The 69954-nt window shown below is 50.9% G+C and overlaps 2 protein-coding genes across 3 annotated transcripts; both read right to left on the reverse strand.

The window, feature by feature from the left end:
• Positions 1-9556: 9556 nt before the first annotated feature.
• Optc (opticin) lies at positions 9557-18558 on the reverse strand. Of its 2 annotated transcripts, XM_070041463.1 has the most exons (7): positions 18521-18558; positions 17321-17557; positions 16365-16500; positions 14212-14370; positions 13248-13450; positions 10671-10766; positions 9557-10186 (listed from the first exon to the last, which is right to left on the reverse strand). In XM_070041463.1, the coding sequence occupies exons 2-7, from the start codon at positions 17549-17551 to the stop codon at positions 10016-10018; spliced, it is 996 nt and encodes a 331-aa protein (XP_069897564.1). In that variant the 5' UTR covers positions 17552-17557; positions 18521-18558; the 3' UTR covers positions 9557-10015. The 2 variants fall into 2 exon arrangements, with proteins under 2 accessions (XP_069897564.1, XP_069897565.1); XM_070041464.1 differs by lacking the exon at positions 14212-14370.
• A 2369-nt stretch (positions 18559-20927) lies between these two features.
• Positions 20928-33706, reverse strand: Prelp (proline and arginine rich end leucine rich repeat protein). The gene is made up of 3 exons (XM_070041776.1): positions 33554-33706; positions 25979-26946; positions 20928-23652 (listed from the first exon to the last, which is right to left on the reverse strand). The coding sequence occupies exons 2-3, from the start codon at positions 26937-26939 to the stop codon at positions 23477-23479; spliced, it is 1137 nt and encodes a 378-aa protein (XP_069897877.1). The 5' UTR covers positions 26940-26946; positions 33554-33706; the 3' UTR covers positions 20928-23476.
• Positions 33707-69954: the final 36248 nt, after the last annotated feature.

Genomic DNA, 69954 nt, shown 5'->3' on the forward strand with positions numbered 1-69954 from the left:
CCCTTCTCAAAGGGAGGAGAAAGAACGGGTTCTCCTTATGACAAAGCCTGATGTTGATGTCAACTGCTCCCAGCTTCCCAGGGGGTGGCAGTGACTAGGATGGAGGGAGGGGAGAGGGGAGGAATGGTGGCGGGAAGGGTGGGAACAGAGAGGAGATGAGGGAGGAGAGGAAGAGGAAGAGAGAGCTCCCCCTGCGCCCCCCTGCTGCCTGCTTGTTCTGTGTGCTGATTACCAACGTGGGGAAAGAGCTCAGCAGGTTCTGTGGGAAGCATTTATTGCATGAGAAAGCAGGCTCCAGGCTCACAGCCAAGCTGGAGGGAAGGAGGGGGCCTGGCAGGGTTTGGGGACTATTCTGTCCAGGAGCCACTGGGGTGGGGATGGATGAGGGTGGTGGTGGACGGGACCCTCTCCTCTTTCAAGGGCCACAGTGACCAGATGTGGGAAGGGGCTCATTCATGATTAGAAGGGCTATTTGACCCATAAATGCTTTCCTTGGAAAGGTGCTTTCATGGTCACTAAGCCCTTTCTCTGCCTTCCTGGGGGTACATCAGCCCTGTCCTGACACAGCCATGCAGCTGACAGAGGTGGCTAGGAGTCCCGGAGGGTGTGTGTGTGGTGGGGGGGAGGGGCTGGGGAGCGACTCCTTTGAGATGGCTGGGCCTGAGCAGCAGATGAGAGGAGCAGTGAGCACTTCCTGTGGCTTTACTCCCTTACTGCTGGGGGCACCGAGGCATCTGCCCCTGTGATGGCCACACAGCCCTGTGCCCGTGGAGGTGGCCATGATGATTGGTGGTTTCCTTCTAAATATTTTCCCCCCTCCCTCCTTTCCTCCTTCCCTCCCTCTTCCTCCCCTGCTCTGTCTTCCTTTCCCTCTCCCTTTCTTCAGTGATAGGGATCAATTCTGGGGTCTTGCATCTGCTAAGTAAGTGCTCTACAACCGAGTGATATCCCTGGGCCCTGCAGCTAATCTTGATTGCCAACTTTTGGGTTGAGAGACACCTAGGAGATTGGTAAAGCAAACTTCTGGGTATGTCTGCCTGTAAAGATGATTCCAGAGTCAGATCAGGAAGGCTCTCACTTAATCAGGTTAATCCACTGCCAGATTCAGACTTTTGAATAAATGATTGGGAGATGGTGGAACTTTGGAAAGTGGGTCCTTGTTGGGGAAGATGGGTCACTGGGATTGTGTGGGGGGGGGGGGGGGAAACCTTTGAAAGGCATCTCATGTCCCTGCCCCCATCTTGGTACTTTCTCTCTGCTTCCTGGCTGCCATGAGCTGAGCAGCTTCTTCTTCCCCATACTCCCAACGGCCATGGTTTACTGCCTCTACTCAGGGCCTAAGTGATGGGTACAGTTGCTCTTGAACTGAAGCCTCTGAAACAGTGAGACAAACACATCCTAAATTGTTTATGTCAGGTATTTTGTCGCAGCACTGCCTGACTCACACAGCTGCCTCTTGGCCTGCTCTGGGGATCAGCAGCTGGTCAGCAGCCCATCTTCTCATATCTTTGAATGTCTTCCTGTTCAGGGAGAGAAGCACATACATGCTTGTGGAGTTGCACGTGGTCTGATCTGCACCATCAGATGCTGGACTCCAAGGTCATCTTCACCTGACCAGAGGCCAAAAAGTGGAAAAGGGACTTACCTGAGGCCGCAGAGCAGGTCAGTGTGGAGGGGGAGCAATGATATCTTCCACTAAATTCTAGACTTAGAGGGCACTTCCAGGGCCCTCTCCTTCTCCCATGGCCCTTGTCAGACAAAGCCTTATTTCCTACCCACACCTGTCCAACAGGAGCCACACTGGACTCTAGTGGAGCTCCTGACTGCATCCCCTTGAGCAAGTCAAATCTTAAACTCCTTTTTTTTTTGTCTGTCATGGGGGCTGAATTGTGGACCTGGGCTCTGTCCCTCAGCTCTTCAGCTCTTCAGCTCAAGGCTAGCGCCCTACCACTTGAGCCACAGCACCACTTCTAGCTTTTTTCTGCTTATGTGGCACTGAGGAATCAAACCCAGGGCCTCATGCATGTGTGGCAAGCACTCTATCACTGAGCCACCTTCCCAGCCCTTAAACTCCCTTAAGTGTACTTGGCTATCCCCTCTTCACAGTTCACACCTGGAAGCTGCTAGCTGCCCACTCTCCCTCCCTTCTTCCCTCCTTCCCTTCTTCTCTCCCTCTTCAAGCTCTGTCAGAGGACTTCCTGTCCCAGCCCCCCACCCCCCACCTCCAGCCTCTTGGATCTCCCCCCTTCCACATCAGTTCCTCATTTCCACCCATTATCCTACTCAGGCCTGGTAGCCAAGCAACAGATCTTTCTTCCTTAAAAGGTTATGTTTGCTCTGGTCACCATCAACCTCTGCTTTGTGATTCACGATCTCTTCCCTCCTGCCTTGTGTTTTTAATGTGACTAAGAAGGAGGGAAGGGGCCCTGGGCATGAGTTTCCCAGAGAAAGATCCATTGCACTTATAACACAGTGTTACCAGAGCTCCCCATTCAGGACCCCGCGGCCTCTCAGACTCCCTGGCCAGCCCAGCTGGAGCTGCCCACCTGGACCTTATCTATCCTCAACCCTGCCATGCTTGCATCCAATTCAAGGCCCCTGCACCCTTTTCCCCTGTCCCTGGAGGACGATCCCTTCATGTTTTGCTGCCTTCTGCTTTCTTTTTTTTTTTTTTTTTTTTGGGTCCGGTTGTAGGGCCTGAACTCTGGGCCTGGGCGCTGTCCCTCAGCTCTTCAGCTCAAGGCTAGCGCTCTACCACTTAAGCCACAGTGCCACTTCCGGCTTTTTTCTTATGTGGTGCTGGGGAATCGAACCCAGGGCCTCATGCATGCAAGGCAAGCACTCTACCACTGAGCCACCTTCCCAGCCCAACCTTCTGCTTTCTTATGAAGAGCTCAGTTCATAGTCACCCTGGGTCAAGGAGAGGTCTTCCTTGACTTCCTGTACTAATGCATCAGCCTCTACCCATTTCTGTCACATCCCCTCTAGCATGTCTTCCTGCCTGAACTATAGTCATCACTAGTGAAAGAGACCTGCTCTGTCTTTGAGTGTGTGTGCTGATATGGAGGCATCAATTCATGACCTTGTGTTTTTGCTCAGCTTTTTTCCTCAAGCCTGGTGCTCTATTATTTGAGCCACACCTCCATTTCCAGCGTTCTGCTGAGAAATTGGAGGTAAGAATCTTTTGTATTTATCTGCCCAGGCTGACTTTAAACTTGGATCCTCTGTCATATTTTGATGATATGTCTAGTGCTAGATCCTTCAGGGAGAGCTGCTTCAGGCATTAAGGAGACTCTTAAGGCCAGGGTCCAGCCTGGATCTATGGAAATCTCTTTGTTAATGAGGCCTGGGGTAGACTCAGGATTTTCTGCTCTGTCTGCCCTGCTCAAAAAACAAAACAAAACAAAAAACCAAGGACTCGGGATCCTGGGGAGCAGGCATGTCCCTGGCGCTCTGTGGGAACGTGTGCTCTTGTTCTTGGGGTGTTGGAACCATCCCCTTTTGCATGTCCGTGTCTTCAAAGGCTGTCATACCCACCCACCAGACCCCACCCAGGAGCAGGATGGAGGACCTTCCTTGGTGATGGCGACAAATGCCTTTCCCTTTCCTGTCCTCTATCAGTATTCTACTCAGGAGATGAGTGGGCAGCATCCTGATGCCATGGAAGGAAAGAGCAAATGTGCAGGTGTATCCATCCATGCCTCTCGTGGTGGTGCAGGAGGGCAGGTGGCAGGGCTGGCCAGCTCTCGAGGAGCTCAGGTCCCTGCTAGCAGATGGCAGGGAGAAAGCCTTCACTGGGAGCCCAAACCTGCCTGGGAATGGCCCCCCTGGGCCTCCTTGTCATCTGTTTACCAACAAGCAGGAAAAGAGCCTATTGTGCTCAGCATTAAAGAATTGGAAAGAAATTGTGGGATAGGAGACCAGGAGCCAAGAAGTTGGGCTGGGAGACAATAGATAGGAAGGGAAGGGTTTGGGAGAGGCTTAGAGGAGAAATCCAGGTGTGTGTGGGGGGTCTACCAATTGAGGATCTTAGGGAGAGAGGGATGGAGAAGGGACCATTTATGGTCAGATTTCACCCCACCCCACCCCTATACCCTCGAGTTGGCCTGGCCCCATGTTTGTTATGTGTCTTCTGAGCAAGGTTCCCATGGGAGATGTGAGGTAAGACACCAGCTTCAGTCTAGGGGGCTGTAAGGATTTTATAGACACAGGTCAAGTTGCAATTTCCATTCTGTTTCTTATTCACTGTGTGATTTGGGGCCAGGAACTTAACATCTCTGAGTTCTTCTAGAACTGAGGCAGTGGCCGCCCTACTGAGCTTCTTTGGCAATTGAAGGTGAAGGGACACTCAGGGCATCTTACAGATGCAGTGGCTGGGTAGCTCTGGGCAGCTAAGGTTGGTACGCATCACAGGTCCTTTGGAATGTTGAATTTCTGCCAGCTTCCTGTCTTTTTCTGGCTCCCGTAATCTCAGCAGGGCCTGGGTCCCGCTCTGTTGACTGAGAAGGATCCTTTTGTCACACTGACCTGCAGCATTGGTGTTGGCAAGGTGATTTCATCTCAAAAACTCAGCTGATCTGGAAGACTTGAGTCCAGGAAGGCCTTTATGCTGCTGCTGTTGTTTTATTCTTCCTCTGCAGGTGCCTTTAGCTTTTTGGCTTGAAGCATCTGGATAGTCAGTTACCACTTTCCTATTTTGTAAGACACCCCTGGCATAGTGCTGTCTCTACCTTTCTGGGCTGGCCTTCTGCAGCCTATCCAGAGCTAAAGGACCTCATGTTGGCCCTTCTTCATTCCCCATGGCTCCCCAACTCCCCTGTTCCCCTAAGGCCAGAGGCTCATTTTCAACATCCGTCACCAGCCCTGTGTCAATCATCATCACCTCTGTGTTGGGAGGGGTCAGGATGGCAAGGAAAGCTGGTGAATGGTCTCTCTTCTGTATGGACCAGAGAAGGAGCCAGAAAGGCTGTGGCTGAGCCGCTGGAGCTCAGCCTTGCATTGTCTTACCATCAGAACCTGGACTTGGGGACTGGACTCATCTGTGCAGCTGCTGGTTTCTACATTTCCTTCCTTTTGTTCTTCTCATCCATCAGACACCTCTGGGATGGGGCTTCAGGGGACATAGGGAGGGGCTGGCTTTTCTTCTCAGATTCTGGCAAGGCAGGGAGAGGCGTGGCCCCTGGGGCTGGGCCTTAAGCAGCAGACTGGGTCTGTGGGATTCCCCCCACTCCAGGTGGAGGATGGGAGAAGGTGCCATCTATGACATGTCCCAGGAGAAGGCACACGTGTAAACTCAGGCCTGGGGACCGCATCTCAGCTCTCAGTGCCTTGTTTACTAGGGCCTTTGCAGGAAGCCACAGCCTGAAGCTTCTCTCCTCCCTCCCGGATCCCAACTGTGACTCTAGCAGGAGGGTAAGAGTCTGCAAATGAGGCTGGACTGGTGGTGCCAGGAGGAGGCTAAAAGCTGCATGTTCCCATGCCCAAGCAGCAGAGAGAGCAGAAGCAGGTGTGCGTGTGCATGTGTGTATGTGTGTGTGTGTGTGTGTGTGCCTGCACCATGCAGGGTCATGGATGTGGCCACATGTGGAAGGGCTGCAGTGTGGAGGAGGCCTGAGTGTGAGGCAGAAAGGAGGCTTCTTTGTTGCTCAGGGGATGGTGGAGAAGAGGAATAGGCAGGCATCCTCTCTGTGTGGAGATCGTCGCAGGAGACAGGCCTGGGGGAGACAGGCAAGGTAGCTGGCCAGGCTGGGAGATGACCTTGACAGAGGAGAAGCAGTGTAGAGCTGGTGTCTGGGGTGGGAGCAGGCAGGAGGAAGGAGACTGCGGAGAGCATGCAGACAGGAGGGGGCGGGGCCGAGCCCGGCACCTCGTCTGGCTGCTTCTGGCTAGGAGGATGCAGACACAGGCTTGTCCTGGTGGGATGGCATAGGGCCGCTTGTCTTTGGACCTCGGGGTCCTCTGGAGCCCAGATTCCTCATTACCATGCGTGCTCCCTGAGGACATTCCTGAAGACTGAGAAGTAACAGCTGCTGGCTGCACAGTTGATCTCCAGCCCCTTCCTTGCAGAGGGAGGATGCTTCCCCACAATTCCCACTGTTCTTTTTGTTTCACTTTGGGGTTTTGGAGACCATTCTTGCTAGGTAGTCCAAGTGGCCTTAGAACTCGCAATCCTCCTGCTTCAGTCTCCCAGTTGCTGAGATTAAAGGCATGTACCATCATGTCAAGCTTCCTATTTGTTGTTATATGCCGTTTGTCATCTTTCTCTGGGACAATGAATTTAACCTCCCATTTTTTTAATCTATAAAATGGGGATAATTCCTCTACTCTGGGATAATTATGCACTCACAGTTATTGGATTACATAAAAAAGATCTTTGTAAAGTGTACATTTGAAGATAATGAAAAAAGATTCCTGTGCTGGGGGCTAACTAGAGGAAAGCAGGAAGGAAGCTCAGGCCAGGTCAGGGGGAGGGAATCTCCTGGCTCCTCTCATGGATTTGCCTCCAGCCCCTCACAGCCGTTCCCACCTTCCCTTCTCTCCTCTGCCCTGGGCCTGGCTTCCAGGAAATCAAAGACTATGGTGCCGAGGACTAGGGACGCAGGTGCAGGTGAAGGCCCCCGAGCTCTACCTCTGAGAAGTGCGGCCGGGTCTCTTCTCTCTCCCTCAGATATTCCAAGACAGAGGGGAGGTGGCTTTCATGGTGGTGAGGGGGTCTCCAAAAGGAGGTCTCCTGAGGAGGGAGCAGCTGCCCTCCTTCCAGGCCTAGACCATAACTACCTTCCCAGGTGCCAAGGCCCGTAAGGAGCTGCAGGGGTGAGGTGAGGGGCATTCGGCCGCTAGAAGAGGTGGGTCTTAATCGAAGAGCAGTGGCTCCCTGACTTGAGCTTAGAGATGGCCTGAAAGGATGCCCTCATCCCCTCCTCAGACTCAGGGATGGCTGGCATACTCCCTCTGGACCATTCGCAGTAGCTTTCCATTCTTCAGCTGGGGGGGGGGGGCTCACTCTGCTGCTCCCCTCCCCCCCCCACCGCAGCCCAACCTAACTCCTGCCCATCCACCAGCATCGCCAGCCTTCCTCCTTTACAGAAGACTGAGAAGTAACAGCTGCTGGGTACACAAGTTGATCTCCAACCCTTTCCTTGCAGCCGAGGGACAGATGCTCCGTTTAGAATTTCTTTAGGGAGCCAGCCAACAAGGGCATTCTTTCTGTGTGCCTGGGCTTCCCTAGCCAAAAATGGGGTTTTCCTCAGGAGACAGCTGCAGAGGCGGGACCCGGGACCCTGGGGAAATCCCACCGGTGGGTGCAGGTTGGCCTGCTGCGCAGGCGCGGAGCCTGCCTCCCGATTGCCCTTGACTGCTATGGCCCCACGCACGTGTGCTGGAAAAGCAGGACCTTGGATCCTGGGTCTGTTTGAGTCTGAGCTCTGCCGCCTTGAATATGGGCCATTTCCTTCCAAAACTTACTTCCTCCTCTCTATAACAGGGAACTGGACAGCAATGTCCCTTACTGTCCGGGTTGTCCTTGGACCTGAATGAGGCAAAGCACACCAAGCTTCCATGACAGCATGTCAAAAACTCCAAGAGCCCAGGAATGACCCAGCCCACAGCAGAACAGGGCCCTGGGGACATTTTGGAGGAATGCAGTCACCATGGGCATGTGTGGTTTTCTGTACCCAGAAACCCCAGTTGTGGAAAAAATCTCATATGTAGAGATCCTTCAATGCAGGGTCTCTGCAGTGAGAGATCTTAAAACTTCCCACCATGTAATAAAACGGGATTATGGTAGGGAATATGGAGTATGTACAGGAATGGGATGTCTCTCCTCCACTGATGAGAGACAGAGAGATGCACATGCTTGTGTATGCTTGTAGGCGTGCACGTGTTCACGCACATACACACACACACACACACGCATGAGCGCACACACAGACACACAGAGTGTCCACTGGTCCCTTGCCGTCTCTGGTCTTCCCCGGGTGAGGTGCACTGGAATTCTTGGGTCTCTAGGAGAGAAGCAGGCACCCAGCCAGGTACCTCACCTCCAAGACCTCCCAAGCCTTGGTCCACGCTTCAGTCAGCCATGTGAGCTGGGTGAGTGGCTTTTCTACAGGACTTTTTTTTTTACAGGACTGTGTGAGAATCTAAAGTGCTTGGTGAGGTGCTAGATGGGGGTGGAGGGAGGCAGGGAAATGGGGCCACAAGAAACACCTGTCCCTTCCAACTCTAGGATCACCTGGAATCCTGAGTGGTTGCCTAGGCAACCCATGGCGTGGCTTAGTTGTACTCCATCTTTGGTTTTGGCTTCAATGTCAGTTCTACAGGGAGGTCTTCCAGACCCCGATGCTTGGTTACCCCCCTGCACACTCCTGTGGCTGTCTGTGTATTCATTCCCTTTATACACAGAATGTTATGGTTATTTCTGTGGTGATTTGTCAACACTTGTCTTCTACACTGGGTTCTGAACTCCTCAAGGACAAAGTATGTATTCATTGCATACCATATTATTACAGCAACACAGTGCCTGGCATATGGCAGGGCAAGTGCTCCACAAAATCCCTGCTGGATGAGCAGAGGCATCGTCTGCCTGTGTCTCATCCCTGCGTTGCTATTTCCTAACCATTCACAGATCAAGTCAGCCGAACAATAGTAATTCTTACCATCCTCCCAACACAGCAGGCCCCGCCCAGTATCCAAAGACTGCAGGTGGGTAAAGGCAATATTTATTTATTTATCTTTGCACAAGGCTGCCCTCTGCTGGCTGAACATGTAAGAAAGAATGGAAAGAAAACCCAGGGAACCAGAATCAGGGACTATGATAGACCGGTGCAAGAACCAGGAAAGAGTTCAGCCCTACTCAGAAGGAGACTAGGTAAGGATTCAGAACTATTCTTCCTCCTTCTGCATGGCTCCCTGAAAATGAATGGGAGGTCCAGGCCAAGGAAAAGCAAAGAATTTGTTAACACCCTATTGAAACTCTACTTTCCTTCAGGAGGTATCTAAGGCGTGAAGGAGGGCTAGTTTATATAGCTAGCTTTTCTCCCCATTGGCATGCTGGCAAGATTTTAACAACCAACTCTCCAGAAAAGCTAATTTATAGAATTTGTGGATTCCCATGGTATAAATCTCCCACCAGGGCCAATTTCAAACTACCAATGGAATGCCACAGAAGGAGGGGGTGAGAAGAGGTACCTAGTAGCACATGCCACTTGGATATAATACCTTCAAAAACCCGGTCACCAGTGTGGGCCTGTAACACCAGATTCTCAGGAGGCTGAGATACGAGGATTGTATTTTTAAGCCAGCCTAGGCAGGAAAATCCTTGAGACTCTTATTTCCAGTTAATCACCAAAAGCCAGAAGTGGAGCTATGGCTCAAGTGGTAGCATTCCAGCCTTGAGCAGAAACACTAAGGGACAGCTAGCTCCCAGACCCTGAGTTCAAGCCCCCGTACTGGTACCAAACAAAATGGAAGAACCTGATTAATAACAAAATACAGTAAAATGATTAAGAACTGATGCATTTGGAGTGTTTATTACATTTGTTTTCAACACAATACATTTAATTACGAGGATATATCCTTTGATTTTTTTTTCATAATGGCTATATTTAACAATAGACAATTCCAGAAAATGTGATGATCAGCTCTTGCCAGTGCCAGGGCTGATTCCCTCCTTTCCCCTGCCCCTCCAGCTCTGCTTCTTCCCCTGCCTCCTTGTCCTTCCTCTCTCCCTTCCCCCTCCTCATGCTCAGCTTTCCTGGCATTCTGTGCCCTTAGGAGAGATGGGAATGTGGGAAAGATCTCTGCTGCTACTTCTGTTCTCAGAGCCAGGAGCCAGAGGTGTTAAGGGAAGAGGAGGAGGAAATGCATCGTGAGTGTGTGTGTGTGTGTGTGTGTGTGTATGACTAGATCACAAGCCTATCTACTAGTGATTGAGCTGAAGACTGCTATTGAGACGCTGGTTCCCTGGGCTCTGCCTGGACAAGAGGGTGGTGGCGGCTAGGTGACGTTAGCCACTCTAGGTGAAGCGGCCAACGGGGAGCCGTGGCAGGCAGAAGTAGGCCTCCGGGAAGAGGCTCAGGTTGATGGGGTTGCGGTCCAGGCGGATGTCCTCCAGAAGCCTGCGGGTGTGTCTGTGCTCCGCAGGATCACAGAAGGCGTCTCTCTGCATGCTCTCTATCTTGTTATTCTGGAAGGAACGTGAGCAGGTGAGGCCCAATGCGAGGTGGGGCAGCACCCACGGCACATAGTCATTGCCACCAGCCCTGCCTTTCCTGGGAAGCTGGAGGAAACAGGGCAGTGCACAGAGCCCCAGACACCCAGGGACCAGAAGACAATGCCACGGAGGATGGGGAACAAAAAGGGAAGAGATTAGGAGGGATGGAGGGAAGAAGGGGAGAGAGGAAGAGACGGAGGCCCGGCTGGGGAGAGAGACACAAAGGAGGAAAGAGGGGAGCACAAGAGAGAACGGGTGGGGGGAGAGGAAGCTGGTGAGTATGCAGAAATACAAGGCAGAGGGAGAAGAAGGGTTTGAAAAACAGAACTGGAGAAAATGGAACTGGAGCCATGGAGAGCCATCTGGACGGGGTCTCAACTCCCATACACCCCAGCTACCAGGAAGGGCTGCCCCTCCCCACCTGCTTTCCTCCCCTGCTCTAGCCTGGGCACCTCACCTGCAGGTGCAGAGAGCGCAGGCTCAGAGGCAGAGGCCCCGGGATGGCATCCAGAAGGTTGTCTGCCAGGTAGAGGAACTGCAGCCGCTCCAGCACCTTTGGAGACAGAGAGAGGGTAGGGGGTGAGTAGATCCTGGAGGACTCTTGCACTGAGGAGGTGCCCATGAGGACAATGCTAAAGGTGGCACCATTTGTTCATTCAGGGTGCTCTACCCTGTGCTGGTGCTATGGAGGATACTGATGTATTTATTTATTGAGACAGAGTCTCACCATACACCTGGCCTGAAATTGTCTATGTAGCCCAGGCTGGCCTTGAACTTGTGATCCTCATACCTCCACCACTTGAGTGCTGAAATTATGGACATGCACCTCAGTGCCTGGCTCAGGATGCTATTATTTAAGGAGCTTACGTACACTGCCTCCAATTAGATGCCAAAGGAAAGTCGCTGCCACTGAGTGCAAACATGTGGGGTAGGTTGGCTGGAGGGGCAAAGGAGAGCATGATAATGGCTGGGGTAGATGGGAGGAACAGGGGACATTGCAGCTCAGCCTCAACTTCTCTGCCATTGGAAATCTTCCAATGCTAAGCTTGAGCATTCACAGAGCTCACCTAGGAGGTATTAGACCAACAGAATGAGGTCCAAATCACGCAGAGACAGACTGAGCAGGCCAGTGTGATAGCACTACTCGAATCTGGTAAAGGTTAAAAAAAAATCAAGCCAGGTGCGGGTGGCTCACACCTGTAATCCTAAGTACTTAGGAGGCTGAGATCTGAGGATCGTAGCTCAAAACCAGCCAGGGCAGGAAAGAGATTCTTATCTCCAACTACCCTCTGGAAGTGGCACTGTGGCTCAAAGTGGTAGAGCACTAGCCTTGAGTGAAAAAGCTCAGGAACAGTGCCTAGGCCCTGACCAACAAAGAAAATAGAGAATGACCATTCATAGAGTGTCTGCTTCTAGGGCATGTCCCAGCACTGTTTAATCTTGCAGCAACTGTGTCAAGTAGGCATTACCGCTCTTGCTTTACAGATGAGGAAACAAGATCAGATCTGTGACTCTGCCTCCAGCCCAGCAGCCTCTGCCTCCAAAGCCCCTGCCTTATCTGGGCTGAGGAAAAACACCCTGAGTCCAGACACATACACACATCCTAATATGGAAAGGGCCAGGGTGTCTCTGGGGCTGAGCCGCTGGGAGATCAGCTATCTGGTAATCCTAGCTCTTCACCTCGAGGTGGGAAGGCTGAGGCCAGAGAGCCTACAGCCAGGCTTGGGCGTCCACCTCCACAGTGCTATGGACACTACACTGGGTTCCCCAACTCAGGACCACTGCACACACACCTGAGAGAGTGGTGGGCACTGGTGGCTCACGCCTGTAATCCTGAGGCTGAGATCTGAGGATTGAGGTCCAAAGTTAGCCTGGGCAGAAAAGTCTGTGAGACTCTCATTTCCACACCCACCTCTTCTGGCTTTTTGCTGGTTAAATTGGAAATAAGAGTCTATTGAGCGTGGTGCCGGACATTGTGGTTCAAAGCCTGTCCGGGCAGGAAAGTCTGTGAGACTTTTATCTCCCATTAACCACCCAGAAAACTAGAAGTGACACTATGGCTCAAGTGGTAGAGCGCTTGCCTTGAGCTGGAGAGCTGAGGGATGGCGCCCAGGCCCAGAGTTCAAGCCCCATGACCAAAAAAACCCTCCCCCCAAAAAAACAAAAAAGAGAAAGAAAGAAAATAAAGAGTCTATTGAATTTGTCTGTCTATTGAATTTGGGCTGTCTTCACACCATGATCCTCAGATCTCAGCCTCCTGAGTAGCTAGGATTATAGGCGTGAGATGACACCCAGCTTGCGACACTGTACTGCGACTGTACTGTGACTGAACCTGGCAGTGACACTAAATGGAGATGCTGAGACTAGAGGGCACAGCTGGCTTGGAAAGGCCGTTCTTAACACTTGGGCGCGCATGCTGGGGTCAGGAGGACTACCCTGTGCTTCTTAGCTTGGTTGAACGGGCAGCCCCATGGGACCATACTTGTGTCATTCAACCTTGCCATCAAAACTGGCCCGTCAACAACCCATCAGACTGAGAGAACTTAATCATAGACAGACAAGGATGAGTCACGCGGGGGTGGATTTCGGAAGGAAAAGAATATGTTGAGGGTGGTCAAAGCTCTGGGTAAGCCAATGTTTTCGGGGAGAATGGGCAGGCGTGCTGAGGACCCTGGTGTGCAGAGAGGTGAATGGAGCCAAGACAAGCCCCAGGTGTCTACAGGGAGAGAGAGAGAGAGGTGGGAGGGAGAGGGGGAGGAGGAGGGGAAGGAAATGGAAGAAAAAGGGGAGGGAAGAGGGAAGGAAGGGGGGAAAGAATTGCTCCCTCACCCCGATTCCCAGAAACGGGCCTGACTGCTTTTCCCCTTTAAGAAGGGTATGGAGACCACATGCTGTAAAACACCAGCATCGTCTAGAAAAGAATGAAAAAATGAGCATTGATTTTTGAGCCCCAGAACATAGGTAGAGCAGGGATACCCAGAGGACCCAGTGTGGGGGAGCAGGTAGTCCATGGTGGATGGAAGGCCCAGCTCACCCCGAATGCCTCAGGCTGTATCCCCGAGCTCCGGAGCCTGTTCCTGCGCGCATCCAGGAGCTCGATGCCCCTGGGCAGCCCAGGCAGGGCTGCCAGCTGGTTCTCGGACAGAATCAGGTCCTGCAGCGCGGGCAGCAGGTGGAGGGCGTCGGCGTCGATGGAGGAGATGAGGTTGCTGGAGAGATCAATCCTTTTCAGTTTCGCTGAGAGACATGGGGGAAGAGCAGAGAGCTGGCATGGACTGGCATGCACTGCTTGCTTGCCCCTGTTGGACCTGCCTGTGTGCCCTGCTCCACTGTCCCAAGATGGGGGGTGGGGTTCTGAGCAGCCCCACCTTAGGTCCAACAAGAAGAAATAGCAGCCTGAACCCAGATTCCTTGAAACAACCCTTGGACTCCTTAGCCCCTTCCCTAGGCATTCTGGCTGGGCAGTGACTTTCCAATTAGAAGAAGCTTCTCCAGGGCAAGAACCAGCAAACCCAGGTGTCTCTGGATCCCCTGGCTTCCCCACCCCATACAGCCCCGGGCATTGAGGCCCAGAAAGGCCATGGGCAACTAGTGGTGGACGATGGAGGAGAACCAGGTCTTGCACTTCAGCAGAGCATGAGGCATGAAGCAGCAATCAAACAGCTCTGTGTGGTGGAGGGCAGATTAAGGATGCTCTCACTTTTGCCCAGTAGCCCAAGAGCTATGGTTTCTGGGACAACCCCAGATGTTGGCTGGATTGTACCCGACTTCCTTAGAATAAACAAGAACCAGCTATGATGGTGGTCAACTCTTCAAGGAGAGAGTTTGGAAAGATCTAGACTTATGCCGCTCTGACAGGTAGAGAGCCGCCACGCTAATAGCTGAATCCCCATGCAGGTGGCCGGTCTGACCACTGTTTGTGTGGTCAGGGGCAAAGGAGAGGAGCCAGCGCACCCTCCCCCCCCCACCTCTACCCCTTTGCTCAGGGCAATACGCACTCAGCCCTTTGAAGTCTCCAGCCCTGACGCGTGTGATGCGGTTGAAGCGAGCGTACAAGTAGACAGTGGTCCGGGGAAGAGGAGGGAGGTCCTCCAGATCAGCATCGTCACAGTACACGGAGGACCCGAGGCACACACAGACCAGACAGGTGGGCAGGCCTGGCCCAGGTGGAAGACAGAATAAAGGGAGACCCCCCTGGTCAGAGTCCCATCAGCCTCTGTGGCCTGTGGACTTCTCCTCCTCAGGGAAGGTCTGAACCAGGGCTGTCTATGCCTCCTGTGTGTGTGTGTGTGTGTGTGTGTGTGTGTGTGTGTGTGTGTGTGTGTGTGCGCGCGCGCGCTCGCGCGTGCGCGCCTACACTGGGGCCTGAACTCAGGGCTTGAAATGCTGTCCTTTAGCTTTTTTGATCAAGGCTGATGCTCTTCCATTTAAGCCACACCTCCATTTCCAGCTTTTTGGTGGTTAACTAGAGGTAAGAGTCTCACAGACTTTGCTGCTGCCAGGATGGCTTTGAACCATGATCCTTAGATCTCAGCCTCCTGAGTAGCTAAGATTACCAGTGTGAGCCACTGGCACCCGATTATCTGGGCCTCTGGATGGCTTATGGGTTGCTGCCCAGAATGGGCTGGCATGACACACCCAGCAGGGCCACTGCACATACATCGGCCTTGGAGAATTGGGTTCCCAAGTGATCGCTCAGTACAAGCCCCTCTGTGCTTCCATCAGACTCCTATCCTTTGTAGGTTTTCCCGGGTCTGCGTGGCTGTTTCTAGGGCCTCTTTTCAGTCTGTTCCCCAGGGCTCCTGCCTGGTTCCCAGCCAGGGGGATGCAGATGAAATAAAAGCCAGAATTTAGTGGAATAGCCAGTTCACCCCTTTGGCCAGCTGCCGTCGGAGAGAGGAGTTGGACATGTTTTGTGCTGCTCCAAGGGATATTACAGAGCTGGGGGGTGGGCGGGGAGGTCCGAGGCGGAAGGGGGCGGTGCCTGCCCAGCACTCACTTCCCTCCACTGGCATCCATATTGAGATTTCCCCCCTGGGAAATAGCCCTCTCCTATTCCCAGTCCAAGGCCAGACCATCCAGCTCATGCTGGCCACAAGAAGTCAAGAGGAAGGACTGGAAAGGGCAGCTCTGTGACAGAGCCCTTGCTTAGCCAGACTTGGTGGTGCATGCCTGTAATCACAGCACTTGAGGAGGCTGCAGCAGGAGGAGTGGGAGTTCAAGGCCAGCCTGGACTACAGATTGAAATGCTGTCTAAAAAATAAAACCTAAGAAGTGGAGAGGACTCCACCAGCTCATGCAACCGAAGCGGGCACGGAGTTTCTATCCCAGCCGTCCCAAAGCACAGGGATTACTGGAGACCAGTATCAGCACCACTCAGGAGGTACTCGGTCAGCGGGGATGGCAGGAGTAGGTCTTGGGGGCCCTCAAGCCTTTCTTACTCTGAGGTCTTGGAAGACAAGTTCAGAGGAGCCCTTCATAATCGCTTTAGGTCTGATGGCTCTGAAAGGCCCTTGGTCCCCTGACGGATGAGCTGGCTGATGTTCCCGTGCCCCAGGCCCACTCCGGCGAACATCCCAGAGGAATACAGGAGTGCTGAGTGCCAGCAAGCCCGGGGTAAGCTGCATCTCTCCTCTGCCCCAGTTTCTAATGCAAGCATCCCAGGGCCCCGGCAGGCACGAGAGAAGGTAAGAGCGCCGGGAAGGAGTCGATTTGAAGCTGAAGGTGGTGAGATCGCTCCATGTTCCCTCATGCCAAGTGACAGCCACAAAGTTATTTATTCTTCTCTACAGGCTTTTAATTGTCTCTAATCTAATTACCACTCCACCTGCTCCTGGGGTGATGTTCTTAATTAAGGCAGGGTGGCTTTGCTAGGACCCACGGGAGTTCTGGCATTGCTTTGATTCCTATACAATTTGTGCAATCAATCACAAAAGTATTAGGGACAGCCAGCCTTGAACTTTGCTCCCCCCCCCCCCGCCACTCATTTTTACTGTGGCAGTCTCCCTTCCTGGCACAGCTGAGAAGGGCCGGCATGGATCCAAGGCTCCATAGCTCTTACCATGCTCCACTGTATCACTGCCTCCGGTGCTGGTCATGGCTGCTTGGCCTGAGGCCTGTGGCTATGGGGCCCCGTTGACTTTACACTTACCAACGCTGGTCAGGGAGTGCCGCAGGCCTGGCTCGGTGGGCCTGGTCACGGGGAGGCTTGGCGAGGGTGTCCTTGGAGACATAGAGCTCTGTGGGGGGCTGGTCCTGGCTAGAGGAGCCACACTGCTCCGTTCAACCTGCAGGCACATAGCAGAGTCGGGGGCCTGGTCCCCAGAAGGACATGACTTCAGCCACTGGGAATCTTAGAGATTAGTTTGAACATGCAGAGAATAGAGAAGGAGCAGGGTGGCAGGAAATGTTTAAGAGCAGCCAGTGGAGCATCTTTACTGCACATATGAGGAAACTGAGGCCCAGAGAAGAGAGAGAGGAGGATCAGGCAGTCAGCTGGGGTCAAGGCAGAGGTGGAACCTGGACCTCCAGATTTCCCAGGCCCACAGGTAGCTGGAGACTTCTAGGCTAGTGGACCCTACCAGGCCCACTATGAAGCCAGAAGTGCTGGGAAAACTTCAGACTGCGCAAAAGTCTGAGAAAAGTCAGAGACATGTCCTTTTAGAGAACCCAAGGGCCCTGCTCACCCCACCCCAGTGAGACCCAGGGCATGTGGGAGGGGATGTGGGACTCCTAAGGAAGGGGTCCCACCAAATTTCCCCCCTCCTACCCTCCCTCCCTTCCTCCTCCCTACCCCCTCCCTCCCTCCTTCCCTTCCTCCCTTTCTTTCTCTGCCTTCCTTCCTTCCTTCCTTCCTTCCTTCTTGCTGGCACTGGGGTTTGAACTCAAGGCCTTCCTGTTGCTCTGTAAGCACTCTGCCACTTGAGCTGCACTCAGCCCGTTCCTTCTTCAGTTATTTTTCAGACGAGGTCTTGCATTCAACCCTGCATAGCTGGAATTATTGAGTAGGACCACCATGCCCGCCATATTTGTTGAGAAAGGATCTTGATAACTTCTTGTCTGACCCTGTTTCTTGCAGGGAATGCACTGGGTTGCAGTATTCCTCACCTCAGGGAGCTGCCCCCCGTAGTCTGTGAGCTCCTCGTAGCTGCTGAGGTCAATGATCTCATGGTAGTCATCCAGGCTCAGGACATCAGTCCCCACATGAGGAAGTGTGTACGTCTCGCTTTCTCTAGGGCTCTGCTCTTCCCTCCTCTTCCTCTCCTTCTTCAAGAGAGAAGCTGGCCCTGCTTCCTGGAGCAGCAGGGCCAGCAGAATCAGCAAAGCCCAGAACTTCATGGGATCCTGGCGGTGAGAACCCGGGTGTGGGGGCGGGGCAGAAGGAGAGCAGCTGAAGCTTCCTGAGAACGACCCACACGCGTGTCCCCCCTCCCCCCTCCCATGCTTGCGCACACTCTGAGTTCATCACATATGTCCACTTGGCATCGTTATCCTGTGCTGAAGCTCCAGGCTGGGCTGCGGCTAGGGCCATCTCCAGCCGTGTCCCTGTGTTGTTGGTACTGCCTCACACAGGCACCTGAAACACACCTAGCATAGGCTAGATCACTGGTCACAGACAAGCTCGGCAAATGCACACTGTGCATTTAAGCAAACTTCCTGTCATCAACAGCCACATACCCAGAGCACGGCTGTTCCTCAGTAAACTAGACTTAGAGAAAACCCACCATCAAGGAGGCTCAGGGGGGCTTTCCTCACCCATTTGCTCAACAGACACTGTAGGGAGGTCTATTACGTTCCAGGCATAGGATTTGCCTCAAAAGGTACAAGAAAGAATAAGTCACAACCCTTCTCAGCAACACCCAGCCTGCTGGGAGAGACAGCTCACCATCTGACATGCAGTGGTTTAAAAGAAAAAAAAGGGGAAAAAGGTACTTCCTGAGCTAGACTGGGAGATCAGCTTCTTAGACACAGACGATGAGAGACTGGAGTTTTTTGCGCTTGGGTGTGAGTGTGAAGGAATGCTAGGGGAGGAGTGTTGAGGTGCTCCTGGGTATGTGTGTACCCCACCATAGCCCTCCCCAAAGCCAGATCACTCCCTTTGTGGCTTCATCTGGGCCAAGGTGCCAGCTCCAAACTCAACTACATAGCCTTCAAAACAGTTCCCAAGGCAGGAGTCACTGCCCATCCCCCAAGCCTCCTGCAACATCCCTGGACGGGGTCTGAGGCCTTCCCTGTCCTCCCTCCTGCCCCTCCCTGGCCCCTCACGTGCATACCCACGAGCCTGAGGCCTCCAACCTTGAGCCTTACCCTTCTGGATGCTTTGGGCTCCTGAATGGAGTTAGCTTCCAGAGAGACTGGGACTCTGAGGGAAAGACTGCCAGCGCTGGGGGCAGAGGAGGCGTGTCCACCAGCTGGGGGTGGGGCCTGCGCAGAGCCGTCCACTTAGACTTCTCATTCCTCCTGATGTCCTCAGGGGGTCCCCAATCCTAATCCTTTGTGCCTGAACAGGAATTCTTTCTCTCCCTCTACCTGCTCTGCCACCAGCATATTCTCTCTCTCTCTCTCTCTCTCTCTCTCTCTCTCTCTCTCTCTCTCTCTCTCTCTCCTCTCCCCCCCCCTTCTCTGATGAGGCTAGGTTGCCTTTCTGGTCTTTTTCTTCTGGGCCAGGAGTAATGGGATGGCTTCACAGATGGAATCCAAAGAGGAAAAGGTGCTGACAGGAGGCAAGCCAGCCAAGCCATCACCACAGCCCCCAAGGAGCCACATTGAACAATATCACCAGGAGGGGCTGAAGGCCTGAGGGGTGTAAAGTGCTCAGGGGGGTCGGAAGATCTGAGGGAATCTTCAGGTTCACGGGTGCTGGTCCTGAGCCGGGTGCAGGAAGCTCTCTAAAGATCCCCTCCAGATCAGTCGTCAGAACTCCTTGCTGGACAGAGGAGAAAATGAAGCCCAGAGAGAGCAGGAGACTAGCCCAAGGCCACACAGAGCCAAATCGAACCCTTCAAATCCCAGAGCTTCGGGCCAGAGCTTGCCCTGGCTCCTGTGGCTTTCCTTTTGTCAACCTGGTCCCAGGGAGCCCCGAGACCCAGTGTCTCTGGACCCTCGGAACATTGACTCTGGCATGCCTGCCATTCCTACTGTGCCACCACAGTCCTCCCAGCCCTGCAGAGGGCCCCTCCCTCCACCAGGGGGACCCCTGCCTGGAACCACCTGATGCAGGCCTGCACCCTAGACTTTGTCCCAACTTCTAGTCTCACCGTCGCTAGCTCGCTGATTTCCACACATGAACCTCAGGGCGGGCGCTCGGACATGTCATGCTGCTGTTCCCCTGCTGGCTGGGGGGAGGGGGCAGGTGGGAGGCGGCCTAATCCCAGAGTCTCATTAGCAGAGGCACAGGCATGGTGATGGAAAGGAGGTGGCAGGTGCCGTACCCAGAAGTCTGGCCAGCCAATCCTACTGCTGCCCCTGAGGTGGGCAGGGGGAGAGGCCAGACGGAAGTGTGGGAGCCTTCCTGCATTTTGCATGACAGGGGTGTATTCCCTGCTGAGCTGAGGGCTCGTAGCCAGGTCACTCTGGATGGGAACTGGAAACTTGGCTTTTCCTCAAACATCTATCCCTTACCTTCCTTTCCTTGTGCTGTTTCCCCTTCTACATGTGTGATTTTCTTTTCTTTTTCCCACCTGGAAAAAAATGTGCTTCATCCCTAAGAGCCTGCTCAGATGTCAGGTGCCTTTGGAGTTCTCCCCAGCTGCGGTGGAGGTCTCTTCCTCCACGCTGTTACAGCTTAGATTACCAACACTAAAGGCAGAAATGTCAGTTCACCACAGATTCCTCTTCTGGGGATGTCCTCGGGCGCAGGGTGAATAGTGCTCATTTATGAGTTCTTAGCTGGGAGCCTGCACCCCCTCGATGCCCACTGAACCACGGCTGAATTGAACTGGTGTTGAGCGGGTGTTGATCAGGCCGTGTGGGCTCAGGGGACAGACAGCCTGGCAGGCATCATCCTATAAGTCATGGCCTAGGCTTGCAAGGCCATGGATTCCCCTTGGGAGCCACGTTCCCTGCAAAGACACATCCCCAGGGGCCTGGGACACATGCCCCTTGGGTGTGGACACTCTCCTTGTTCTACTGAGCACTGGGAGAGTCTCCATCATTTGCTCCCCGTAGGGTGAAAGAACCTGGGCTTTGGGGCCACAAATGTAGCTGTTCGGTTTCCAAACTGACTTCCTGCACTAACTTTTCATGAGGGTTATGTATTTTGGGGGAAATTCGGAAAAGGCACTGGGTTAGGTTTCCTAGGAATTTTCTCCCTTCCTTCCTTCCTTCCTTCCTTCCTTCCTTCCTTCCTTCCTTCCTTCCTTCCTTCCTTCCTTCCTTCCTTCTTCCCTCCCCCCCTCCTTCCTTCCCTCCCTCCCTCCCTCCCTGTCCTGCCTCTCGTGCTATCCTGGGACTTGAATGCGGGGTCTCATGTTCTAGGCTTAGTTTTTTTTTCACTCAAGGCTGGCATTCAACCACTTGAGCTATACCTCCACTTCTGGCTTTTTGGTGGTTAACAGGAGATATGAGTCTTACAGATTTGTCTTCCCCAGTGAGTTTTGAATCATGGCCCTCAGATCTCAGCCTTCTGAATAGCTAGGATTGCAAGTGTGAGTCCCCAGCATCTGGCTTTTAAGGTATTCTTTTTGACCAGGTCACACTGCCAAACTCAAGCAGGGTGTTTTTCATTTGATTTTATTTCCTCTTCTATGAAGCGTGTTGAAATGTGAAAGTTGTTTCACAAAGTTAACATGGTCTTCCAGAGAGAACAGATATATGTACAGATACGTGTACATACACGCACTTCCTACACATCTGCACACACGGAGGCCCATAGCACTGAGTGAGTGAACTTGTGGAAAGCGCGGGGCGGGGGGGGGGAGGGCAGAACTTTCTAAACCCAGGAAAGCACACTGCGTGTGCATGGGGTGAGGTGGGGGAGTGGGGACTACAAGTCTAGCTTAACGCTATGCTTCCGGTAGCAGAGGCCCGAGGATGAGCCTATAGAATGATGGGATGGTGTAGCTACTAAAAACTGAACAATTTAGGTTTGCAAGACCAGGATCTCCAGAGGAGCAGTGTTCCCCCTTGTCCCGAGCCTCACCAAAGGGGCTGAGGGGGAAGGAGGGAATAGGGTGCAGAGGGGCTTATCCAGGCCATAGCACCAGGTTGCTTACAGCCATGTAGGTGAATGGACTTTAAGCGGGAGCCTTGGAGAAACCAGCTGCAACTAGGGAGAGAGGGGAAGTGGTGTGGAGCCGGGAGAGGCTGTGAGGAAGGGGGTCCTGCATAGACGAGCCTGTGTGTAAAGGGAATTTGTGTCTGTCACTGCTGTTAGCTTTTCATTTTTTACTTTTTAGCTTTTTATTTTAATTTTTAGTTCTTTCGCTTTTTCACTCAAAGCTGGTGCTTACCCTCTTGAGCCATGCTGCTGCTTCCCTCTTTTTGCTGCTTCCCTGGAGATAAGAATCTCATGGATTTTCCTGCTTAGACTGGCTTTGAATCTCTATCCTCAGATCTCAGTCCTCTGAGTAGCTAGATTACAGGCATGAGCCACTGGCTCCTGGCTAACTCAATTTCTTGTAAAACACTCAGCTTACCTTTTTAGGGTGCATATTATGTCTTGCTTCTAGATCCTTAAATTCTTCACCAAAATCCATACTCTGGGGACAGTAGGGGGTCAGCATCCTCTAGAGAAAGTTAAGGGGGATGCTGAAGGCAAGCAGACCTGCCAAGCGACTACTACCTGGACCAGGTAAGGAGGATGGGGACGTCTCTGGGTTAGGAACAGAGAATAAATTATTGCAAGGGAAGTGTAGTAGTAGTTATGATGCATCCTGCATTAGGATTCGCTTTACAGTGTGGGACCGCTTGGGAGGGGGGTGGGGCTTGCCTGGGTTTCCATATGTGGTAAGTAAGAGCAGAAGAGACCTGGCAAGGTCACTGGGCTCCCAAAAGTTTCCCAGTGGTGGTCCCTCACCATGGGAATGAGCCCCACTAGAGGAGGGGGGCCCCAAGCATGCCACCCCTGGCTCTCCCAAGCTGGAACCTGCCAGCTCTGTGACCTTGGAATACCAGAAGCCAGGAAGAGGAGAGAAGACTGGAGCCAGCTGCCACCGTCAGCTGCCACCAGGTGTCACTCATGGGTCTGTCTCCGAGATGGAGGCAGAGTTCCAATGCCGCAGAGGCTCCTGGGAGATTTCCAGGTGCCCCGCCCCTTCTTCCCAGTGTCTCAAAACCCTCCACTCCCTCAGGGGTGGAAATGACTGGGCCTTCTGCCCTAATAGAGAACAGATGGGGCAAGGGGAGGGGAGAGTGGCTCCTCTTGACCTTCCCCTGTGAACTCTGTTCCCCAGGGCCTCGGGCTACTTATTGGGGTTGGACAGGAGTGGCCACAGGATTCATTGACACCCCCTTGGGGCTCATCCTGGGGCTCTGACCCCCAGCCCTCTCCTTCTAGCTGAAGTCTAGATCCTCCAGCAGCTCTCCTCGGTGGCTCCTCCGAGGCCCAACTAGGAGGGTGTGTGCTCTATTCATCCTGGAGGCAGAGGAGGGGCTTCTAACTCATTTCTGGGCACAGATGGCCAGTGGCTAGCGCTTGCCGGCACCCTGGCCTTCTGCCCTGCCTCAGTCATTCCCTTATTTCCTGCCCAGAGAACCTGGGCGGGCAGAGAGCAGTGCTGGTAGCCAGGGAAGAGGGTAGTAGAGCAGCAGTTTTGAAGAAGGGATCTTTGGTTGGGTTTCTCAGCCCTTTTTTTTTTTTTTTTTTTTTTTTTTTTTGAGGCAGAGTTGCCCAAGATAGCAGAATCTCCAGTGGGACTTTCCAAAGCTCACCTCCAGGCTGCCAGAACCATCTTTGCTTCTCACTTGGCCCAACCAAGATCAGATGTCAGTCTGTGGTCCAGCCTTACTCAGGAGTGATGGATGGAAGAGGGGAGGGGAAGGGACATGGAGTCTGGTTTCTGGAGTGAAAGGAGACCACAAAACACCAGTGGTTTGGGTGTGCAGGGTTCGGGGAGGATTTTGAATTGGGTGGAGCCAAATGAAGCCTTGAGAAGTCTTGCCCCAGAGCTGCAGCAGAGCACATGACATTTCCAATCCTCAGAAATAGGAGAGAAAAGAAGCAAAGCTGGGGGCAAGAGGAGGAGGCAGAGGAAAATGGTGGGCACTGTGCCTGGGCCACCAGCCTTCAAGCGTGGTCAGAGGAGGTCCAGCCCACGGCAAGGCCTAGATGACCACGGATTGCAGGAGGCGGAAACACATCATGAGGTCCAGCGGGATGGGGGGCTTCAGGAAGTTCCCATCCAGCCGCAGGTAGCGCAGGTGGGGCACGTTCTCCAGATCCGAGGAGAAGTCATGGAAGGCCACAAGGTTGTTGGGGCAAATCTGTGTCCCGTTGATTTCTGTGGAGAAAGACAGGAAGAAGTCAGTAGTAGAATGGGAGGCCCTGATGAAGAACAGGAGTCAGGGGTAATGGGGACACGAGGAGTGAGGTCTCTAGAGCTCTCCTCTCCAGACTGGCTGGCTTTGGGAATGTGTGACCCTATACAGGTCTCCCTAATCTCCAGGTACAATGCACTCATTTGGAACATGACTTCCATTGGGAATAATCAATATGATTGATTTGATCAAATGATCAGAATGATCTAGAGAATCAGATGTTAAGAGATCTAAGCTACAGCATCCTGGGGTTAAATCTGGAAGGCCCTTCCTGGTCCTCATGATCAGGCTGACACTCTAGGAAGATAACTCTAGCTAGAAGTGGAGAAGCCACAGAGGGAGGTGAGAGGGGAGGCCAGTGGGTGGATGGGGGCAGTTCCTGGAGACGTGCCTGTTGATTGGATCTAAGGCATGAGGCTGGACGGAAGAGGATTATGTTTATGGGGGTGGTGAGATTGGAGGAGGGAAGTGGCTGGAAGATAATGAGCCTATGGATTCTGAAGTGTCCTTGACCCGAGGTTCCATTTTCTCCATTATTAGTTTTCAGGTGGTATGAGAGGGCTTCATTCTCCTTAAGCTTCAGCTTGATTATCATCTATGGGAGATGGGTAGGGAAGAAGTCATATTTGTTATCGACTTCTTCCTCCTCTTCTCCTGATTTTCCTGTACCGTGGGGTAGAAGAGCCCTGGCACAATCAGATTTTTCTCCCTTGGGCTTTGTGGCTTTGGGCTTTACCACCCTGACACTTGTTCTATGAAATGTTGAGCATGTGGTCAGCCCAGGACATTAGTGAGAGAAGGCATTTTTCAAACTCTACAGGGCAGTATAGGTGACAGCACTGAGATCATTGCTAGAACTGTAACTGTCACACTGGCCTGGTCTGCGTCTCACTTATCCATCCTGCCCGTTAGTATCACAGGATGGGGCTGGGGTAGTCACGTGGAGTAGGGCATGACTAAGCCTCAGAAAGCTGAGCTATCCTCCTCAGTCTGGCAGGGGCCTGTCAGCCAGCTATTAATGCAAATATCCTTTCTGTCTGTGTTCAGCCTACACAGCTTCCTAGGGGCAGTGTGCTCCATTTTATTGTGGAATTTAATCTACCTGCAGGGTAAAATTAGTTTTTCCATTTCCCTGAATTATTCTAGGGTTCTTCTGTCCTCCTTGGCCTTTTCCCCTCAACATACCTTGTATGATTGTAGTTCAGGACTGAATTAAACTCTTTTGTTTCCAAAACTTTCTGCTAGTATTCCACTCAGAGATGACTTTGGGGCTTGGGTGTTTTGTGTTTGTTTTATTGCATAGTCTTACTATGTAATCTAGGCTATGCAATCTTGAACCTGAGATTCTTCTGTCTGAGCCTTTAAAGCAGCTAGGATTGCAGGTATGTACCACCATGCCTGGCTACCTTTTTTTTTTTTTTTTAAAGCAAACAAAACAAGTTTAACTGAAAGTGAGAAGAGAGTAGTGAAAGACTTTTTCAAGACAGAGGCCCCATAGAGGAGTACCCTGGCTGACATTTTTGACTGAAGCAAAAATCAAGACTCCCAGCCTCCCGTTCTGGTCTGTAACTGATTCCACATGCCCAGTAACTTGTTGATGTTGCTTAGGCAAATTCTCCCTTAACTACAGTATCTTGTGCAACTGAACGCTGCAACCTTCTAGATAGATTGAGGAAGCACCTGCACACAGACATTGTTTCCAGCTGCTTTACTTTTCCAGTTTCCTCAGTTTTGGGGAGGAAACTCCCTTCCTGCCTGCAGCAGACAGGCCCAGACAGGCCAGGGCAAACATTTGGATATCTCTGTCCCACTTGTAAGAGAATGTGCAGGAGTATTTCTTATATCTGTCCTATCTATACATCTGGAGGCCAAAGAAGCTGGTGTTGATAGGCTGGGATGAAGGAAGAAAAGCCACTGCCCTCCAAGCATGGTATTCTGCACATTTCATTCATGTTAAATGATCCTAGCAACCTTGTCTTAAAAGATATTATTACTATTTTCAGTTTACCTATGAGAAGACTTCCCAGAGGAGTGACCTTTCCAAGGTCACTGTCCATTTGGTAAGGTGAAGATCTGAGGCAAAGTGGATTTGGGGGTGTGTAGGATGCTGGAGCTGGAAGCAAAGTGCTGTGCATGCTAGGCAGGGCTCTATCACCCAGATACACCCCCCAGTTCAGTCAGCTGCTATAGCCCACACGGGGAGGCTCCTGAGAAAGGGTGGTGACATTGAGGTCCCACCCACCCCGGTTGTGACCACGCCCCCTTGGCTGTGGCCCCGCCCCCACTCACTCTCGATGCTGTTGTTGTTGAGGTACAGGTGCTCTAGCTTGTTGTTGATGGCAGGCACATTGCTGATCTTGTTGTGGGACAGGTGAAGCACCAGCAGGTTGGAGATGTTGAAGGAGTTTTTGGGGAGCCCCCTGTCTGACAGCTTGTTGTAGTTCATCCGGATGAAAGCAAGGTTGGGGAAGCCCTTGAAGTATCCATTAGGGATGGTCTCGATCTTGTTGCTGTCCAGATAGAGCTGGTGAATGGCCGAGGGGACCTTGGGTGGCATCTTTCTCAGGATGTTATGGGCCAGGTTGAGCTGCATGAGGTTCTTGAGGCCCTGGAAGGTGTCTGACTTGAAGACGCCATCACTCAGCTTGTTGTGCTGTAGATCGAGGAGCAGCAGGTTTTCCAGCTTGCTGAAGACACCGGGTGGGATCCTGGAGATGTGGTTCTGACTCAGCCTCAGCTGCTCCAGGTTCCGGGGCAGGGCCGAGGGCACCTCTTCCAGCTGGTTCTTCTCCATGTAGAGGAACACCAGGCCAGGGAGCTTCTCCAGCACCCTCTGGTCCACCTTGCGGATTCGGTTATTGTCCAGGTTGATCCACCTCAGGCCTGTGGCGTTCCTGAAGGACTCCACGGGGAGCTCAGAGATGAAGTTGTTCTGGAGATAGAGGTAATGGATGCGGGGTGGGATGACGGGGACCTTGCGCAGGTTACGGCTATCGCAGTAAAGGGCCGATGGGAAGTCAGGGGGGCAGTAGCATTCCCGAGGACAGTCAGGGAAGACAGACGGAGGCCCAGGAGGCAGTGGGGGAGGCAGGTCTGTAGGCTCTGCTGGCTCATCGGGCTGAGGAAAGCTGGGTGTGGGCCTGGGCCTGGGCTTGCGCCTGCTCCCGGGTTTTTGTCTCGTTAGCTGACCTTGGACCACTGAGGCCAAGATGAGGAGCAGTGGGAGGAGCCAGTAGAGGGATGACCTCATGATCCACCTAGAGGGAGGAAACCCAGGAGGTTACCAGCCTGCTGAGCTTCAGGAATCAATGTTAGGTTTCTGTGGCTAGGTCAAGCTCTATGGAAGAGGGGCAGAGTCCGGGGTCTGCAGAGCAGGGACAGAGTAGCAAGGGCCGGATGCCCAGCCATGCCACGTGTTCGGCCTCTCTGGGGGAAGACCAGTGTCCTAGAAACACCAGGCTGGGAGTCAGGGTCCCAAGGCTTGTTGGATAAAGCCCTTCATCTCTAAGGCCCCAAGTCTCTGCTTTGTGACTCAAGAAAACAAACCATCCCTGCTTTTGTCTAGAGATGCTGGGATATGTGAAGCAGACAGTTCTGGATGGCACACCTAGAAGGGTCCTTGCAATCCCACAATGCAGTGGTCTTCAAACTGTGTCTGTAGGTCTGTGGAGCCTACAGGCTGAGGAGGGGGCTCTGGAACACCCCAAGCTTCCTCCTGGACCACCTTAAGCAGCTTAAAAAATCTGCTATCCACCTATCTACCATCTACCTATCTATCTTGAGATTTAGCCAAGACATTCATTGGAGGTGGGGAGAGAGAAAAAGTGTCATTGCTATAAATGGTTTGAAATCCACCCACCAAGTCTGCACACCCCATTGTTTACAAAAACGGAGACTAGAGGCGGAAGAGGCTGTGAGGCCCAGGAAGCCACTGAACAGCAGACCCGGGACACAGGCCCAGGACTCCTCCCTTTTAGAGGCAAGCTGCCGGGAGAAGGGAAGTGCTCAGAGACCCTGCACCCATCCCTGCTCACCAGCCCGTGCTCCAGGCCTCCCCTCTGCGCTTGGCTCAGAGAGTGCTGGCTTTTGCCAGTACAAGCCATGCCAAGAATTCCTCCCAGATGGGAAAGCTCCTGGGAAAATAAACAGGAAAGGAAGGGAAAGATGGGGTGGGGGGGGACACTTTCCTTTGACCTGGTATTGCTATTGCTGTTCTCCAGATCGTTTGGAATTGGTGGGATGAGGTAGGATATCAAGAAGAACTTCCTGGCAGACTCAGTGCCATTGGACCATGGAGCTGAATGGTCTTTATGGGTTGGCTCTAATGACTTTCATAGATAGAGCCATGTGGTTGGAGTTGAAGTGAAAATGGACAAATATTAATAGACCCGGGCCTGCAGATGGAGAGTATCGACTGTCACAGGCTTCCTTCTCTAATCCAGGCTTAGAAGGGTCTAAGAAGTGCCTGAGGCTGTCCCTTCCCAGAGTTGCCATCCTGTGGCGGCCCCCTCTGAGCCCCCTTCCCACATGGCCTCCCTGGCTCTCCTCGCATCTTCTTTCCCACCTTGGGCTTTGAGACACATTGGAGGAGCACCCTTGGTTCTCTGAGCCAGAGTGGGCTGGAGTATGTCCCTGGTCTACCTCTGGACCTTGCCTCCAATCCAGACTCCTTCCCATTAGGCCCACACCAGCTCAGACTCTTCCCTTGCTTGTCCAGCACCCATCTTTGGCTGGCTTTGATCAAAGGAAGGCACAGAAGCCCCTTATCAGCTTCAGGAGCTGAGCCAGATATGCAGGAGGCACTGAATGTGACAAGACACAAGAAAGAAAGCAGAGCTGAGCCCTGGACAGGGGCAGGAGCTTCATCCTCATGTGCACACGCGTATGTGCACACACCTTTGTCCCTGGCCTGCACACTCTTGCATACAGACACCAACTATCCTCCCCTATGCACATAAAGAAGCTCATATTTGCATATCTGCTCAGTGCAGGGGTGAGAGCCCTGGCGCAATCCACTGGTCTGGGAAAGAAGGAGGAAAGAAGGAGGGAGAAGAAGGGTGTAGAGGAGGGGGAAAGAGGCCATCCAGCTACCTCTGATGATTCGCCACTTCCCTCTGAAGGGATCTCTTCCAATAAAACATTCTCCAAGGGCATTGAGAAAGTCATTTCCCTGGGATTCCTCCTGGCTCTATCTCTATTATAGACTGAGGGACTCAAAGACAAGCTACCTATCATAGAACTTAAATTTGAGCTGTGTTACTCGGTTTCATTCACTTATACTTAAGGAATTACAAATGAACATTTTTATAAAGCTTGTGATCTTGAAAATAGCACAATCAGACACAAATAAAGAGGGAAAGCATTAATAGTCTAAAATGAACATTTTTTTAGAGCCCCAATTTTTGCAACCGTGATTTCTTTTTCTCTTTTCTCTTGTTTTCTAATTGTTCTTGTTTCGCAGAAGCCTGGAAACCACAGGAAATCTCTCCTGCTGTGAGAAACCTTGCCCCCAGTCTGAGATGTTCTTATTTCCTTCCTTTCTTTTGTCACCAAAAGCTCACAGAAGGCAGTGGACGGCAAATTAAGCAAGTAAGCACCCCACAAAGCCTGCTCTGTGAGGCACAGTAGCGTGGATGCTTGTCTGTGCTGGGGTGTCTGCCTCAGTGTTTCAAGGCTGGGCAGCCCTGGTCTCTACCGTCAGAGCCCCTCCCTTTTTCAGGCCTAAGACGTGGGCTTTAGTCCTATCCCTGCCTCCTGTGCCAGACCCTTTGGGCACTTGTACAATCTGCTCATTTGTTCATTTAATATGGTTACATTTTAGTCCTCCCAGAGCCTGCAGGAGGACCCTAAGGAATGATCCCTGGATTAGGTGTTTTGGATCTGTCCGGCTCCACTTCTCTCAGCCCTCAGGGCTGAATTGGAGCTGCACTGTGCACTGAGAGAGCACAAGGAGTGAGTGTTCATTTCTAAGGGCTTTCCCACAGGCCACGCCCCTTCCTACAGAGCATGTCTGTTCCTGGCTAGCGGGAAGTTCTGTCCACACAGCCTTTCTCTGCCAATGCTCTGCGCTGGCCTAGCCTCTACAACCAGATCTCAGAGATAGACTGGCGGCTGATCAACTCCAATGGCTCACGCTCCCTCCCACAAAGCCACAGCAGTGGTTCTATGCTCCTGCCTTCCAGAATATAAACTGTGTCCAACTAGAAACTCCCTTAAGGTGGGTCATAAATGTGTGTATGTGTTTACATTGTCTTATGCCTCTGCAAGCACAACTCACTCCCTGCTCAGCAATCATCTGTTGACTACCTATGACCAAGCACTTCGCAGAGTCCTGTACTGTGTGAAGACCTCAGAGCTTCAGCTTCCAGGAGAGAATGAGCAGTTGCTTGACCCGACCCCATATTCCCTCTCTACATTTTGGAATATTTTTCCTAAGAGAATTGAAAATTCAAATTCCAACTTTGTTGATCTGGGCTCGATTCCTGTGCCTGCCTCTCCTCCCGGTCCCCAGGCTCCTTGCCTGAGGATCAGATGAAATCACACAGCAGAAGGCCGGTTCTAGAGAGGAAAATCTCTGAGAATCACAGGCACTGGCTCAAAGAGGCCTTGATTTTGAAAGTGAATCAGTTCTTTGTCCAATATCCCGTTCATGTAAGGTTGTAACTCAGGGCTGAGGCCATGGACCATTTGGAACATGGGTTTGAAAACAACTAATGAGACAGAGGGAGTTGTGCCTGGTCCAGATGGGCTTGTCTAATGCCTGGCAACAGGTTTAAGGACCCGTAGCTTTGTGGGGAGTTGGGCTGGGTGTGAGTTGGGGTTTGTCTCCCAGCGCTAGGCAGGGTTATTCAGCACTGTGGATGGACAATCTTCTCCTTGTCAGATTTCTCGTCTAGTTGGCCACCCCTAGTCTCAATAACCCGGACAGCCATACTGCCCTGGAGTCAGAGCCAGGTATGCAGGGTGACCTTCACTCTTCCTTCTCTTGTTCCTGATCTAGAGAACTAGAGCTTATCCTGCTCACTTTATCCTTGTGGCTTAGGGGTATATTGGAAGCAGAGAGATCAGAGGTCCCTCTGAACCCAGTGACTCCAGTCTGTCTTGAACCCTTTCAGGACCCGGCTAGGGCTGGTATGGCCCTGGCTGAATCTTTCCTTATCTAGAAAGCAGGGAGAACAGAGCCTTTCTTATCCCTATATTTCTCATACTGTTGTCAGAACCAAGTGTGATAAGCAAATTTAAAATGCGTTGCAGATCAAAAAAATTCTAAAAATAAAGCTAACACGATTATGAAGACACCATCTGCCTTCCCAGTGTCTACCACAAGGCAAAAGTAAACAGAAGGAAGCTTTGATGGCCTTAGGTGACAGGTTTAGAAGAGCAAGTTGTCCATGCTGAGCAATGAAGAAGAAAGACTATGTGCCTATGACAGCCTCTGGTCCCTCAGGTCCTCTCTGCCCCTTCCCATGCCTAACTCCAGAGAAAGCCAGGAAGGATCAGTCTGATTCCTTGTTTTGTTATAGATCTGCATCCCTGCAACTGTGCAGCTGGTGCCCCCGGACAAGGCTTCAGTTTCTTCTTCTATAAAATGGGCATGCAAGTGTGTGTGTGTGTGTGTGTGTGTGTGTATGTTTCTGGGGATTTGCTGAACTCGGCTTTGTGCAGGCTAAGCAAGAACCAGGGCATGAATTCCATCCCTAGCCAACAACTTCTTCATATCTGATTCTTTTCAAAGCTAAATGAGTTAATAGGTGTGCCATTGGTGACCAGTGACTCCTGAGGGACTTTTGGGGCCATTTCAAATTAATGGGGGTCTTTTTTTCTCACTGAGTGGGCAGAGGGGTAGAGGAAAACAGGGATCTTTCTCAATGTGAGTTCTGGCTTTTCCACACAGAGAGACTTCTTTCCTTCTGTGGTTTGAGAGACCACACTTAGGACCCCAAACTTGGGACCCAGAACTAACTAGTGAGAGATCCTAGGTGTGCATCTCCCCCTCTCCCCGCCCCATCCCCAGCGACATGGGGATATCTCCTTCTGTCTCTCTAGTTCCTTGTTTTCTAACCTAGCCCTGAATTTAGTGCAACAGCTGGAGAGATTTACTGGCCAGCCGTGGGACATCTCTCCCTTTCCTTTACTGACTTCAAGACCCACAGCAACCCAGACTTACAACCATTTGTGATTGACTTAAAAAACCACAACTCCTTCTGGCCTTCAGATACTTCACTTAAATACCCACTAAATGGAGCTTCCCCCAGAGAGGTGGATGATGGTGGTGAGGTATTTACTATTCAGCCCATCTTCTGAGAAAGCCCATCAGGACATAGCAGTCAGCTGGGGGAGAAGGATCTAGAATGGACAGGGGTAGGACCCAGCACCAATCCTGGGTGTCTAGGGCAAGCAGCTTAGCAGGGAAGAAGGAACACGAATTCTTTGGAGTTCTCGGGGGAACTTTCTGGAATGTTCCTCTGGGATATGCCTAAGTTGGCTTGCAAGAAGGAAAGGGGTTGACAGATGTTTCCTATTTCCTCTAGTGCTCACCCTGACTCCTCAAAGAAGAGATGACCAGTGTGGGACACTGTGCCTCCCTCCCCTTCTGTTCAGCAGGAACTGGGGGTGTGCTGGGCTTGCACCCTGCAGCAACGTCAGAGGCCCCTAACTCAGGTTGACAGGCCAGTAGAATCCCCCGATGTCCAAAAGCAGCAATAGACCCTGGGCCTCTGGCACTGCTGCATGTGTTAGTAGCACCCCCCCACTCCCTGCCACCCTGTAGGTGATTCTGCAGGTCCTCAGTGCCAGTGCCTGAGAACCCTGTGCCAAGCCCCCCCCCCCCCGTGCCAGCCGAGGTTGCTCCTCTACCACAGGGTTGCTGACCTGAGTGCTTGAGATAATTTCAGAATGACTTCAAAGAGAATTTTTTTTTTCCAAGAGAGAGAAAAGGGGAAGAAAAAGTTGATTTCCCCAGGGCTGGAATTCCAACCTCCAGGATTTGTAAGCTGGGTTGCCTGTGGTTTTTTTTTTTTTTTTAATTTATTTTTCTTTCTTTCTAAAAGTCAAGTGGTTTGGAGCAGGGAGACAGGAATTCAGGCTGCGGAGAAGATAGAGTGCAGGTTGGACAGCCACTTTTTTCTCCCTCCTACTCAATTAAGCATGAAAGAATGAAGAAATGCTTCCAGTGCCTGCTCTTGCTCATCTCCTCTCTCTCAGCCTCCACTCAGAGCACATGATCTTCCTCTGTCTTGTCATCTTAGGGAAAAGACACACTCTGCCTTTGCGCTTGCAACTGGCGAGGCCTGGGAGAGGGTGAGACACCAGATGCGGTGTGTGCGTGTGTCTTTGACAACGTGCGATGGTACATGAGAGGTGCAGAGAAATGGGTTTTAGGGCCTGGTTTCTATGGCAACACCTGAGCTTTCTGCTGAAATTCTGTGTGCGACATAGCTTCTCAGCACTATCCCAAACATCTGTACTAAGGAAGTTTCACTTTAGCAGCAAATCAATATAAGGGTAGAGAGGGGTGCAGAGAGGAGGAGGGAGTAGGCAAGAAATGAGGAAAATTAAAATTGAGCTTTTTGGGAAAGAGAGGTAGAGGAAGGAGGGGAAGGAGAAAGGAGGAAGCAAGGAAGGAAGGAAAGAAAAAAGGGAGGAAGGAAGGGAGGGAGACAGGAAGGGAAAGAAGGGAAGGAAAGGAGGAAGGAAGAAAGGAGATGAAGGAAATAAGGGAAGGGAAGGAAGGAAAGAAGGAAGGAAAAAGAGGCAAGAAGAAGGCAGACTATATCAGTAAGCAAGGTTGGACAGGACTGGAGGAAACCCTGGAGAAAAGGGGTCTTTGCCATCTCCCTGTCCTCTCCCCACGCCTGGGCTTACCTGTGCACACCTGCCCGTCCTTGAGCTCTGGGGCAGTTCTCTTCCTCCCCACCGAGAGTTCTCTTCCTCAGAGCCGAGAGCCAGCTCTGAGTTCTGATCTCCCAGTGGTGCGTGCGTGCTGTTTGCCTGACTTTTCTTCCAGCAGATCCTATTGGGTTGGAGAGGTTAGGTTAGGGGAGGGAGGGGCAGATGGCAAGGGAGGGAGAAGAAGAGAAGGAGGAGGGAGGAGAGGAGAGAGGGAGGGAGCTTGGGAAAGAAGGAATGACAACAATAAAGTCTTTATTTGGCAGCCAAAACTCCAAAGACCTCATCCACACGCCATACCCACGAACGCACTCACTTTTAATAGCGTTTCCTTCTGCTGCTGTTTCTGGAGAGAGACTGTGTGATCCATGTTTGGGACGCAAGCCAAATTAAGGGAAGAACAGGCGTGGAAAGCAGCCACTGTGCGGGCCAGGGTGGGACGCTGGGCCCAGGACTGGTTGAATTCCTCCAAACAAATGTCTTGCTCTGATGCCTGTTACTTGTTACTCATTGGAGTTAAATTCCCAACACAGTGCGGGGTTCGGGTTGTTCCTCTGAGCAGAGGCAAAGTCAGCTCTTCCTGGCTGAGGGAGTGGAGGCTCACTGTGCTGTGAGCTGCCCTGAGAGATAACTGTTTTGGTGGCCAGAAGGCCGCTCTGAAGACTGGGAAGAGAAAAGCGTGGCCTGAGGTCACTCAGCTGAGTTAAAGCAGAATTGAGATGGAATGCACGATCTAAAGTCACTGTCTATAGGTCATGTGGACAATGTCAGGTCTTCTTCCAGCTTCTCTGTATCAGGTGGGATTTGGGACTGTATGGTGCTCACACAAACTGATGGTGAATCCAGATTCCTCAGTGCATGCCAGTTCCCAGAAAACTCATCCGAGTGTCACCATGGCCTTGGTCATGAAGCCATCATGCGCTAGGGGTTAGGCTGCAGCCTAACAAGACTTCCTGACTACTTAGACCCTCAGTGAAATTCTCTGTGATTAGGTTCACAGAGAGTTGCACAACCCAATGATGGGAAGAAGGAAGAGCATAGAAGCTGGGAGCGGGGAGGCGTAGTGGCTCTCTGCCTGTCTCCGCTGCTCATAGCTATGCAATCTTGGTGTGGATCTCACAGAAAAATACAGGACATCACAAATACAATGTCATTACAACCAGACAGCATGATGCCTACACCTGTGATCTGAGCTATGTGGTCAGCCTGAATATAGGAGGATCGCAGTCCAGGCTGACATTGGCAACCCAAGACCCTATTAGAAAAATAACTAAAGCAAAAAGGGCTGGAAGCCTGGCTCAAGTTGTAGAGCAACTGCCCAAGCAAGTTGCTTGTGAAGCCTTGTGTTCAAACCCAAGTACTATCAAAGTAAGAATGAGCCAGGTGTTGATGGCTCATGACTGTAATCCTAGTTAGTCAGGAGGCTGAGATCTGAGGGGATTGTGATTCAAAGCCAATCTAGACCGAGAAATTTGTGGGACTTTTATCTTCAATTAACTAATAAAAAGTTGGAAAGGGCTGGGCATCGGTGGCTCACTCCTATAATCCTCGCTTCTCAGGAGACTGAGCTCTGGATACTGCAGTTCAATGCCAGACCAGGCAGAAAAGTCCCCATGAGACTCATTGCCAATTAACCCCCAGAAAACCAGAAGTGGTGCAGTGGCTCAAAGTGGTAGAGCACTAGCTTTGAGCAAAAGAGTCTAGAGGCCACGCCCAGGCCCTGAGTTCAAGCCCCCACAACTGGCCAAAATAAAGTTAGAAGTGGAGATATGGCTTAAGAAGTAGACCACTGGCTTTGAGTGAAAACAAACAAGCAAGCACATGAGAGCACAAGGCCTTGAGTTCAAGCCCCAATACTTACACACACACACACACACACAAAACAAGGTAAGGATGAATGAATGAATGAATGAATGAACTGGGAGGACACATGATTTAGGAAAGGGATTGTGGCCAGTTCCTTAGGTAATCAACTCAAGGAAAGGAAAAGGGGAAATAGAAGCCATGCTTTTATTCCCCATACTGAGTACCCCACATTTTGTGCAAAAGAAGTGAGCACAGTTCAGTGCCGGACAGGCAGCCTGTGTCTCCTACATCCCTTTACAGGAGCCTATGCCCCTGGGCATGATGGGAAAGCACTTCCCAGCCTTTCCCCGCCAGCTCCTCTCCTCCCACCAGACACAGTTGGGTTGGAATAGCCATTGGCTATTCAGGAAGTCTAGAGCACAGCCTGCTAATTGGTGGCCTGTGGCTGTGACATGGCTTGAGCACCCAATAGAATTTTTGATGGCACACTAATCCAAAATTTAATTATGGAAAAATTAAAAGCATGTACACATTCTGCGCTTGCCTGCCTGCTTGCCTCCCTCCCTCCCTCCTTTCTTTCCTTCCTTCCTTCCTTCCTTCCTTCCTTCCTTCCTTCCTTCCTTCCTTCCTTCCTTCCTTCCTTCCTTCCTTCCTTCCATGCTGGGAATTAAACCTAGGGCCTTGCACATGCTCAGTAGGAGCTCTGCCACTGAGCTGTGTGCTCTAGTCTCACTACCTGACACCCAGGGCCAGTTTTCTTTCTTCTGTGCTCATTCCCATCCATGTTACTGTATTTTTAAAGCATTTTTTGGTTATGTTTAAAATAAGTAGTTATACAGAGGAGTTTCAGGTCCACAGGTCAGATTATGAATATAAAGCATCTGTCAATGGCACCTCTTCCTTTATTCTCCCTATCTTTCCCCCTCCCACCCCTATCCTCACATTACGTAATACCATTTTTATACAATGTACGTTGAATGTAGTGACTGCATTTATCTACCCTTCCTCCCTCCATTCATGTGCCCACTGTCATAGCTGCCCCCTTCCCCCCCCCCCAGTGTTTCCATTTCCTGGCACTCATTTGCACTTTGTATTGGTTTAGAATGCCTTTGGGCAGGGCTCATGCTTTCCCCTTCAACACTGGCTACTCCCCAAGTCATCCTGGCCTAGAGTCAGGGCCTAGACCCTACTCCACTGCGTACCTGCTGGCCCTTTAAGACATTTGAGTTCACAGCCACTGGTTCAGGCAACTGCTCAGAGTGGAGGTTGTGTGCATGTGAGGGTACAATGCCCAGGAGCAGGCCCGGTCACATCAGTGATGCTGTCCCCGTCCAGAGCCGGGCAGAGGCCCAGCTCTTGAGACCTGACTTTGCCTCTTACTTGCGTGTGACTTTGGAGATGTTTCTCTCCCTCTCTGACACCTCAGTTTATCATTTGTACAAAACAAGTTTATTCTAAGCATCCTCTAAAATGTTTTACAACAGTGTTGTGAATAGTGTGGGAGCTCTGGGAATCAGAATTCCTAGGTTAAAATGGTCAACCCTGCTACTTGCTAGCTACCTGGCAAGCAAGTCTGAGCCTCAGTTTCTCCCTTTGTATTTGGAAGGCATCTCCCTCCCAGCAGACCCTTGGAGTCGGCTGAGAGATCACTGCGGGGAGTTATTCATTTCTTCTTGGTGTGATGCACACAGACATGCTCTGTGAATGCCGTGCAGAATCCAGCCCATGCAAGAGGCCTGGGCAGTGTGGTTGGGGACAGATGCAAGGGGCCAGGCCAGGGAGGGGAGCGGCCTCAGCTCAGTGGGTTTCAGCTGTGTTTCCAGAGTCTGGAGCTGCCCACCCAGACTGCCATGCATCTAGGGGCTCAGTGTTCCTTTGCCCCTCCCAGGGGTGGCTGCCGTGGTTACAAGCATCGAGCACCACTGCCCCTGAAGAAAGGGCAGATTGTGGCTTTTCTCTCCAGGCTTCCTGCCCCTCCTGAGCACGGGAGGGTGAACCTGAGGGGTTTAGGCTCAGACCGCCCAGCGAGGCTGGCCCTGGATGGACCTCATCTCTCACCAGTGGAGGCTCCTCCCATTGGGGGTAGCTTAATGGGAAGAGGCTGTGGGAGTCCTGTGGCTACCCACCCCACCTTCCCTCTGGGGGAGCTGGGGGCCTGGGGTGAAAGGGCTCCATTGAGCAGAACCGTTGGCACCCACCAAGGACCCGGCCCACCTGGGTCCTCAGAAAGCGGCTGCTTCATCACAGTCAAACGGGCTGAACAACGAGAGTCTCTGTCACACTCTTCTTTGAATCCCTATTATTTTTTGAATAGGCAATGATGCTCTTGATTTGAAGTCCAACAGTATGGAAGGTTCCATGGGAAATGTCTTTTTCCTCTAGTTCTGCCCAGTTTCCTCTGCACTGGTTTCTCAGGTCCCCCCAGAAACAATAAATAAACACCTCTTCACATTTAATTGTGCTCAGCATTATCTTGGACATTACTTCATATTGATGCAAACAGCTCTCTCTCTCTCTCTCTTTCTGTCTGTCTCTCTCTCTGTTTTTCCATCATCCATATTTATTTGACAAATCCCTTCTCTTTTTTTCCTACAGTTTTGAGACCATTTTTCCCCTACAGTTTTGTGTCCTAGGCTGTACTTGAACATGTGACGCTCCAGCCTCAGTCTCCTAAGAGTTGGGATTACATGTGTGCACCACCATGCTTGGCTTTGGCCAGCTTCCCTTGATGTTGGGCTCCTGGTTTTTAAGGTAGGCAGTGCTGGGCGTGGCGGATCACACACTGGTCCTGGCCCAGCCTCCTCTCCACACTGTCCAGGCAGCAGGGGGCTGCTCTTGTTCCTTCTGATTCTCAGTGTTCTCGTTTGTATCTGTGAGGTATTCCTGTAGTCCATCCGTTTAGCAGTGAGAGAAACCCAAGTGTAGCCTATCTTTAACTTTCTTCTATGGAAAACACCACCTCCATCCTTCTTGATGCCTCACCAGTGGCTTGTACCATGGCTGGGGGCAAGCGTATTGAGTTCTAGGGCGGAGGGTGTGTGGGGTAGGTGGGCATACAGGTTCAGGATGCTGAAGACCCGCCCTCCATCTTAGGAGCCTGCTTCTGCCCCAGCAGCTCTCTGCCCTCATAGAAGAGTCAGAGTCTCCTACCATGCTGCTGCTTCCTCTCTGGGGACATGTTGGCTGCCTCCCACTGCTAGGGGCAGGCTACGGGTCCTCTATCAGGACCACAGAGCTCCCACATTCTCTCCCAACCCAAACCCAGCCAGGCTGCTGCTTTTCTGGGGGACGAAGTGACCTTGTCCTTCTCTAGGTCTTGCGAAGACACTGTGGCTCTGCCCAGAAACCCGCCAGGGCTCAGATGTGTAGGAAATGCGTTCAAAGGCACAGGAAGGAAGGCTGCTTGCCTTTTCTGCCTCCACACAGATTGCTCTGCTTAGTCAACAAGAGGAAAGGAAGGCAAAGGCAGGCAGGGAAGAAATGCAGCTAAATCCCTTTGCACCTGTTGGCCACGATCCTGCCTAGCCTGGTCAGCTTGTGGAGCACCTGCTGAAGATGGCTGTACTGATTCAGCAATTTTATAGATGGTGATGGCCTGGCTTCCCCCTCCCTCCCTCCCCCCTCCCTCCCTCCCTCCCTTCCTCCCTTCCTCCCTCCCTTCCTTCCTTTCTTCCTTCCTTCCTTCCTTCCTTCCTTCCTTCCTTCCTTCCTTCCTTCCTTCCTTCCTTCCTTCCTTCCTTCCTTCCTTCCTTTCCCCTCCTTCTTTCTTCTCTTCTGACATAGGGTCTTGCTATGTGGCTCAGGTTGGCCTCACATTCTCAATCCTTTTTTCTCAGCCTCCCAGTATTGGGATTATAGTCATGAGCCACCATGCTCAGCTTTGGTAATGTCATCTGCAGTCTAAAGTTGAAGTCCTCAAACACACTGTCCCTAAACTCCAGCCTACCTTATATTTATGTTGCAACATTTACACATCACAAGCACTGAATGCAACCCCCAGGCCCCAGGCGTGGAGCTGAGGGGGGGGCCTCCCTTGTGGGTCTGCTCCAGGCAGTTGTGTGGTAGCCACTGGACCAGTGGCTTTGTGTGGACATGTGGTCAGTTGCCCCTCATAACAGGGCAGAAGCAAGGCGGTCCTGCTGGCGACCACCACACATGACTCTGCGGGTCTCACCTCCACCAAGCACTCCCTGTAACTGAGCTGGTGGCGGGCCTCCTGTGGTTCCTTCTGGGGCTCTGAAGGCTCCAGCCCTAGTCCTTCCTCTCACTTCACCAGGGTCAGATACCATGGCCACACCCACCACACAGTGAGAGGGTGAGACACAGACACTCTGGCTCCCAAGTTCAAGGTGGCATCTAGTAAAGATCTGAACCCAGGCCACCTGCTACAATGTTCTTGTTTGCATATGCCCCTGACAGCCTCATGAATAAAATAGTAATTGTGCTCTTGATCACCTGGTACTCTACTACTTGAGCCATGCCTCCAGTCTGGCATTTTGCTGGGTAATTGGAGATGAAGTCTCAAGGACTTTCCTGCCTGGGCTAGCTTTGAGCCTCCAAGTCTCAGCTTTCTGAGTAGCTAGGATTATAGGTGTGGGCCACCAGTGCCAGGCCCCAGATTTATTTCTTTCTATTGGCTGCCATCATGTGTGGTTCTGATTTCTCCCCTGGGCTGTGAATTATAGGTGGGCAGTAGACAGTCCAGGCTGCACCGTGACCCCTGCCCATCTTTCCAGCCCATTTCCCCGCCTCACCCCGGCTTCGCTCTCTGCTCTGTCTGGAAGGCCCTTCTCCCACCAGGTGTGCCTCTCCAACCCCTGCGCAGCAAGGACCTGCCCCTTTCTCTGCGCATGCTCCAGCAGCCCCAGGGGGTGGGGCCACCTCCGTGCTGCCCAACTTCCCTGCCCTCCTCCGGTCCCCTCTGCCTGTGCGCGCAGGCCTGTGCCAGGCCTGACTCCTAGCTGGGACTGGCAGCAGAGGCCCAGGCCTAACACACAGTAGGTGCTGATAGTCTCGCAGTCTGTCCAGTGGCGGTCTGGCAGTGAGTCTTTGACAACTGGAATAACCTCCCATCTCGTGTGCTGGTTGCCTGTCGCTGCGAAAGCCCATTTCTCTTCTGCTGTGGAGTTACTGTCTCATCTCAGCCATGACCCAACATGTATGCTGTTTCCCAAACCCAATCCTGGTCATGTGGTCCCTTGGCTTCACGTTCTACACTCTCTCTCCATGACTGGGTTTTCATGACTTTAGGCTTTGCTCGGTCTGAGTTCACACATCCTTACTATCCATTCCCTGTTTGGGGGAACTCCTATTAATCCGGCAAAGCCCAGTTCAAATGCTGCCTTCTGCGGGGCGCTCTCCAGGCTCCCACAGGCAGGGTGAGGTTGCTCTTGCCAGTCCCGTTAGGTCCACAGCCCTGCCCCACACTTACTGTGCATGCAGTTTCTCTCTCCACCTGCCCCCTGCCTGACAGAGGCACAAACTCAGGACTTGGTGAGTGGACAATTCCGCCTATACTCCAGGAATGGTTAGAACATGCTAGGTCTGTGCTTTGCAGCTCACTAGCCCATTTAATTTTCCCAACACCAGCGTAGTCACTATTATTTTTACTCCTGTTTTACAGATCAGGAAACTAAGACACAGAGTAGTATGCAGCCAGCAAGCGTGGAGGTATGCAGAAAGGGGGGATCTGAACCCAGGTGGCCTGGCTTGAGTCCCTGCTGTCTGAGCTATCCTGATAAATGCTTGCAGAATGAATGGTAATAGGTTCTGAACTAGTCTGTGTGTGTGTGTGTGTGTGTGTGTGTACATTCATGTGTATACACGTGTGAGAGAGGGAATTAATTAGATCTGCTATGATTTCGTTTCCGCCCACGCCATCCCTGGTGTCAAGCTGGGTTGAAAGCCTGTCTCTTGAGGCCCGCTCTCTGCCTTCCATGGAATTCACACAACTGTCAGCCTCCAGCAGGTGTCACCAACCCTCGCCCACTCCTCCCATTACTCCGCAGCCCCAGCTCCTTCTTTTATTCCGCCCTACTTGCCCCAAAATGGCTGGTTAGCCTGTTGTTCTGGGAGGGGTGCCTGGGCTCCTGTTGGGCCTCCATGGACTGCTCCTCCTGACTCCAAGGGGCAGCCTGACCCTGTTCAGAGCCAGATCGCAGGTCTCAAGGGCTGGGCCATGTGGCTGCCCACCCTGGCCCCGCCTGAGCCTGCCAGCCGCCCACCGCTGCTTTGCCGGGCTGTAGGGTGTGTGGTGTGGTGTGTGTGTGTGTGTGTGTGTGTGTGTGTGTGTGTGTGTGTGTGTGTGTGTGTGTGTGTGTATGTATGTGTTTAGGCTGCAGCCTCCAGGCTCAGAATTGCTACTGTAAGATGTCAGCCATGCTGTGGCCTGCCTGGAAGAGGCATGAACTACCATCCAGTGCCGGGGGCTCTGACACTTCCAAGAGCTGATGACACCAGGCACTGGGCTGAGGCACAGTGATAGAGAGAGAGAGAGAGAGAGAGAGAGAGAGAGAGAGAGAGAGAGACAGACAGACAGACAGACAGACAGACAGACAGACAGACAGACAGACAGACAGACAGACAGACAGACAGACAGACAGACAGAGGGGGAGGGCATGCAGTTATTTCATAGCTGGTATGGCTGACCTGGGGGTGCTGCTTGGGCCACCATGCTACCTGGACCAGTGTCTGCTCTGACGCTCACTCCCTTGCTGTGGCTGCTCCTGGACTTTGCCTTCAGACCCTGAGACTCCTATCTGGCAATCTCCTCTATGGATGGACATTTCTGTGTGGCAGTGAGGGAAGGAAAGCTCTTGTCCCCAGGGAGAGAGGTCCTCTCTCCTCCCCACCCACCCACCCAGTGATCAGGAAGTACGGTGAGGGTCTAGGCCACGAGATGCCCAGACCGCTCTTCAGAGCAAACAGGCCTTGGAGTACCCACCCACAGTCTGCACTGGGCAGCACAGACACCACAGGACAATCCAAGGGCACCCAGACCCCTGGCAGCTGTCTGGCCTTCGGGTTCACAGAAAAGGATAAATGCTTTTGATGGCGGTGGCTCATACAATCCTGCATGGAAGGGTCCAGAGCATTGTTAGGCAATGTCCTTGCCAAGAGACACGGTGTTTTCTTTGTAGTGTTTATACTGGCCTTGGCGTTCAGCACCAGGGACTTCAGCCAGGACAGCTCTGGGCTGTGAGCTGGACGAGCAATTTACGGGACATAGGTCTGCCCCTTCCAGCCAGTCACCTCTCAGCAGTGAGCAAGTGCGTCACCCCCAGCTAGTGCCAGCCATGCAAGACTGTCCTGGGTGCTCTTTCCTGGAAGCCATTTTGGAATGGGAATTGTGGGTATGTGGCAAGACCAAGACACCTCCCCTGCCCCCCCACACACACCCTGGTGCCCTCCATGTCCCCTGGAAGCTCCCCCCTTGCTCATCTGGGGACTTGGGCCTGGTGGTACCATCCCTTGAGGCTTTCCAGGGCTTTCAGGATGGAAATCATGACACCAGTGACCAAGCGCCCCATGTTGGCCCACCTCAGGTGTGGGGAATTTTTAGGCTGCCTTGAGCCAAGCCACAGAATGAAGACAGAAAGCACAACATGTTTTGGAAGGTGGCTGGCAGCCCTGACTGTCTGCTCTAGGGGCCAGGGCTTGACGAAAGGCTGTGGAGTTGCAAAGTGGAGTGGGGCACAGGGGAACCGTGGACTGGAGGGAAGGGCTTGCCTTCGTGGGTACCCCGCACACCCCACTCCCCATCCCCGTCAGCACAACACAGAACCTGACAGGAAGTCCTTCCTTCCATCTACCTGGCCTGTCTTAGGCTGGAGGCCAGACTTGTTTGTTTGTTTTGGAGTATCCTTCTTCTTTTTCTTTTGGAAGGAGGTGCTAGTACTGGGACTGGAGCTCGGGACCTCATGGTCTCCCTTGGCTTTTGCCACTCAAGGTTGGTGGTCTTCTACTTGAACCACATCTCTTGGATTTGAAGGGAGCGTTGAACTCCTGGGAGACAGGCGTGGGGTGAACGACAGGTTGCTGGCATGGGGGCTGCGTGGCATTGGCATGACTCATCTGTGGCTCTTTCTAAAGGCAGTAGCTCTCTGGGCAGGCAGCCAACCTCTCTCCTGTTTGTTCTGGACAAAGGAAACAAGAGGGAAGGTGGGAGGAGTGGGTAGAAGGTGGAAAGAGACCTGGGAACAGCATGGGAACCAGCTATCTCCAAGCTCAGGATCATGGTGGCCTACGTTGGCTGTCTCTGCAATGAGCTGGTGAGTGAAGGGATTTGCTTGGCAAGCTGCCACACCCTGCAGGCTGCCCACAGGAGGGCCTTCCCCTCTCCCTCACTCTCGTGAGCGCCACCTCCCGTTCTCTTCCCCTTTCTACCTTTTCATCTACTCCTCGTCTCTCCTTTCCCTCCATTCCCCCTCCTTCCTGTCTGCATCTTCCTTGCTCCTCCAGCCTTAGGTTGCTCTTATGGCTGAGCTCACCCTCTCCCACCTCTATTTTACCCAAGATGGGACCCATCCTTTATCCCCTGGAGCCTGTTTAGGCAGCTCAAAGCGCCCTGGCTATTCAGCTTCCCCTGGGACTGCCCTCCCAGACTCTAAGCCCCGTACTTCTGGGCCAAGAAGTTCTCTTATTCCCTTTACCCTCACCCCAAGCCTGCGTCCATCTTCCAGTAACCCTGCTGTACCTGGACCAGCCCCGCCTGCCTCAGCTCTCTCCTCCATCATCACCCCTGGCTCTTGCCTGGTACCTTCTGATCTCATAGAGATCTTAGAATTTCCCTCAGAGGAATGATTTAACCCCCCCCCACACACACACATACACTTTAGACTAAAAACTCAGTGGAGAGTCTGCACAGGTCTAGAACTCAGGGGACAAATATTTATTGAACACCTACTATGCTAGGTTCTAAGGTTCCAGTCCAAACAAAAAAGATGTGGTTCCAGGCAACAGTGGCTCACCTGTAATCCTAGCTAGTCAAGTGTCTGAGATCTGAAGATCACAGTTCAAAGCCAGCCTGGGCAGAAAAAGCCATGAGACACCTTCAGTTAGCCAGAAGTGGAAGTGTGGCTCAAATGATGGTGTGCCAGCCTTGAGGGCAAAAGCTATGGACACTGCTCAGGCTCTGAGTTCAAGGAGCCCCCCTCCCCCTCCCACAGTCATTCCCTTCCCCCTGAGTCCTGGGTCTTGTGGGAGATGCAGAGATAACAAACACACATAAAGCGAAGTTTATGCAAACAGTGGTGATACTCTGAGCAGGGGGAAAATCAATATTATACCCAAATCACATTCTATAAAACATGAGTGACCAATCAGCTCCATTTCCCCCTACTTCCTTTCCTACTCTGCTTCCTAGCATAAAGGCCTATATGACCCATGCCACTTAATAACATCTTTAATTATTGCTGTCACGTGTGGCTGACAGCTGTAATTCTAGCTACTTGGGAGGCTGAGATCTGAGGATTGCAGTTCAACACCAGCCCAGGCAAGAAAGTTCATAATAGTCTTATCTCCAAGTAATTAGCCAAAAGCCAGAAGGGAAGCTGTGGCACAAGTGGTAGGGTGCCAGCCTTGAGCTAAAAAAGCTAAAGGACAGTGTGCAGGCCCTGAGTTTAAGCTCTAGTATCAACATAATGCTGACAAACAAAACAACCAAAAAGCCCTTTAATTATAGCATGTTCTAAGTTATTTCTTTTGTTCCTCTTGTATTGCCTTGTCTACCTGGTAAATAACAAACTTCCATTCACTAAACATCTACCATGTGCTACACATTAAGAACTTTAACATATCACCTTATTTTAGTTTTCATTCCTGATTTAAGTATAAAGATAACGAGACTCAGTTAAATGGCATGTCACAAGCCACACAGCCAACACCCATAGAGGACCCAGGTCTTACACTTCCTCCCTCCCTCCCTGCCTCTTTCCCTCCTTCTGCCCCACCCCTTCCTTCCAAGAAGGTCTACCTACTCATGACAGCAGCTAGGGCCTGGCAGGCGCTGACTCCTCACCCCAGGGCTTGTCCCTTCCACCTCCTGCAATGTTGATTTTCCACATCCTCTTTATTGAGCCCTGGCTTTGTTCTGATGGACAACTCGTCCATTCCACGTGCTGTTTGTTGGCCATCTGAATGATTACACTGCTCATCATCTATATACAGCCATCTTTCTTGGCCTGTAGCCAGCCTCTGGACACCCCAGATTGCTGTCCACCCCTCTCACATCCTTTCTTCACAACTGTGTTCATCCTTTCTAAATCAACATTTTTTGAGTTATAATTTGCATTCAATAGCAGGTACTCATTTGAAGTGCACAGTTGGATAAACTTTTTTTTCTTTTTTGTTGGTCGTGGGGCCTGAACTCTGGGCCTGGGCACTGTCCCTCAGCTCTTCAGCTCAAGGCTAGCACTCTACCACTTGAGCCACAGTGCCACTTCTGGCCTTTTCTGCTTATATGGTGCTGAGGAATCGAACCCAGGGCCTCATGCATGCAAGGCAAGCACTCTACCACTGAGCCACCTTCCCAGCCCCCAGTTGGATAAAGTTTGACAAATTTATACACCCATGTTACCACCACTCCAAGCAGATACTTTGAAAAAATTTTGACAAATAAAAATCGTAAATATTTGTGATGTATAACATGATGTGTTGATATATGTATACATTGTGAACCTGTTAAATTGAGCTAATAAATGATTTCCTTACATTTTTTTTTTTTGGTGAGAACATGCGTTGTACACCATGCAAATAGATCTCTTGAATTTACTCTTCCTGTCTGACTGGAAGTTTGAATCCTTTGACCAAAATCTCCACTCTCCAAATAATCCAGCCTTCCATGACTAGAAATTGGGAATCTCACTGAATGGACTGACATGCCCTGAACCTTTTTGTGGAGATAGAAACATTTTACATTTGACCAAAAAATGCTCAGCATCATGAATGTCAGAGAATACTAATTAAAATTACAATGGGATGTTATTCATGGGTATCAGAACAGCTATTACTAAAAAGATGAATGGTGAAAGATAGGACATGGCAGCAATGACCAGGAGAAAAGGAGAATTCTGCACATTCTGCGAATGAACTACTTCAATCTCATTCACTTTTCTTTGTGGAGAAAACTAAGAGATAGCATACAGGCCTGAGCTCAAGCTCCAGCAGAGAGAGAGAGAGAAGGAGAAAGAGAGAGAGAGATCAACAGGCAGAGAAGAGAAGGGAAGAAAAGAGAAGAGAGGAGAGGAGAGGAGAGGAGAGGAGAGAAGAGGAGGGGTGGAGAGGGGAGGGGAGGGGAGGGAGAGAATAGAACAAAAGAAAAGAGCTGGAAATTTGGCCCAAGTAGTAGAGTGCTTTCCTAGCAAGCACCATACCTTGGATTGAGCCCCCAATACATTATTTAGAAAGAAGAGTTTGTGGCCAGCTTATTATCACTAAAGGGAATTTTATTCTTCAAGCAGAGGGGAAATAAATCAGAGAGTCATATATTCCCATGTATCTAAGTTTGTGCACCGTGCAAATAATGTCTTCGAAGGCTGAGGAAGGCATGACATATTGCTGGGATCCTAATGTTTCCCCAACTTGATTCCATCATGTTCTTCCTCACCCAAATACACAGCAGCGCCATCTTCCCATTTGCCCAAGTCTTGACCACTCCTTGTCCCTCCCTCTCTCAGATCTTCCCAGGTCTCCCTACCAAACAGGCCCAGAATCAGATCACTTCTCTTGATAGTCGCCGTTTCTGCTCCCACCATTTCTTCACCCAAATTATTGCAAGAGTCTCTTAAAGGTCTCCCGACTCCCTCCCTTGACTCTCTTTAGTCTTTTGGTGGTGTTGTTGGATGTGGGGCTTGAACTCTGGGCCTGGGCGCTGTCCCTCAGCTCTTCAACTCAAGACTAGTGCTCTACCACTTGAGCCACAGCGCCACTTCCTGTTTTCTGGTGGTTTATTGGAGATAAGAGTCTCACAGTCTTTCCTGCTTGGGCTGGCTTTGAACCATGATCCTCAGATCTCAGCCTCCTGAGTTGCTAGGATTACAGGCGTGAGCCACTGACTGGCACCTGGCTCTTTAGTGTATTTTTAACATGACAAGAAGGAGGATTCAGTTACTTTAATGGCTTCCAATCTCATTCAGGCCTACACACCAACTTTTCTCTCCCTTCTTCTCTGACCTCTAATCCTGCTACTCACTCCATCATTCCATCCAGGTGTTCTTATCCTGGCTTCCAATCACTCCAGCTCTTTCCTTTGGGCCTCGGGGCCTTTGCACAGCTGTTTTCACTTTCCACAGGTATCTACAGCATTCATTCCCTTCCTCTTTAGGACTTTGTTCATTTCCCTTCTCCACGAGGCTGTCTCTGATACCCTATCTGAAACTACAATATTTGCGCAATTTCTTTTGGCTTTGGGTTTGTTTGTTTGTTTTTGAGATAGGGTCTTACCATATGAACCAAGCTGATCTCAAACATGCTGAGGTCCAGCCTGGTCTCCAAACCACATTTTTTTCTGGCCTCAGCCTCTTAAGTGCTGGGATTATAGAAATGAACTCCCGTGCCTTACTTAACACAAAACGTTTCATCCCCATCTTCCTCAGTTACTGTTAATAGACTACAAATGTTAGAGAGTTGTCTTGATATGTCTCATTAACTAGCCTATTTGCTCTAGGAGGGTGGGATTTTGTCTATTTTTATGGAGTTAGTTATACCCAGTATTCTCAATGCGAAGTCACATCTGATGTGTGAGCATTCAAGGAGAATTCCTTTGTGTTGACTTTTATTTGATCTGCCTCTGGGGCACTGGGAGGTTTTGCTTCAGCTGGGGAGGGGAGGGCTCATCCCAGCCTTAATCACACGTCGGAGCCAATGAGTGGAGGGACCCACGTCTGCCGAGTGGCAGTGCGGAGTCCAGTCCAGCCCAAGAATGTATTGTGTTTGGTTCCCTAGACATTTTAATAGAAATCAAATTAGTTGTCAACATTTTAAAAAATGGGTGGTTTCACATCTTAAAAATCCAGATTCTCTGGAAAAATCCGAAGATCTCGCAATCCTTGGGCTGCATACCCACCTGGTAACAATCAGAGGCTCTGAGGAGCCCTGCCCTCCCCACCTCATGTCAGCCCCCCCCTCCCGCCCCTCTCCTGCTCTCTGCCAGCTTCATTCATGCACGTTTATGTTTCCGAGACCTGCCCGCTGTTCTTGGCTTTGCTCTGGGTCTGTCCAGTGGGGAGGTCGGTAACAGGACCCCAGAAGTGGAGTGGGGACCCCTGTGCTTCCATTCCTCATCTGGAATGACAGCTATGTGGGAGGGTGGGGCAGAGCCCATGAGAACATCTGGGGGCTGTAAGGGCTGCACAGCCCAGAACACCCTGAAGGGCTCCTCGATCCCTCAAGACCTTCGCACCGCCTCTGCACGGGTGGCAGGCTGGCCCCTCCGGACATCCCACCCAATACCCCACGAAAGCTCTCAGATGACATCTGGCTTCCAGGTCAGCGTAGCACCGCTCTGTGCTCAGCCAAGGACACCAGCCTCGGTCCTGCCACATCCGGGCATCAGCTGTCTCAGTGCTGTAGCTCTGAGGCGTCCTCCCCTGGCAAGGCTCCACGGTGCTGGTCCTGAGCAGCTGTGCCAGGGAAGCCCTGAAGGCTGATGCCAAGGGAGATGCTGAGGCATCCATGCAGAGGACCCTTGAGAGGCGCAGGAAGACCCCTGACATGCCCAGCCCCATGGTACCCACCAGCCCTGCCACCAGAGCCAGTGTGGGTCCCTCCAGGCCAGGCATGTGGGGTAGAGCCCCTGCCCTGCCATGGTGGGCGTGGGGTGGGAGCAAAGGCCACTCCTGGGAGGGTGGGGAATGTGTGGGGAAGCCACAGGAACACCCAGCGGGAGATGCGTGTAGGGGGATGCCAGAATTCAGGGCTGCTATGATGCCACGCTGGAGGGGCTCATAATCCCGGCTTTGAGTAACCCTGTGGTAAGGCACTGGCTGTAGTGCCTGAGGACAGTCACCTAACCTCTCTTGACATGGCTGTTAGTTGCACAAACGAGACAGAAAGTCATTCTTTCTTGGCTCTGCTACTCAAAATGGAGTCACAGATGTAAAAATGGCTGCATGTTATAAACATGCAGTAACTCAAGGCTAAGCAACACCTCAAAATTGTCTGCTCTACACCATATACTGCAACCCAAAGCACAAAAGCAGCCTGGACTGTGCCTGCAGCTCCACAGGACCAGGTATGTGATTCCCACTTGCTCAGATATCAGTTCATGTGCTCTAATAGAAGCCTCTCTCTTTCTCTCTCCTTTCTCTTCCTCCCTCCCTTCCTTTCTTCCATTTTTTTTTCTTGATCAGGATGGCTGAGATTTACTTTGGTGCTATGAATTCCCAGGCTGGGGCCTCACTGATCAGACAACCCCATGCCTTTTCTTTCTCTATCATCACAGAAGTTTTTTTGACCTTTGAACTGGAAATCAAGTTGATCAGCCGTGAAGGATGTCATAGCTTTGTTTCCAAACATTTTTTTATAATCATCCATGCAGTAATAACACCCTTTGGACTTTTTCCCATCTAGAGCCACTTCTGGAAATCAAGAATGCATTTCTGACTCTATTAGACACATGTCCCTGAAGTTCCATTGCTTCTTATGCCAACTTCCCCACTCTAATCTGAACTGCCACTTCCACTTAGAAGTGTTCTGAAGTCATGTGATCTGTCTACTTTCCATCAGACATCAGTGTACAGCAGAAAGCTTTTGGATCACTGGCTGCTGGATCACTGGTGGCTTATGTCTGTAATCCTAACTACTCAGAAGACTGAGATCTGAGGATCTCGGTTCAAAACCAGCCTGAGCAAGAAAGTACATGAGACTCTTCGCTCCGATTAACCACCTAAAAACTGGAAATGGAGCTGGTACTCAAAGTGGTAGAGTGATAGCTTTGAGCGCCAAAGCTCAGGGACTGTGCCCAGGTCCTGAGTTCAAGCCCCATGCCTACAAAAAGAAAAAAAGAGAAAAATGGAAAAGAAAGCAAGCAAGCTTTTGCTATTTGCATCTAACTAGGCAAGCATCCTGTATTGCAACACAGACTGGATTCCATGTAACCCATACACCACTTGTCACAATGAGGGCAGGGGTCAGAACTGAACGTCGTTCTCAGCTGTCTGATTATGAGCTCACCCAAATTGGGCAAATCACCCTGGGAGGTTAGCACCCACTTCATCCATCTCCAGAGGAGCAGGGCACAGCTCTGGGTTGAACAGACTTTGCCTGGCATGGTGGCATGGCAGATTCCTCAGCTTGGACATGGAGATGCGGTTCCACAGAGGCTGAACATGGTGAGCTGGAACCAGGGACTCAGGGCAGGCAGGAGAGCATTGAGCTAGGAGTCACTAACCCTACAGCAAGAGCATTGGGGTGTCTGTAACTTTCAATAGCAGAACTTGATGGAGTCAGAGTGTAAATGGCTCAAATTCAGATGGTTTAGTTGATGGACACTCAGGTACTCAGCCAGACCCTTCAAGTCCAGTTCTGAAAGCTGGCAGTGAATTACTGAGAGGGACTCCATGGGGTCTTCAGACACCTGAGCACAAGTATGGATCCAGGTGGCCCTCTAGGAACATAGAGAGGCATTCCAGCTTGGGAAATTTCAAGGTGTGGTAAAGTGGGTGATAATCAGCTCCTTCCCTGGGGAGATAGGCAGTCATGTGGATGTGGGAGAGAAGGAGTTTGGCATCTGGCCTAGGTAAGGAGCAAAGCTAGCCAGGCTGGATGGATTATAGGTGCAGTTTGCACCCACTTCCTGGACACAATCCAGGTCACACATTTCCAAGATTTGTCTGATATTGTGGCTTGGCAGATCTGCATCTTCTTACAGCACAGCTTCTCATGAGGGGGATAATGAAGGAATGTACTCAAGTTCAATGCTAAAGAGAGACTTAAGAGAAGAGCCTCTCATTATTAACAGTCTAGCTGGTATAAATCAGTGCTGAGCCTGTGGTGGCATGGCAGAGGGGGAGAGTACCAGACAGGGAAACAGGGACAGGTGTCATGGGATAAACTGGCACCGAAACAGATGCAGAGGAGAAAGGTACTCTGACCTTAGCTGATCTGTTGCTGCCCACCATGAAGGAGACTGAGAAGTACCCTGCATTTCTCAACATGGAAAGCCCAGGGCAAACTTAAGGGGACTACAAGAAAATTGACAAAAGGACACATTCCAAGAGGAAGATTACAAAAATCAGGAAGCATTTAAGTAGTTTTAGTAAGTGATCCAGGAACTTCTTCACTAAGTACATTAAGGGAACTTCTGTCTTTTGATAGGAATTAATGACAAAGGTCAGACACTCATAATTCTGTGTCTTTAGACATAGGGTAAACAACCACAGAACCAGGGTTTTCCAGTGGTATCATTCACACTTCAAGTAAACTGTGCCTACATTATGGCTCTTATGAGAAGATCATAGGAATAATCTCATAGGGTGTACTGCATGTGCTCTACGGTTGACAATGCAACTGCTTGTAGAAGGATGCACTCCTGTAAAACCTAGAGAAAGCAGGACCCTCACACCATAGTTCTGATCCTGTCAAAGTTCACCACTCACTACCAAAGAAGGAGCAGGGAAACTAGTACAAAATCGAATTGGAAATATACCTAACACATAACAACAATCTGGTATTTCAGGACACATCATCCATAGAAGGCTGTTCTGTAAAATGCTTATCACCTAAAAATGGAAGACTTGTCCATCTCAACAGATGTGCAGACCTCAACACAGAAATACCAGGAACATGAAGGCAATGACTTCCCCAGAGCTCCTAGTTCTCTACCAAATTACTGCAGAGATATTGGAATGGGTGAAATGCTAAATAAAGAACTCAAAAGATAGCAAGTTGTAGGCCAGCATAATTTATACAGTGAAATCTTCTCAAAAAGAAAAAAAGGCAAGCAAGCAAGAAGTCAAACAATGCTTTGAAAAAGATTGATAAATTACAACAAAATACAGAGAAACAACTAGACAAATTAAGGAAAACAATACTGGTTATAGATGAGGATTTCAACAAACAGAGATTTTTTTAAAGGACCGAATAGAAATAGTGGCAATAAAAAACTCAGTAAGTCAATATTAAAAATTAGTAGAAAGCCTCATCAACAGACTAGACTAAAAAGGAAGATGAGACTAATGAAACAGAGAATTCAGATAGCAATAAAGAAAAAAGTAAGACATTATGAAAAGAGCTTGCAAGCTCTCTGAAACATGACTAAAAGACCAAACTTGCATATATTTAGTGTGGAAATGACAAGGGATGAGGAGGAAGAAGACACTGGGGCACAGAGTATTTGGTAAAATAATAGCCAAAATTTCCTGTGGACATTCAGGTCAGTGCCTATTGACATTTAGAATGCCAGCCAAGAAAAGAACTTTCTCATGATTAAAATGTCAAGAAGGTGGAACACAGAAAGATCAGCTCCCTTATAAAGCAGTCCTAGAGGCCTAGCATGTTCTACTTATTCATCCTTTCTTTCTTTGTTTTTTGTTTTTTTTTCCTCATAGGAAAATGGGTAACACTAGCAATCACTGCATTCAGTGAAACAAACCAGACTCACCAAGACAACTACATGTTTTCTCTCATTTGTGGAATCTAGAAAAGGAAAACACATGAACATCAAAAGGGTATGTTAGGAAAGAGAAGAGAGACCATGAGGAAAGAAACCCAGAGAGTGGGACTGGGAAATGAATGTGTTCAAATACATTATATGTGCACATGGAAATGTCAAACAAAACTCATTACTTTAGAGGATTAATATCTGCTAACTGAAGCCATTATTTAGTTCACAACTACAACCTGTATCCTACCCACTAGCTGCAAAAGGTCTGAATTTATTAAAAAATAATAAAGTTGTGTTATGGAAATGAATCATTCAGATCTCCCTAGACCAATCGGCCCTGTAGAAGTTTTGAGTCACTCATCAAACATTTCCTGTTCTGTAACGGGGAGTGATGGATGTCTCCTGGAGGAGTGATGAGGACACTGGATGAGCTCAGACCAGGACAGCCCTGGGGACAGCGCCTGGCACATGGGGCGCTCTAACTGTCATTCCTTGGCACTGACCTCAGTTCATGAGGATGAGACTGGATACCAAAGAGATCATAACGCCTCGAAGCAATGTGAACACCAAGAAGCCCCTCCCACTGTGGTTTTCCACACAGGGTATGCCTCAGACACCCCCACCCACACACTAGGTCCTCCTCCCTCACAGTTTGATTCACTGGGTGGAGGAAAAGCTGGAACATTGTGGTCTGTTTAAAGGTGCCCAGGAGATTCTGAACTACGCCCATGTGCAGGAGGCTGCCCTCAACCACAGTGGGTGCCATGTGGATGTGAGAGACTTGGGGAGGGCCCGGGTGTCTGCTTGTGGCAGTCAGGGAAGACTTCCCAGAGGAGGTGCTGTCTGAAGGTTGCAGGCAAGCAGCATGAGCAACACCCTTTAGCCAGGAAGATAGACACACATTAGACAGTTAAAATGGGGGTTCAAAGTGTAGCTTGCTCATGGGTAGAGCTCTGGCCTACCATGTACAGGGCCCGAGTTTACTCTCATAAGGAAACATTTCCAGAACTTGTCAGCGTCACTCTGCCATGGCACATTGGTGCAGGTGTGTGTGTGGACAGCTGGAGGATGTGGAAGACTCCAAGAGACGACCCAGAGAAGCGGGCCTTACACTTGATCTCAGGAGCCATTTTGCTTTTCAGTAAGAATAAAAAAAAAATTCCCATCGCATTCTCTTTTAATTTTAATTTTTATTGTAAAGATGTTCTATAGAGGGCTTACAGTTACATTAGTCAGGGAGTGAGTATATTTCTTTTTGAACAGTATCACCCTCTTCTTCATTCTCCCCCACTCCCATCGCATTCTGCAGGACAAAAATGCACATGTGTACACACACACACACACACACACACACACACACACACACAATCCTCCCAACCACTGACATGCACAGGCTGAAAACCAGTGCCGAGTGTGATACAAAGGTGGTACATACAAGCCGGGCGCTGGTGGCTCACGCCTGTAATCCTAGCTACCGAGGAGGCTGAGATCTGAGGATCGTGGTTCAAAGCCAGCCCGGGCAGGAGAGACTGTGAGACTCCTATCTCCAATAAACCACCAGAAAACCGGAAGTGGCGCTGTAGCTCAAGTGGTAGAGCGCTTGCCTTGAGCTGAAGAGCTGAGGGATAGCACCCAGGCCCAGAGTTCAAGCCCCACAACCGACAAAAAAAAAACAAAAAACAAAAAAACAAAGGTGGTGCATACAATGAATGCCTGGTGTGAAGCTGAGGAAGTGCAGGCTGGAGACCAGGGTGGGTGGTGTGCGGTCTGGTGGTAGCAGTGGTATTGGGAGTCGCAGGACTGGGCTGGGCTGGGCTGGGCTGGGGGGCAGGATGTAGGGTGAGAAAGGTAGAGACGGACCAGGCTGCGCTGTGATTTATGCATAAACCTTACCTTTACTGCCTTAAGAACACCTTGCAGTACTAGGCAAAGCCTGAATACAAACTATTCACATGAAAGGACAGTCAGGGTCGCTAGGAAGGTGGAGGGCAGAGCAGGACACAATGAAGAGGCAGGAACACAGCTGCATGGCTGTACATTAGCATGAGCTCCATAATTATACATTATTATTATTATTATTATTATTATTATTATTATTATTATAGTTGTTGTTGTTAGTGCTGGTCCTGGGCTTAAACTCAGGGCCTGGGTGCTATACCTGAGCTTTTTTGCTCAAAGCTAGTACTCTAGCACTTGAGCCATGCCTCCACTTCCAACTGTTTGGAGATAAGTGTCTCACAGCCTTTCCTTCCCCGACCTGACTTTGAACAGTAGTCCTCACTCAGATCTCCACCTCCTGCGTAGCTGGGATTACCGGCGTGAGCTGTGGGTGTCCAGCTCCACCTGCACATTTACTGTCTCTATAACAATAGGCCCTGTGAAAGGACACAGTTCAAAAACACGTTTAGCTAGAGATTGAAGAGAAATTCTCTTTTTTAGCACTAATATCATATGAGTTGGGGACTGTCAGAGAAAACACCAGACATACAGTCACCATATTAAAAAGCTATGAGTATTTAGGTGAGACAGGAAAGCGTTCTACTAATTTCTGTTCCCTTCTAGTATTTCCTTCTCATGAGCCTTCCTCCCCAAAGGCTCAGGGAGGGCTGACTGAGCAAAGCAAAACCTCTCTGTGCCCAGCCTTCTTCCCCTTCACTAGATCAAAGCTTAGCACCTGACAGGTCTTAAGCCTCCAGTGCGTAGAGACTGGGGGGGGGGGGATGGGGGGAGACGGTAGAACACAGAGGTGAGGTCTGCACCCATTTCTCCACCCAGAGACCATCCAGGCTGAGCCCCAGAGAGATGACAGGGAGCCAGGGCCAGAGAGGCTGTGACCTCTGTACCCACAGGGCAGCAGGGGACCTGTGCTGTCTTGAATGTCCTGGCACCCCAGGGGTAAAGCAAGTTCTCAGTCAATCTTCTCCTGCTGATTCCAACAAGCCCCAGGCTCATCGTCCAGAGGCAGAGAAGTAGCAAAGATGCCAACCTAAAGGGACCAAAGAGTGAGCAAGAGGCAAACCCCCACCACACACACGTGGGAAAGCCCACCCAGAAGGGCAAGGTGGGGAGATGGTCTCAGATGATGTTTCTGGTCCCCACACATCAGACACAATCTTAGGGAAAGGGAGGCGGCTCATTCTTGAATTGACTAACATTCTGCCTGCCCAACGAACTGAAAAGAGTAAATAACAATTTATTTTTCTCTTTCTTTTTTTTTTTTTTTTACAGTGGGAGGGGTGGTTAGGGTTTGAACTCAGACTCTTCTTGCAAAGTGGAGATTATAGGCATGCATTACCACACGCAGCCCTAAAAATTTAAGTTCCTAAAATAGATCACACGAACCAAGTTTCATACATTTAAAAGCATGTATTAGTATTGATTTTAAAAGTTAACTTTTTTTTAAAAAAGAGCCTTTTTTTGAAAAGCAAGACAGGTGACCACTGTGTTGCAAACCTGAGTCTTTAGGTGGTTTTTCAAGAGAAATAAACGTTATTCCAACTCCACTCCCTGGAAAGTCCAAGCTACAAACAACCCAAAAGAAAGAGGGTCATTGTAGTGCTAGCAGTCATTTTCCAAACATTTCAGTAAAATAATAATAATAATAATAAATTCCCTTGAATCTAGTCACTCATTCATTCAGCTCTAGTAACTACGGGAATGAGCAATGGAGGGAGAGTTACCAGAACTGAGGCCAGGATGGAAAATGTTCTCTAACTCACAGCCTCGCCCTTCTGTTGCTGCCATGGGTCACACACAGCGGTGTGTTTTGGTGCTGCTGCTAAGGAGAGGCAGGCAGACTCCAGACGCTGGCTCCTTTCCCCTTGGTGTCTTTGTACAGCTTTGCCACCTGGATGTCTGCAATAGCTCTCTCACTTCTCCAATGAGAGGGCCCTCCTCCTCGGGGCGCCCTGGCCAGACCTGAACCCCCCTCCCCACCCACCTGCCTCCTCGGCAAGTGTAGACAGCGTGTGAGGTGGAGCCATCAGAGAGAGGTACCTTCTAGATCAGAAGGCACACGCAAGCCGTGGAAAGCACCCTGGCTCACTCAGAGGGCACATGGCTGCCTGAACACTTCCAAGGCTGTGGGACTTCTGGCCCCTGCTCAGGTGGAGGGCTGGGCCTGGCTCCCACAGGCATGAGTGACAAGCTTGGCTAGTGCCCCCCCTCCCGTTTGGCAGCGCCATCGATGCCCGCATGGGCATACATTTTCCTCCTCACCTCTCCAGAGGGTGCCCAGGACCTCCCGAGCCCACTTCAAGGCTTTCCCTTGAAGGGTCTTCCTCAGCCCCCACAAGTGGGGACAGAGGCTAGAAGGTCTGTCGCCACAGCAGAGGAATCAACAGAATCGAGAGGGTGACAACCGCGTCCAGTCTCCGAGCTGGGTTTTGTTGTCGTTGGTTTGTTGCAGTGTTAGAATTGAACTTGGGGTCACAGCCCTGGGACTTTTTTCCTTTAATTATTTTTCAGATAGGGTCTTGTGTTTTTGCTCAGGATTATGATTCTTCCACCATTGCCTCCTCGGTAGCTAAGGTCACAGGCACATGCCGCCATTCCTGGCTTCTCTGTTGAAGTGGAGTCCTGATCTCTAACTCCCAAAGAGCTGGAATTACAATTATGGGCCACCACTGTTTGCTAGTGTCAGGGTTTCTTGTCAAATGCAGGCATACTTCTCAACACACGAGCCCACCTTTCTCTGACTTTAGGAATAAGAACAGTCGTGTTTAGGATCATAGCCATTCACCCTGTCTCTGCCTCCACAGCTTCTTGTCTTCTGCGTAAGGAAATAGAGGAATTGGTGTGCAATGCCCAGAACTAACCAAGTATGAAGGAGTACATAGCAATGTCAAACACTTCCCAGCACTTTCTCTGTGCCAGGCCCTTGATGTGGTCTCTTACTTAATTCCCCAGCAGCCCAGTGAAAGAGGAACACGATCAGCAACACGTTTCAGGACGAAGGCCAAAGTCCCCAAACATCATCCACCAAACACTGCACAGATGTGAGAGGCAGAATGAGGTTCAACCGGGGCCCACCTGAAGTCCTGCACCCCCACTCCCTAGCGAGATGCACAGCCATCTGCACATCTGTGGGGAGGAGCAGGAATTGGTGGCTCACACCTATAATCCTAGCTACTCAGGAGGCTAAGATCTGAGGATCACGGTTCAAAGCCAGCCCAAGCAGGAAAGGCCATGAGATTGTTATCTCCAATTAACCAGCAAAAAGACATAAGTGAAGTGTGGCTCAAGCGATAGAGCACTATCCTTGAATGAAAAAGCAAAAAGACAGCCCAGGCTCTGAGTTCAAGCCCCAGTAATGGCACAAAGGGAAGTGTAGATGGTATCTTGGGGTTAGGAGAAGTTGAAAGATTCATTATAACTCCTGATTGGCAAGCTCAGACTGCACACGGCTGCACAACTACTGAAAAAGGTCACATTAATGAGCTGGAAGGCTGGAGCTACACTGGCTTCCTCTAGTTAATGGAAGGCGATGGCACCCTTTCTTTGTCCCAGGCCGAATCCCATTCTAGACGCTGGACTTCCCAGGCCCTGTGTTGAACTATACACTCCACCCTGTCCAATGTACCAGACTCCCACAGAACACAAGCAACCAGACAAAAGGTGGGTGGGACAGAGCCTGGATGACAAGATCTGGGGAAACTGCCAAGGCTACCCTGGTCTCCAGAAGCGGACGGAAGGAATGACATGGAGAAGAGCTGTTAGCCGTGTGGAAAGCTGGGCTCTGTCTGGTCCATGTGTGACACTTACGTTTTCCTCCTGGACCCTCCCTGAGGGGACTGAGGGGACGGAGAAGGTTTGGTGCCTCAGGGGGTCCACGTTCAGAGCACATCCCTCCAGCATCTGCTTCTGTCTGGCTTGTGATTACATGAACTCTGCCCAGTTGGCTCAGGACAACTTTGTTATCTCAGCATCCTGAGCCTTGTGATTTCTGTAAAGTCCCTTTTGCCATGAAGCTAATAGAGTCATGGGTTCTGGAAGTTAGGACATGGACATCGTTGTGGAAGGTAAGAACTAGAACCCAAGTCCTGGCTCCCAGTTCCATAAGGATCTATCGTTGAAAAAGCACAGGATAGCTGGGTGCCACTGGCTCTGCTTGTAATCCTAGCTACTCAGAAAGCTGAGATCTGAGGATCCCTAGATGGTTTGAAGCCAGCTGGGGCAGGAAAGTCCATGAGCATTTTATCTCCAATTTAACCACCTAAAAGCCAGAAGTGGAACTGTGACTCAAGAGATAGAGCTCCAGCTTTGAGCAAAAAACTCAAGGACAAGTGCCCAGGCCCTGAGTATACATGCACATGTGTACACACACACAGAGCTCAGCACAACTGACCCCAAACATGCAGGGCCTTAAAACTAAGCGTGTATTTGGACCCCAAGCCTTCAAGTTGCTATGTGGTTCTCCTCATCTACACCGGCCTTACTCATATTCTGTGGGTCAGTTGGTTTGGGCAAGTTGGCTCCTTCCTTCATACTCCACAATGGATAGTCAAGATTCATTTCCGGGGAAAAGGCAGACTCATTCCCAGGGTAAAGGAAGAAGTATAAGAGTCCAGAGGAGAGCATTGTAGTGCTTTTGCAAGAGCTTATCCAATTCATATCTGCTGGCAGCCCATTGGTCAAGGCAAGTCATGTGGTGGGACCAGAGTCAACATAGGAAGGTGCTAGAGAGTCTCGTGGCAAAGTGTGGATACAGGGAGAAATTGGGACACTGTATAATTGTCCTCTGATTCTCGGGCCCACAGTGATATGACTGCTGATTCCTAGATGTCAGTAAATACTAAGTTCACCATTGGCATCTGTTACAAGCTCAAAAGAGTGACACTCTATGGCCACACTTGTATGTTTATTCCATCGACTGCCTCTTCTTCCATGTGATTGACGCTCCTGCCACAGAGAGGCGGGATTTACATTCTTCCTCCTTTAAATTGTTGGGGGGCAGTGTTGCTTTGACCAATGGAACAGAGCAGAAGTGATACTATGTGACTCCTAAAGATTAGATCTTAAAAATGGTTCAACTTCACCTGGCTTTCTCTGTACCAGTGTCTGTGGGCTTTGGCACCCAGCCATCATGGCAAGAGGAAGCCCATGCCACAGGAAGAGACTACTTGAAGATGCCCAAGGCCTCCTCCATGGCCAGCACTTCTTGGCAGCCTGTGAGTTGACCACCTTAGAAGTAAATTCTCCAATCCACTCAAGCCTTCAGACACTGCAGTGTTGGCGACATTTTTGTTTCTTTGTTTTCAGTGCCAGGGATTGAAACTAGAGTCACATGCATACCACTCTACCCCTGAGCCACACCCTCAGCCCCTTGAGGTTGATTGTAACCTTAAGAGACAGCCTGATCTAGAATTCTCCAGATAATCTTCCCTTCCCATTCCTGATCTAAAAAAAAAAGATAATGAGAGATAATAATCATTTTTTAAATCACTATATTTAAGGTAATTTGTTATGCAGCAGTAGCTAACTCATACAGACCTATTCATGAGTCTTAGAAGAAAAATAAGAAAGAATACAGCTTGGAACCTACAATCACCATGTATCCCAGCAGACACTAAGGGGACCAACAGCAACATAGCATGTACTTAATAGGGGCAGAACACACAGGAGATGCTAAGAGGAAAGGTGTGTCAGGAATATGCCGGCCATATTTCTCAACTCAGTACTGAGATAGTGACCCTTGTAGCTTGCATGTGGAACAAAACATTTGGAACTGGAACTGACCAAAATAATTTAGGAGGTACGGTCATTTTATCCAGAGGGAAGGGCTCCCTGGAGTGACAGCTATTGTAGTGAGGAAAAGGTTATTACTCTACGATTACATCTCCATGCTAGGGCATGGGATACTGGCTTTCTCTGGTCACCTTTCTCTCCTCTCTCCAAAGAGGTCTTGCTGGACCAAACTGCAATTGGAGCTTTTGTGTTGCAAAATCAGGAGAAAAGGTGAGAGAAGGAGGAGTATGTAATGTGAGGGGGCTTGGGGACAGAGTGGTTCATGACCAGAGGTAGTATATAGAGAAAGCAGTGGAACCGGGTATATAGAGGGGATGGATGGGGTTGGGAGAGAGGGGGAGCATGAGGAAAGGGGTGAGATGATGAACTGTAACCCCATCACACACTACCTAAAGATAATAAATAAAAAAATAAGCCAGCAAGCAATGGAGAGGAAAGCCAGGCAGCCTGTTTGAGGTTGGGCCACGTAGATGCTGTCTCTCAGTGCTTCTCTGACCCACGATGTGTCCAGAGACGCCTGGCTTTGGTGGGTGGTTCCAGGCAGATCAGACACACAGGTCAGTGGATGCGAGGAGGAGAAGCTAGAAGCCAAGAAACGATTGATTTGTTCCAGAATGGGAAGACAGCGTGGCTGATGACCTGGAGACTTTGGGCTGCTCTGGGCCCAGCTGCGTCCAGATGTGAAGCCCATGGGCTCCGGCTTGCCGAGGCCTGTTTGTTCAAGGCTCACTGCTCACTCTGGTGCAGTCCCTGGGGCAGCTCCAGGAGTCTTGACCTTCTGTCTGTCAGAGACAGAGGGAGTTGGGGGTGAAAGACGAGAGGAGTTTGTTGGCCCTGACAATGAATTTAGGAATACAGACATAAACACAAGACGGTGGAGGGTCTATAAAGAGCTGCAACTATTTTCTAGAACTTTCCAAGGAATTGTGAATTCCTAGGGGAAGGGACTGGCTCATGACCGTGTTTGTTCTTGAGGCTTAACACCATTCCTGACAGGTTGTAATTGCTCCACGAATCATGTAAGAGGGAGCGAAGTAGAGAGGCAGGCAGGGACGGCAGGAAGGGGGGACGCAGAAGGTGATGGAGGCTGGTTGGTCCCCCCACTTCTCTCAGAATGAAGTGGCTATTTAGCTGTGATGCAATATTATTCTGGCTGAAATCTACCTTCTCTTGGAGGTGGAGTCAGTGTTGTGCAGTCCTAAATTTGTGGAATTCTGAGCCTCAAGCCCTAATGTCTCTACAGGGCCACCTCCCCGCTCTCTGATAAAATGAGAGGTTTGGGAACCATCTGGACTCTGAACAATAGACCTGGGTTCAAATCTTGGTGCCACCCCATTAGCCGTGGTACTGCAAGCAGTTCCTGGAAAGTCAGAGTCTTTGTGCATTTCTCTCCAGCTCCAGCTCCTGGCGCTCTAGGAGGTAAGGGGCCCATGAGAGCCGAGAACCAGCCATAGGGACACAACTACACAACTGTTCACCCAGAAGATTCTAGCGGACCAATACCCCCCTCCTTCCCTCCACTGCATGCAGCTATTTGAAGGGAAAAAAATAAAAATAAAACAAAAAGAAGTGGATACTCCTAAGTTCTGACAGCATGCCAGGACCCCGATCCTCCGCCAGCCTCCTGTGTTGTTCTGCTCCCAGGCCTCAGTGGCTTGTGTTGGGCACAATGCTTGAGTTGGGGTGGGGGGAAGACAGAGGAGCCAGGGCTGGCCTGGCACGGGGTGGGCCGATCCTAACAAGAGTCGGCTAAGACCACGGAGCCCAGGTAAGTGCTCTCAGGTCACTCACATGCTAGAGCCCTGGTGCTCAGGGCTCGCATGCAGGGGAGCGAGGCAAGAGCTTCTGAGCCCTCCCCTTCCATGGAGACATGAGCCATACGTCCAGGGCCAGCTTTTTGTCCACCGTGAGGCACCCGTGCACCGTGAGGAAGGTCTGGCGGGAGCTGCCAGCGTGGCTCTGTCCAGGCTGAGGAGTGACTGGAGGAGGAGCTGCTCTGAGAGGCCCTGGCACGGCCCTGGCACATTCCAGAGCACAGAGGACCACGAGCCCCAGCTTGGCCCAAGGCTTCGGGGGCTGGCACCCAGCCCAGGCGTTTCCTCTCTTCCCAAGCCTAAATTTCTCTTCTCTTGAGCCAAAGCTTCCTTTGGAGCGTCTGTCTCCTTGTCTGCAAGGGACTGGACTGGAAATGGAAAGGATGGAACTTTCCACTTCGATGAAGGCGCACTTCTCTGAAGAACAGGCAGAGCACCCACAAGGCTGCGGCACTGTGCCAGGCACCCAGACACAACAGCGAAGAAGCCCACGTGTGTCTAGGAAGAGCGTGCTTCCAGCCCCGCCGGCCACATCCAGTCACTCAGGAGAGGGCTGGTCACCCAGGGCCTGTGCCACGGGAGGGTGAGGACTGGTCACACCACCCAAGAGCAGCACCCTTCCCGCTGGAGGGGCTCCACACACACGTGTCCACTGAGAAAGGAGTGAGGCTATCCACGAAGACTTCCTGGAGGGCAGGGAGGGCTTTACTGGAAGGAGATTTGTCCAGGCCCGGTGGAAGGGAGTTTGTCCCAGGTCACCAAGAGCCTAAGAGAGGAGAGGGGTGTGTGTGTGTGTGTGTGTGTGTGTGTGTGTGTGTGTGTGTGTGTGTGTGTGTGTGTGTGTGTGTATGTGTGTGTGTGCGTAAGCACACGCGGGCAAGTTCCCATGTTGCTGTCAGGATGAAGAGCAGGCTTCCTGGTGTTACTTGTAAGACCTACCAAGCTGGGTGCTGGTGGCTCACGCCTGTAATTCTAGTGGCTTAGGAGGTTGAGGTTCGAAGATTGAGGTTCGAAGCTAGCCCAGGCAGGAAAGGCCATGAGACTCTTATTTCCAACTGACCACAAAAAGCCAGAAGTGGAGCTGTGGCTCAAATAGTAAGTGCAAAAAAGCTCAGGGGGACAGCATCCAGGCTCTGAGTTCAAGACCCAGGACTGGTACAAAAAATAAAAAGACCCTCCAGCCTAGCTTTGCCGACCCCCCTTCAGTACTGTCTCTTATCCCAACTCTTTGTTCCCTGATCTCCAGCTGGCTCAGGTATTCATTTGCAAGCCCCTAGCCATCTCCTGCAGGCCAGTGAGCAATTTTCAGCTCTCTGTCCAAAACACCTGGGCCCCCACCTGCTGCTCCCACCCGTCCCCCCTCCGAGGACCAGAGGTCTCCTTTCTCCAAGGTCCTCCCTCCTTCTCTTCCCTAAGTGTGACTACGGTACTCCCTGCCTGCCACTCGTTCACACTTACAGCCATCTCTGTTCCTGATCAGCGTGTCCCAGTAGACAACACACATCCAAGACACACCTGACGCCCCAGGGGCCTCTAACCCATCAGAGATGACCCCAACTTCCGCTGCAGGACAGACTCAGCCAGCCCCCCAGGGAACCAAAGGCAGCTGCCAAAGCAGAGGTCACAGAACTCCAAGTAACCTCAACCCCAGCTCACACACAGCTTCCTTCCTTGTCTGTTAAGCAGAGGTCAGGACCGACTGGGTGTGGCTTTAGATGCTGTTCTTAGAGCACTGATCTTTTTAGTGATCACTTTTAGTGTGTGTATGTGCTGGTACCGGGGCTTGAACTCAGGGCCTTGGTGCTATCCCTTAGCTATTTTCTCTCAGGGCTGGAGTTCTATCTCTTGAACCACAGCTCTACTTCTGGCTTTTTGGTAGTTAAGGGGAGTTAAGAGTCTCACAGACTTTTCTACCTGGACTGGTTTCAACCCGTAATCCACAGATCTCAGCCTCCTGAGTAGCTAGGATTACAGCCGTGAGCCGTGAGCACCCAGCTAGTGATCAATGTTTAGTGATCTTCTCTCACACCTGGAGGCATCCTTGTGGGTGTGATTTCCAGAAGCCTAGAAGCTCCTTGGAACTGAAATCAAGTCTAACTCTCTTTTGTACTGCCACATTGCCAATTAAACACAACACCAGCTACATGGCAGACTTAAAAAATGATTGTATCAGGACTAAAGCTATGACTCAAGTAGTAAAGCACCTGCCTAGCATGCATGAGCCCTGAATTCAAATCCCAGTGCCACCAAAAGAAGAGGAAAAAAATGTAATTGTCTATTTATTTGGATGATTGATTGTTAAATGATGGGACTGGCATCTTTAGTTTCTGGGCTCAGTACTGAAGGGGCTGCTCACAGGAGAGACTGTGTGCTTAGTTTAAAAAACTGGCTTTGGAGAGCACCTTGCTCACTGACTCTAGGATGAGCAAATGACACTGAGCCTCTTTCCAAAAGACAGCTTGACAGAAAGACCTGAATTTGCTGGGCATCCTTGGCTCAGGTCTGTTATCCCAGCTACTAAGATATGAGGATCACAGTTCAAAGGCAGCCTGGGCAGACAATTTCAAAAACTCCTATCTCTAGTTAACCAAGCCCCCCCCCCCGCCAAAAAAAACCTACAAATTGGAAGTGGAGGTATGGCTCAAGTGGTAGAGAGCCAGCTTTGTTTGAAAAAGCTAAATAAGAGTACAATGCCCTGAGTTCAAGTCCCAGTTCTGGTACACACACACACACACACACACACACAGATCTGAGGGTAAATTATGCTTCTGCTCTTTCCTTGCTGTTCAGTCAAGAGCCTGAGCAAGTCACACCTTGCTCACTTGTGGGAGGGGGTGAAGCTGACAGGAGATTCACACAGGAACCTGATAGCTCTTAGAAAGTCCTTGCTGCTTTCCAGGCCCTGGGGAGGGCTGTGGGCCCACTTCCCTGCATGCACCGGGGCCAGTCCCGTAGCCTTCCGATCCCCAGGCAGGCAGCTCACTGCTACCACACCAATGGACAGGCAGAACCTGGCCCCGCTTTCTCCTTCAATCCAACCCAACACTGCTGGCTGCAACTTAGTGGCAAAGCTATTTCCCTTCTGCCATTCTAGGAGGATACTCCAGGCTCCTTTCTCCTCTTCTTCCTTCCCTTTTCTACCTTAAAATTTACCCTTTTTTCTCCTTTGTAGGCCTTGTCAAACTGCCTCCACCCTTCACTCTGGCTTCCCTGTTTTTGGTCTGTGGGGCAGTAGCCTTCTGAGAGTCCTTACAACCCACTAACAGTTCCATGCCACATACTCCCTCTCCCCCTTCTCAGCCCTGGGCATCTCAGCTCCTTTCCCAGCCTGCCCTGGAACAAGCTTATCTCTGCTCCCAGCTTCTGCAGCTGCCCTAGGCCGCCTGGAAGTCAGACAACCGGAGGGAGACTGCAGCTGGCTCCCGCTAGCTGGCTGACCCTGCTGCCTCCACAGGGGGGAGGGCGATGGGGAGGGAGCAAAATGGAGGCCTTTGCCTTCCCGGCTTCTCTGACGAATGCCCAGGAGATCTTAGGGCCTCCTCCCTCTCCACAGGATGAGTGCTTCCAGCTCTCCTTTAATCAAATCCTTCTCCTGTGATGCACTGGCCTCTGCTAAAGGAATTCCAGGCAGGTCCAGGCAGCCTGCCTGGGAAACAAACCTGGTGCCCAGCACCACCACAGGAAGGGCCAAAGGATTTCAGTGGAATCTGAAAAGTCCCAGCATGGAGCACCTCTCATAAATCAGAAGGGGCTTTTGTTGTTTTAAGCGGTCTGTTCTTGTCTGGCTGTCTCCCTGCCCCTCCTCCACTCCCTCCTCCCTGTGCCCAGCCTTGGGTGGGGAGGCCGGTGGGGGAGAGGAGCTGGGAGGCTCTGGAATGGAGGGCAGATAGGCAGGAGAGAGGGAGGGTATGGCTGATTTAGTGTGAACCCCCAGCTACCTGCCCTTTGTACCCTTTGCCTTCAATCTGGCAGGGATCTCATGGGAGGGCTTGGAGGGGCCCAGGGTGGGCCCTAGTGCATGCAGGGAAGCGGGCCCACAGCCCTCCCCAGGGCCTAGAAAGCAGCAAGGACTTTCTAAGAGCTATCAGGTTCCTGTGTGAATCTCCTGTCAGCTTCACCCCCTCCCGCAAGTGAGCAAGGTGTGACTTGCTCAGGCTCTTGACTGAACAGCAAGGAAACAGCAGAAGCATAACTTACCCTCAGATATCTGTGTGTGTGCATATGTGAGTGTGTGTGTGTGTGCGTGTGTGTGTGTGTGTGTGTGTGTGTGTGTGCTGGTTCTGAAACTTGAACTTAGGGCCTGGGTGCTGTCCCTGAGCTTTTTCACTCAAGGCTAGTGAGTACTCTACCACTTGAGTCACAGTTCCACTTCTGGGATTTTGTTGTCTAATTGGACATAAGAGTCTCAAACTTCCCTGTCCAGGCTGGCTTTGAACCACGGTCCCAGAACAATATTGCCTGATCTTGTAAGTAAGAAGTGGGTAGAATCCGTCCTACTGTTCCCATCTTACAGAGGGCAAAATTGAGCCAGAGGTGATTTCAGTCACTCATACAAGTGGGTCCTGGCTTGGAAGATGGGTCTGGCCCAGTGGGAGTTCCTGAGTGGAAGCCTGGAATCAGGGGCAGCCAGCAGTCATTTCTGTTCCTTGTTAGAGTGCTTGCATGCAGATCCCTCCTGTCCCAAGACCAGCACCCCAGGCTTCAGGAGGGGCAAAACAGCACACACAGAAGAGGGTGTTCAGGAACACAGGAAAGGAATCCCCCTTCTGCCTCCTGCCTGTACCAGCTCCCTCTTCATCCTCCCAGGGGCCCCAAACCATAATAGACAAGCGATCCAAGCTGTGCCCCAAATCCTGGTGCTTTGAGGAACAACAAGCTTAGCACCCTGAAAACCCAGACAGCTTTTCAATGCAGGCCACTCAGCCCTGCCGACCCCCTCTACCACATTCTTGGCCTGACCCCCTTCACTTCACCTTGACCCCTAACTCTCCATCCTAACTCTCTTGGTTCACTCACCCACACCAAACCACAGTAATACAAGGCCAGTGTGTGGAAGCTTCTGGAAATCCTCTAGATCAATGGAAGGAGCCTTGTATGGTGGACCTAGCTGGGGAAGACTGAACAGAGGCCTCGTGGCACAACATACTTTGAGGGACTCAGGCCACCTCCCCCAGCACCCCCTGTCTGTCCTCCCAGCCTGTCTCTCCTCAGCCCTGCCTGGAGGGAGAGATGATGGATTTCTAGGCAGGAAGGCTTCAGGGTGGTGTGCGCATGCTCCCTGCATGGGTTCCTGCTGTTCCTTGGGCTGAGTTCAAGCCCCAGTACTGGTGCACCACACACACGCACACACACACACACACACATACACACACTCACACATGCACACACACGCACGCACACACATACACACACTCACACATGCACACACACACGCACACACACACGCACGCACACACACACACACACACACAGAGTGCAAGCTCTGCTCACTCCTCCTCCTCCTCTGACTTCTCTTGTCCTCTACTTATTGCTGATCTCACAGCCAGGCTGGTAGCATTTATTTATTTATTTATTTATTTATTTATTTATTTATTTATTTATTTATTTATTTATTTATTTATTTATTTATGTCTGTCATGGGACTTGAATTCAGGGCCTGGGCACTGTCCTTGAGCTCTTTTTTGCTCAAGATGAGTACTTTATCACTTGGAGCCACAGCTCCAATTCTAGTTTTTGAGTGGTTAATTCAAGATAACTGTCTCACAGGGACTTTTCTGCCCAGACTGGCTTCAAACTGTGATACTCAGATCTCAGCCTCCTGAGCAGCTAGGATTAGAGGCATGAGCCACCAGCCTCCAGCCCAAGTTGGTAGCTTTGAAATTTGTGTTTAATAATGTGCAATGCTGAGCTGTCTTTCCATCAGGAGCTCTTTACCTGACTTTTTTTTAATCCAAGACTGAGATTCAAACTTGATATCTGATGCTTTCTCTCACTGGCTGGAGCTCTACCACCTGAGTCATGCCTCCAACCTCATCTTCTCTAACTCTTAGGGGCAGATGGGTCTGCTCTGCTGTCAGGCATTCACTGTTCTCTGCTCTTGGGGGCAGCTGAAGGTCCAGGAGGAGAGCCAGACCTAGACGCCCCAGGAAGCAATGGCCTTCCAATTCCGAGGTTCTTCCACGGTATAGACAAGGGAAGGACGGGCACGTGTGATGCCAGGGCTGTGGGATTGCCCTCAGCCAGTACAGCAGCATACCTCTGGTGTCAGTTTCCAGAACAAATGGTTGCACCGTCCAGTGCCCCCACTGGCGGCCTTCTACCACACTGTCTAACAGTACAGTGACATCTTTGCCCATCTTCATCCTGGTGCTGGCCATGATAATCTTTAAGGGGGAGGGTTGATGCCAGATTACCATATTCCCTCCCCAGGAGCATCAGATTCTTTCTCCCTGTTTTTGTTTTGTTTTGTTGTTTTTTTTGGCCAGTCCTGGGGCTTGAACTCAGGGCCTGGGTGCTATCCCTGAGCTTCTTTTGCTCAAGGCTAGCACTCTATCACTTGAGCCACAGCTCTACTTCTGGTTTTTCTGTGTATGTAGTACTGAGGAATTGAGCATAGGGCTTCATGCCTGCTAGGCAAGCACTCTAAACTCTAAGCCACATTCCCAGACCTTTCTCCCTTTCTGATTCAGACACACTCCTCCCCCTGCCTGAGCATAATCCCCTGATCTTTCTCCTAGCTAACTGTTATTCTTTTAGATCTCAAGTCAAATGTCAGCCTCCTTACATAGGTTTTTTTTTTCCCACTCTGAGCTTCCCCTTCCAGAAAACCCATATATTTAGAAAAGTATAGCAGGTCTATCTTGTTCCTCCTGAGCAAATCACAAAAACATCCTGAGCGAATGAATGAACGAATGAATGAGTGATGGCTAGATCTGGTCCCCAATGCCACGGCTTACCTGCACAGCCCCCTGCCTCCGCCAAGCTGGGTCAAATCTGTCATAGTAGCAAAATTTGCCTTCCCAACCGACCTAATTTCATGATAACATGGCTCTATGCTTCTTTCCTGTCGATCTGTCTATAGTCTGAGCTCTGTGGGTCAGTGGCCTTCATCTTTGCAGAGCATTGGGTATGCAGCACACTCTCCGTGGTGTTCACTTTACACGTGAATGAATCCATGGAGAGAGAAGCCCTGGGGACCCAGGCAGTGGGGATTGGCGAGGGGGAGGCAGGGATTTTATTTAGAGTTAGCTGACTGGCCTGAGCACACAGTAGACATGTTCTTCTCTGTCTAGCCTGTGGCGGGGGGAAAGCAATGGAGAGCATGCACATTTGCACAGGTACGTTAACTAGAAAAACACAAACTACCCTAGCAGAGGAGGACAGAAGGCAGCTGGCCTCTGTCCTGGCTC

Source organism: Dipodomys merriami, unplaced genomic scaffold (genome assembly GCF_024711535.1).
Source record: "Dipodomys merriami isolate MVZ:Mamm:240054 unplaced genomic scaffold, mDipMer1.0.p SCAF_31, whole genome shotgun sequence".
NCBI classification, from domain to species: domain Eukaryota; kingdom Metazoa; phylum Chordata; class Mammalia; order Rodentia; family Heteromyidae; genus Dipodomys; species Dipodomys merriami.

Bases quoted from the DNA above. Each gene is read 5' to 3' on its own strand.
- Optc (XM_070041463.1), bottom strand. From the start codon at position 17,551: ATGAAGTTCTGGGCTTTGCTGATTCTGCTGGCCCTGCTGCTCCAGGAA. The intron at 14,371-16,364 runs GTAAGTGTAAAG...CACCTGGGCCAG, and splicing joins GCACTCCCTGACCAGCGTTG to GCCTGCCCACCTGTCTGGTC. The intron at 13,451-14,211 runs GTGCGTATTGCC...CATGTCTCTCAG, and splicing joins TGGAGACTTCAAAGGGCTGA to CGAAACTGAAAAGGATTGAT.
- Prelp (XM_070041776.1), bottom strand. From the start codon at position 26,939: ATGAGGTCATCCCTCTACTGGCTCCTCCCACTGCTCCTCATCTTGGCC. The intron at 23,653-25,978 runs GTGAGTGGGGGC...CTTTCTCCACAG, and splicing joins CAACAACAACAGCATCGAGA to AAATCAACGGGACACAGATT.